Source organism: Salarias fasciatus, chromosome 19 (assembly GCF_902148845.1).
Source record: "Salarias fasciatus chromosome 19, fSalaFa1.1, whole genome shotgun sequence".
Lineage (NCBI taxonomy): Eukaryota > Metazoa > Chordata > Actinopteri > Blenniiformes > Blenniidae > Salarias > Salarias fasciatus.
Window position 1 is genome coordinate 2,853,037 of NC_043763.1, and position 51,321 is coordinate 2,904,357.

At 45.9% G+C, this 51,321-nt stretch overlaps 4 protein-coding genes across 7 annotated transcripts; 1 reads left to right on the forward strand and 3 right to left on the reverse strand.

The window, feature by feature from the left end:
• Positions 1 to 2,491: 2,491 nt before the first annotated feature.
• Positions 2,492 to 13,505, reverse strand: ppm1aa (protein phosphatase, Mg2+/Mn2+ dependent, 1Aa). 3 transcript variants are annotated; one of them, XM_030116483.1, is made up of 6 exons: positions 13,183 to 13,505; positions 11,031 to 11,884; positions 10,824 to 10,941; positions 9,785 to 9,896; positions 9,624 to 9,681; positions 2,492 to 4,867 (listed from the first exon to the last, which is right to left on the reverse strand). In XM_030116483.1, the coding sequence occupies exons 2-6, from the start codon at positions 11,865 to 11,867 to the stop codon at positions 4,838 to 4,840; spliced, it is 1,155 nt and encodes a 384-aa protein (XP_029972343.1). In that variant the 5' UTR covers positions 11,868 to 11,884; positions 13,183 to 13,505; the 3' UTR covers positions 2,492 to 4,837. The 3 variants fall into 3 exon arrangements, with proteins under 3 accessions (XP_029972343.1, XP_029972342.1, XP_029972341.1); XM_030116482.1 differs by having other exon boundaries at positions 11,031 to 11,908; positions 13,109 to 13,505; XM_030116481.1 differs by having other exon boundaries at positions 13,109 to 13,504.
• A 3,124-nt stretch (positions 13,506 to 16,629) lies between these two features.
• dhrs7 (dehydrogenase/reductase (SDR family) member 7) lies at positions 16,630 to 21,287 on the forward strand. Its single transcript, XM_030117672.1, has 8 exons — positions 16,630 to 16,636; positions 16,710 to 16,839; positions 17,871 to 18,023; positions 19,089 to 19,195; positions 19,377 to 19,616; positions 19,706 to 19,828; positions 19,903 to 20,118; positions 20,602 to 21,287. Exons 2-8 carry the CDS (start codon positions 16,710 to 16,712, stop codon positions 20,641 to 20,643), a joined length of 1,011 nt encoding a protein of 336 aa, XP_029973532.1. The 5' UTR covers positions 16,630 to 16,636; the 3' UTR covers positions 20,644 to 21,287.
• A 65-nt stretch (positions 21,288 to 21,352) lies between these two features.
• On the reverse strand, positions 21,353 to 29,319 carry pcnx4 (pecanex 4). Of its 2 annotated transcripts, XM_030117667.1 has the most exons (11): positions 29,176 to 29,319; positions 26,911 to 27,687; positions 26,642 to 26,821; positions 25,746 to 26,284; positions 25,547 to 25,647; positions 25,138 to 25,260; positions 24,696 to 25,056; positions 23,357 to 23,460; positions 22,170 to 23,275; positions 21,909 to 22,095; positions 21,582 to 21,833 (listed from the first exon to the last, which is right to left on the reverse strand). In XM_030117667.1, exons 2-11 carry the CDS (start codon positions 27,606 to 27,608, stop codon positions 21,582 to 21,584), a joined length of 3,651 nt encoding a protein of 1,216 aa, XP_029973527.1. In that variant the 5' UTR covers positions 27,609 to 27,687; positions 29,176 to 29,319. The 2 variants fall into 2 exon arrangements, with proteins under 2 accessions (XP_029973528.1, XP_029973527.1); XM_030117668.1 differs by lacking the exon at positions 29,176 to 29,319 and having other exon boundaries at positions 21,353 to 21,833; positions 26,911 to 27,608.
• A 3,917-nt stretch (positions 29,320 to 33,236) lies between these two features.
• Positions 33,237 to 50,733, reverse strand: lrrc9 (leucine rich repeat containing 9). The gene is made up of 32 exons (XM_030117665.1): positions 50,677 to 50,733; positions 50,147 to 50,365; positions 49,425 to 49,565; positions 49,267 to 49,330; positions 49,091 to 49,161; positions 47,935 to 48,117; positions 47,668 to 47,823; positions 47,363 to 47,562; positions 46,433 to 46,564; positions 46,176 to 46,345; positions 45,968 to 46,086; positions 45,190 to 45,325; positions 44,981 to 45,115; positions 44,786 to 44,901; positions 43,175 to 43,354; positions 42,963 to 43,082; positions 42,613 to 42,804; positions 42,416 to 42,541; positions 41,532 to 41,669; positions 41,273 to 41,450; positions 40,971 to 41,191; positions 40,754 to 40,876; positions 40,543 to 40,673; positions 40,356 to 40,464; positions 39,964 to 40,103; positions 38,588 to 38,724; positions 37,926 to 38,143; positions 36,822 to 36,890; positions 35,855 to 35,980; positions 34,418 to 34,601; positions 34,181 to 34,337; positions 33,237 to 33,270 (listed from the first exon to the last, which is right to left on the reverse strand). Exons 1-32 carry the CDS (start codon positions 50,728 to 50,730, stop codon positions 33,237 to 33,239), a joined length of 4,479 nt encoding a protein of 1,492 aa, XP_029973525.1. The 5' UTR covers positions 50,731 to 50,733.
• Between the last annotated feature and the right edge of the window lie 588 nt (positions 50,734 to 51,321).

The following is a 51,321-nucleotide window of genomic DNA, read 5'->3' on the forward strand; positions in this document are numbered from 1 at the left end:
AGGCTAAAAAATGAAAGAAAGGAGGGAAAGAAGGGGAGAAGATTTAAGGAGCAGGGAGAAAAATGCATCTATTCACAAGCAAGGAATGCAATTTGTTCAATCGACAACACAAATAGTACAATTTAGTTCAGGGAACAAAGCTTTTTTAAACATTTCTTCTTTTTTTTTCTCTGCCATTCCTTTGGAGCTCGAACATAATACAAAATATACAGTTATTGAACTTTGTAAAATCACTCACAGAGGCCTCTGAGAAGCATTTGAATCAACATTGACAATACTTAACTACAGCACTCTAAAGCTATTGTTGAATGTAATCATAAATAGAGCAGACATTAATGTATGTATGCACATCTTGAATGCTTACGAGGTTACCATGTTAGAAACACTTGCATTTGTTAAAAGTATGACATCTTCTGCAGCGGAAATCAAATAAGCTTTCAAGACCCAGATTCCAAACGATAACATGGAGGGAAAAGAAGCAAACGAACCGGCGATGGCTGAACAGTTGTACCTTGTGACGACAACCGGGACAAAGTCACTTTGTCGATAGCTTAAGTACCTTTAGAACTGAGGTTTCTTTTACTGGTGAAGCGTGTGAAGTCGGCAGCACTGCTCCTCCTCGTAGTGTTTAGTTGGACAAGTGTTTTTAGGGGGCGACAAGAGATCGGGTAAGGCAAATCGGTGAGCTTATTTATGAGCTGAAAAAAAGGTCAGCGGAGCGAGGCTGGGGTCGCCGCCGCCGCCGCCGCTGAGGGTCACACAGTAAACGCCACAGCTGAGGTACATGGATATGTACAAGAGCGTTTCAGACCTCCTGCCAGGTACACCTCCGAACAACAACATACAGGACGCATCCCAGGCAACCAAAGGTAACTATGGAAATAGCTTTATAATCTGTTTTTTTTTCTTCTCCCTCTAATATAACAATTTTCTGAAAAAAGAAAAAAAAAATTATACAGATGATCAGTGCATATGACTATTGTCCATTAGTCACACTTTTCTTTTTTTCTCCACACGTTTCTAAAACCCTGAACTCTCAATACAATTATAGATTCGAGCTAAGTGAGCATCACACAGGTGGACAGGTGGGTGAAATCACACAGGTGAGAGGTGGAGGTGGGGGTGGAGGTGGTGGGGGGGCCGCTTACAGGACAAGGCCAATAGTGTTCCTAGTTACTATTAAAACAAGTTTGCAAATAGCTTCTGGGATCATTACTTGTTTTAACATCAGCACGATTGTGTCAAACACTGTACATCTCACACAGGTCAGTGTTAAAACGACTAGTTTGTAAGGGGGGGGGGGGGCAAAGAAAAGAGCTCCTTTATGGGTACTGCTCAACAAACACTTCCTATGAAGGGTATGAGGTATTTCAGGTGGTACAAAAAAGGAAAACATGAATCATATTAGCTTGTTTGGGGACATTATTTCAACACAGTATGCACATATGGACAAATTATAATCAAGCCACTGTCAGTATCTAACATTCCAGCTACAGTGATTATAAACATTTTGAAAAAAAAAAGTTAATTTCTACAACTGAAAGCTTCCTTTGAGGGTCACAACACCAAATATGAACGTGTACAAAGAAAATAAAATGTGTGTGTGTGTGTGTGTGTGTGTGTGGGGGGGGTCACTCGCCTCAACGCACAGCCAGTCATGTTAGTTCCTCATTGAGCTTGGAGTCGCATGAAATGCAGCTTTCAGAGCGATTAATACCTACCCAGTTCGCAGCAAGCGGCTCGAGCTGGCGGATGTTAGACAAGAGAGACATTAGTGCACTTACTTAACGACTACAAGCAGCGCCGAGCAAAAATAAATAGCCTACAGATCAAATGTGGACTAATTAACTCCATATGAAATTAATTGACTTGACAGGATGTGAGTACAGTACTTACACAAATATTAAGGTAAAGAGCACGATATCAATGTCAAAGCAGAACGCTGTGATTTCAAAGGTAGTTTAACTCCTCGGCTGTTCGGTTTTTGTGGAGGAATATTCAGTAAAATCAGATCTGCCTACTCGGCCCCCGTCCAGAGGGTTTTCCCGTCTCTGTGATGCGTTAAAGGTACTCGATGGAGCCTCCGCTCTGAATCCGCGGTTGGGTTACATTCAACATTTCTTTAAGGCCTGTCAAACTTCCCCGTAGCGCATGAAACCGTCTCTTCCTCCCACCTCTGCTGCTCCCTCAGTAGTTCAATGGTTCTTTGGCACTCTTATTAGCAGGACGCCACCTGTTGATATTCACATTACTGCCCCCGGCGCGCCCTGTCCCCCCCCCCCCCCCCCCCCCCCCCCCCCCCCCCGCCAACCCCTCCCCGTCCATTTGTCCTGCCGGCTCGTCTTTGTGAGTGTGTGCTGGCAGAGCAAGGACTCGCTCATCAAAAACTATTTGTCCACAGCGCCGCTGGAAAACTCCACAGAGTACCTTTAAAAGCCAACGACGAGCGTCTAAAAGGAAGTTACTCTCTAATAGATCCACATTTTTCCCTCATCTCTCGCTGGGTTACAGCTGGTTAACTGGCTTCTTGCGATACAGACTTCCCAAGTGTCTTTGGCATTTCCCGCCACAAAAGCATGTTAGAGAGCAGCTAATTTAGGAGTAAAGTCAATGTGTGTCGTTAGAGATTTAATAATTACCTACCCACCACAACCCAGCAGCGAAACACTCAGGATTGTCACTTTGATCAGTTAAAAATATTAGATTTTTAGTACATGATTACTTTGTTTAAACACCGACATGATTAGAGGGAAAGCCTCTGTGTGCCTAAACACCAACGCTCATCTATATCTATACACCTCAAAGCAGAATCACATTTATCATGGCAAAAAAAAAAAAAAAAAACTAACTCAAGCCACATGATTTATTCCTTGAAAATTTGAGTCAAAAATATATACATACATTAATTTCCAACAATGCAAAGACAAAAAAAAAAAAATGGCAGAAAATAAATCTGAAATAAAACCATTTCTCTTCAAGAAATAAATCTACTGTGAGTTAAATACAGATTTAGTAAGTGACTGTTGTTTTAGAAGGGGGGGGGGGGGGGGGGGGGGGTGTCGTTACTAAAATGTAAAAAGTTTACCCACAGTTCAAACACTAGAGCAGCAAACTGGGCTGTGCTGTGGCTTGTAGTGCTGCGGGGAGTCCAGAAACTGAGGGGAACGAGAAGGTGCAATTCAACCATGGACACTAACTGCAGTTCGCACATTTGTTCTTAGTTCAAACATCCAAATGAAGACAACGCAAAAACCAAAAAAAAAAAAAAAAGGAAATAAAAGAAAACAGCTTGGCGAATTTCTCAAGCCACCATTTTCTGTCTGTTAACGTGTGACTTTTGTCTAAAATATTCAGTGCTTTAACTGTTCACATCAAAATCATCCGATGCTCAATGCAGAAGCTAAAAAAAAAAAATCTATCTGTACCACAACATGAAAACGGAATCCCAAAACAAAAAGGAAAAAGAAACAAACTTGGCATAGGCTGTCGTAAAGCTGAAGAGTGTGAATATAAATTATATGGCACCCGCAGTGATCACTGGTATCCATGTTCATTTACAGGTGGGTGTTTGGGCAGGAGGCGGCCGGCGCGCCGGTTAGTGGAGCCGCTGCAGGCCGCGAGCGAGGCGTCCGCTTCCAACGCCACGCAGCATGTAAACTCTGCCGTTCAGAGAAAAGCTGTGGAGAATCACAAGTAGTGGCAGCCTGTGTGTGTCTGACTGGGATCGAACACCGGCCGCAGAAAATAAACAAGGAAAGGAGGGGGGGGGGGGCACCACGGGCAATTCCCTCAAACCCACGCCGCTCTATCGTCACAACCACCCGAGGAAAGTCAAATTAAAGTTGCACAGAACACATCCGCCTTTCCACTAGCGCGCGCACACACACACGCCCACACAAAAACAGGCACACACACGTTAACATGGGAGTCGTCGTCCGATACCTCGCAGAAATGGAAAAAAATATATATTATTTTTCCCACCTCAGACTTTCAAAATGATTGAGAAACACCTTGCCAATATTATTTGAGCATGTACAGAAAACCACTTACAAAAAAAAATTAAAAAAAAAAAAAGCACAGGGAAACAAAATAATTAGGATTTAAATGGTTTGATATAGAGAGCTTACTGTGCTGTCAACTATACATTTTACCCGTTTCTTAAGGAGCATAGACTAACTGAAAAAAAAAAAAAGAAGAAAAGAAAGCGCAGAGACATTGTGCCTGGAGGACAAGCGGTAATATTCACTGAATAGACATTTGTTAGAATTCCAGAAGAGCAGGAAAAGGCAGATAGTGCATAAAAGGTTCTCTTTTTCCATTTCTTTCATTTTTTAACTTAAAATCAAGCTGCATTAAATACAGGCTGTTTGTACAGGACAATTGCACTTCACAAAAACAGAAATATACAAACACACACAAGGAAATGTGAATCAAATTAATTACAGCAAAAAATCTTTACTACTTAAGCTGATTATTTAACAAAAACAAAAACAAAACAAAACAAAAAAAGAAAAGAAAGAAAACCGCGTGGACTCACTTTTTATGGATTACTTTAGAGGAGAATATTAAGGTGGGTGAACATAAAGGGGAGACAAGACGGTGGGGATCCTGAACTCCAGAGTGGACTGGTGGTGCTGCACTATTCCAGGTTTGTGTGCATGCAACTCCTCCTCCTCCTCTTCCTCCTCCTCCTCCTCCTCTTCCTCCCATGAAATTCCCTTCTTAGAAACCAAAAGCTCAGAGTGACGGAGAGACAGACTGCTGAGCTGAGCTGCTGTGGGTCTTGAGAGGATGGTGGTTTGTAAACTCTATGCTGTGTTAGTGGTAGGAGGTTGTGTTACCACATGTCGTCTGTGGACGCAGAGTCCTTGATGGGAGAGGAAAGGAGGGAGAAACCCTTCAGACTCTGGCTCTACACCCACATCGCGGCCTTTAGCAGCCGCACAGGTACAAACATGTCTCTCTCACACACACACACACACTCACACACTCACACGGTTAAATCATCAGAGTCAAAATACATTTAGACCCGCTGTCTGATCTGCAGGAACAAATTACACTGGGAAGCTAATAAATTCACACACACCACTGTGGCCTTGGAACTTTTCTAGTTTCACACTGATTTGTTACCAGGTTTTTTTGGGTTTTTTTTTTTGTGTGCCTCACATCAATATCTACCAGTTTATTTAACAGATATTTAAAACTACCTTTAAAATGTAGCGACCGACTTTGTTTTGACTCCTCTATACGCTGGGGAACCATTGCTTGTGGTCACAGTGACTGAATTACAAACAAGGCCTTTGTTAGAAAGAGAATTGAGGAACGATATATGATAAGACAAGGTTACGGTACGTCTACAGGATGCACGCCGCCGTGTGGAAAGACGGCACAAAAGAAGACGTCTCACTGTGGAGCTGCTGTCATTATTGTCCACAGGACAAACGAAACGAAACAAAACAAAACAAAACAAAACAGCCTAGCAGAATGCCAGAATGCATAATTGACAATTGATGCTGAATGTGATCATTGCTGGTTCCAAGGAAGTCATTAACCTCACAAAGGGAAAATAAAATGCATACCACCGAGTCACCAAGGTTAGTCACTGATTACACACAAAGCAGCGGCGTTCGGCTGGCTTGGCCTATTGCCACGGAAAGCTGGATGTCGACATTGTGTTTGAGATTGTGTGCGCGCCGTCCTTCCTTATGGATTTAAGACGCTTACTGTATTTACACAATACTCATCTGTGCCACAGTAAACAAACCTGTCTGATTTGACTAAATAATGCGATCAATGACGTGACTTCACCGACATCTACAGCCTCTGTGAAAGGAGGGAAAAACAAAACAACAACTGCAGAAACGGGACCGTCTATCCAAACAGAGAAACCAGGCAAGACGAACAGGTTGGACCGAGTCCACAAGGACGACTCAGACAAAACAAGCCAGATGTGACTCGAACGCCACAGGAAGCAGAGAGCGAGGACGGGAGAGCGAGAACTGGCAGCGCCAGGCTCAAACACACATCTGCGGCCCGATGGAACGGCTCCTCAGAGGCTCTACAAACACCGAGACGGAACAACTGTGGCCAAATAAAGGCAGCTCATCAGAGATGTGGGTTTTATTTGTTGTTTTCCAACAGAAACGCCACACTGCAGATTATTGTGGGGAAACTGAGGATCACACCACTATGAGAACTAAACCGGAGTTTTTTTTTTTTGTTGATCCCAGATAGAGATCATTAAAATATTTCACATTTCTTGTCTTTTTATCGTGTTTCTCTAATACATGCGTATATTTAACAATCATTGTAATTTTGTTAGTGTGTGATTTATGCTTTTTTTTCTCCTTCTACCAATTCGATCCTTACACTGACATCAAGAAAAAGACTATTTCACTCTGCTAACAGCAGCAACGGGGCGACGTTCACACTGCAGGTCTTTAATGCTCAAATTCAATTATTCACTGAGATTTCTTTGTGCAGCTGTTAAATTCGTTTTTTTTTTTTTTTGTTGTTATTGGTGTAGCTACCATCAGACTGCAGTTTGAACAGTTCACGGCCTCCATGTGACCCACATGTACAGAGCAAACCGACAGCATGTTTCTCTGCTCGGACAGGCTTTTCCCCTGAAAACAGATCAGAACATGTGGGACTGATCACAGAAGTCTTGCTACTTTCACTGGGCGTCTGGAGCAAAGCCAGCCAGGCCACAGACCTGAGCGAGGAACAAGCTGAGGACACTGGATACACATCTGTATGTAACCAGGAAACATCTGGGAAGCAGGACAGAACGAATGACGGCCTGTGTGGAGCAGCAGCAGATTCTTTCATCGTTTCAATGTGATTTTTTTTTTTTAGGGTTCAAACACGGTTTCACCCATGATTTTCAATGATTTTTCACCCAATTTCAAGGGCCAAAACACTGAAATGTTTTTTTTTTTTTTTATTCCAGGTGCTTTTCAATAAGAAACTTGTGCAGCACACTGGCTGTACAGTTCAGTCACAAAGCTCACACTACACACAGAGTAAATGGACTGAAGCCTTAAGACGTCTCGCTATGTTAAGTTTGGTATTAAATGTTGATAAAGTCTTTGTAATGCAGGTGTCCTTCTATTGACACTTACAGCAACAGCCACATGGCAGCTTCCAGCTTCATCTCTTCAAGCTTTTCAAGGTCTCGAAGCGACGCCCTCTCTTCTTTGACGGGTCGAGCGAACTGGTGGGTGTGGTGACGTTAAACTACCAGAAGCTGCAGTCGGTGGAGGCTTCATTATTTGATCCACCTCGGATGATAAACTGACTGATGGGAACTGCAGTGAAGCTACTGCTGCAGAACTCCGACATTCTCTCACCTGAGAGATGGGAAAGTCTGAGGGGAAGAAACTGTGCTGCTTAAAATTAGAAGATCAGACGGGCCTCATGTCGGCAGACGCGTCGGATTTGAGCCGGGTTTTCCTGCAGTGCGAACGCAGCCACACAAGTCTCGACTCGCTGTCGGCTTGAGGACGCGCGCCATGCAGATTTTTTTTTAACTCAGTCATTTGTCGAGTGAAGAGAAAGAGAGGGAGAGGCCACATGAGGTCCAAGTGATTTGAATTATGTTCCACATCCTGCCTTATGACGCCATAACGCCGTGGCTGATGAAACCGACACTGAGCGACACGCCCGTCAGACTCTAGATTCAGGGACACACACACACCGTGACAGTGAAGCAAGTACAGTCACTCAAACCTCATACAAGGTGATCTACTCCATCTTTCACATCCAAACACTGACGCTTTAAGGAGAAAGTCTCTGAGCCAGGGCGTGGAGGACAGAAACAGGCCCATACATCAATAAGTACTGCAGAACTTCTCATTGAATCCCTTAGAATACATCTGCACAATATTCTAAGGAGCCGATTTCACTTCCCACAGGGCGGCTTTGTGCAGTCTGGTTACAGACTCCCTTCAGTCCGGGCCGCATTCAAACCGATCCAAGTCAAAAGGTCTGCCGGGCTCCTGAACGCACCGTGGTTTTCAGCACAACTCAATCAGTTCAGGCAATTTTAAAAACCAATACGACACTGAAACAAAATGACAAGTTTTTTTTTTTTTTTTTTTACCGTCAAGGACAAAACGAGAGAAACAAGTAAAGTGTAGCTGACCCAGTGAGCTTATCTGATTAAATTTTCAAAGAGCGGTGGCTGAGTAGACTTTATAGTCTGTAAGTGTGCAAAGGACTAATGAGGAATGTCTCTTTTAAAGCGAAACGCAGGAGAATGCGGTTTTTTATCCCACACACGGTTTTGTGTATTAATCTTCTCCAGTTTTTATTTAAAGAGCCACCAATCAGTGTCATTAGCTCACGTGCTACAGAACGGAGGCTTTTTGGAAAAAAACCTGCCCGGGAGTTTTGGTTGGCTGTCGGGAAAAAAAAAAAAAAAAAAAAAGTGTTTATGACGGAAATTTTAAAAGGACTAGTTAAGGCAAACAAATGGAGCCATTTTTTTCTGGTTTCACATGCAAAGAGACCACAAGGACAGATCATGATTACCCTTTTCAGACTGAGGTTTAAAGGAACACACACCTATGGTGATCTTATGACACAAATCTGGATGAAACACAAGGTAGATTTCAATGTGAGGGGCAACACCCGAGTTACTGACAACCAGGAGTGGACAAGAAAACCAGTGCTCACACTGATGACTTATTTATCAATAATTCAACCAATCCTTATGACTAATTAAAATTTTAAAAAATGCAGGACAATTCCAGCTTACTGAATACTGCTCTATTCTGTTTGAGTTCATTTTAGTGGGTATGTGTCCACAGGAATGGTTTTTTTTTTCTCGCACGGAAACACGCCGTGTCTGAAAATAAGATCCTCACACACGCTCCAGCTCCCTGGTGATGAGTGTATCATGTGTAGCATCGCTGGTGTGCGAGCCAGAAAGTCTTTCAAAGACTTCAAACCGGACCAATACAGCGAGTCGGTTACAAAACTTCTCTTTCATACTAAAACAGTTGAGTGAAAAGTGTTTCTGAAAACATCTGAGGGGAGGAACAAGCTGCAGTGACTGAATCGCTCCTCGTTTTGGTTCTACAACAGCTTGTTTAGACGTTTTACTGACGTTTCTCGACGTGTCAGATCGAGAAATTAACCGATCCTGTGGACACAAAATGACGAGTCGTCAAAAAAAAAGAAAAAAGAAAAGCCGTCGATGAATTTTTATCGTCTCCTATTCGCGGCAGCTCGAGAATAAACAGAGACACTTTTCAAATACATTGTTAAATGGATATAAGACAGAAAATGGTGACTGATTAAAATCCCTATATGTGGGAACTTATCGAGATCAAAAGAATGAATAAAAAAAAAAAATTCTCTTTCCTGAACTGCTAAGTGGTTTGGCCTGAATGAACTCCTCCTGAATGTGACGAGTTGAGACGTCAGTCTAACCACAAACTATACTTTTTTTTTAATTAATGGTATTTTTCTGTCACTGGGCCACAAAGCCTTTTCTTCCTGAATTATTCTGACTGACATGCAGAAGATTAGTGAAACCTTGCTGTTCACACTTCAGGGCCACGCATGCTCCAAACCACACAGACCTGCGGGGGAGAACGGAGCATGTGGATACTTACTGTGTCGTCGCTTCGGTAGGGGTTGAGTTTGTTGTACACCGCTTCAATAACACTTCGTCTGAGGGGGAAAGAGACAACATGTCAATGGGAGACGTTTCAAAAACTACTAGTCAGCCGTCGCTGGCGGTCACGACGGTCGCACTGAGGTGAGGTCGCCGTACTTGCTTGCCAGCTCGCCTCCAGGAGGGAGATTGGGGATGCTCTCAGATGCTAACGTCCGCATAACGTGGACCAAATCGGGGACGCCTTCGTCCCCCTGCTTTTTGATGATCTCTGGTAGGAAAGAAAATAATTCACAGTATTTTAAACAAACCAAAAACACAAATACAGATTAAAATGCTGTGACAAACACTGTTCAAAGATATAAAGTGCGATTTCATGTTTCATGTATGACCACACAACATCAACTGTGTTCTATCAGTCCATCCTGGATGGTTCAAGCTTTTCTGATGCTTACTGAGTTGTTCCTCTAAGTTTTTGATTTTTTTTTGCGCACACTGTAAACCAGCTTGGACAACTTGGCTGCATGATCAACTTAGGTATTTGTTTATCGGTGAACAATGCATGTGAGCTGGCTTAAACATGTATAAAAACAAAAATCATGGGAGAGCAATGAAATGAAATATTTAGTCCCAATTTAAATTCTTCTGGAATGAAGTAATAAAAAATTGCACAATCTCAGTCTTTAAAAATATTTAGATATATGTAAAGAAATGAGCAAAGAATATATATAATTTTCCATGGAAAAGTTCTTATCCGACATCAAATCCATTTATGATCACAGCTCAAAATGTCCAATGAAAAAAGCCAAACAACATCCACCACGTCGCTGAATCGATCATGCTACAAATACTTTTTTAGGGTGGATGATGTTAAGTGCACTTTCCATCACAGAGCATATGTGCACTCATCAATAACAAACAATAACAAAATGTTCACATGTTGAGGACTTCACTGACAGAGGCTGTTTTCTCAAACAGAAATGAGATTAAGACTTCTACATTACATCTGTACCCGGCTCATGTTGCATCATGTAACCATCATGTAATTCTGCCTTTAAGCCGTTTTCACACTGAAACAGAGGGATTTTTAACCACACACACCCAGCAGACGGGTTCAGATTAGTGGATCGGTGTGAAAACGGTTTTCAATATTTAAGCCTATGTCCACCCCTTTGTGAGTGTGTTCTCCTCTTCCTACCTTCTACTCTTGCCTCCAGATATTTGTCCAGCTCAGCCTCCTGTTTTACTGCCTCTGGAGAAACTTTTGGTGCCCCAGGAAAGCAAATTAACACCACACTCATATTGTCCCGGCTTCCCTGTGGCAAGAACACAAAGACGAGTTACAAAAACCAGCCAAGACGCTTCACACCATCGGTCTGCGTTTACGTTTAGGAGGTTGACGTACCTTGTACAAGCAGGTGTCCACAATTTCATTGCTGACTTTCTCCAGATCCTCCGTGACCTCTAGCCTTGACCTCACAAAGTCACACAGTTCCTCGTTGGCCATGACATCCCAGATGCCGTCACAAGCTAATATAATGAACTCATCTTCCCCTTCACATCTCTCTATTGCATAAACTTCGGGCTCTGGGGAAACCAGCTGCTCTGTCGGGCCTTTTCCATGCACACACTTGTAGTCGAAGTCTCCCAGAGCCCGAGACACAGCTAGGGACCCATTAACTCGCTGGATCATGACTGAGCCACCGGCGTTCTGAATTCTTTCCTTCTCTAGTGGATTGCTGGGTTTGTGATCCTGTGTGAAGAAGTGCACCGCTCCGCCTCTGCTGAGGAGGCCCCGCGAGTCGCCACAGTTGATAAAATAGATATGGCTTGGAGAAATCATGACCCCCACTGCGGTGGAGCCGCTGCGGTCCACGCCGTGCTTCTTCTCTGAGATGGTCCGCATGTGTTCATCAATCTGCAAGAATCCCGTGCGGATCCCGTTCTTCACGCTGTCCACAGAGGGGTCCTCCTGCAGAGCACTCTGGAAGTCTGGGTTGCTGGTGATGTGCTCCAGCAGGTGCTCGCAGCAGTACTTGGCCACCTGAGAGCCGGCGTGCCCATCATAAACGGCGAAGAAGGACCAGAGGTCGAGACCATGAGGCAGGCCGATTACTGCCGTGTGTGCGTCTTCCATTTCAACCCGCCAGCCCTGCATGCTGCTCAGCCCATACCTCAGGTTATTACCTTCACCGTTGGAATTGTACTTTTCCATCTTTGGTTTGTCCAGAAATGCCCCCATTGTGTCCCTCAAACAGCCTGGAACACAAATGAGAAACAGATCTGTAGACAAACATGCAGAAATGTGTAACTTATATCAGTACTAGCAACAAAAACGACAGCAGTCCTCCAGTAAAGGCCTTTGCTCTTTAGGAAAGACTCCTTTTACTAAAGATTATCTTGTGTGTTGCTTTTTTTTGTTTGTTTGTTCATTGCTGTCTCTTCCAAAGAAGCTCAGAATTGCAAACAATCTTTCACTAAGTTGTTTTCAACATTGTACCAACGAAAAAGCCTGAGTTTAGGTGTTTAAGGTGGAATATTTCACCACAACAGACCTGGAGAGATAATGCTCCTCCAAGTTTATACACCTGACCACTGTCAAGACAGCAAGAAATCAAAGGATATTTTCATATGTAATCATTGATTTGGTGGGCAAAGGCCTGAGAGAGAACTAAATGTTTAGGATCCTAATTATTTTACCCTGTTTTATGTATTGTATACATACACTATGTTTCTGACTTTGTGAAGTATAATAATTCATATATTTAAAATTGTTCAAACAAACTCATTTTCTCCCAAATTATTGGGACTTCTGTTGAGATTTCTGGTGAAAGGTGTGGCGTGAATTGTTTCAAATGACACAAGGGGTTATTATTTCATGTGTTAAAACAAACAGATCGTCCTCCATCCATTTGAGGCCAAAGATTATCATCTGCGAGCTGAGTACAAGCGTCTGCTCTAATCTATAAATAGTAGACATGGGAACACATTTTGGCTTCATAGTAGGACCGCTGATCTTGTAGATCGAATGAAACGCCCTCAAGTCACCGGGTGTTACTATTATACGCAACTTAAAGACGTGGGGCTTTGAATCGTGTTTGAAAACAATATTAAACGAGTCTGACCTTCGTAGCGCAGCTACTCGGAGTAATGTGAGTTCCAGCCATCGTTACATGCCTGCAAAGCTAATGTTAGCTCAGCCACTGACGAGTGAACTCGATAACCAGCGCAAACCGTCAGAACTGCCAGAGTCCGCGGGGTAAAAGTCACATAAACCACGAATCCGCTCAGTGTTCATCCCTCATGTTGCTGCTGCGGGAGATTGTCGGCAGAAGCGAAATAAACAAACAGCCGTGCCTCGCTGGGCCTTGACCCTTGTCCCTCACAGCTAACTTTGACAGGCCTCCTTCCACCATGCTACATGCTAAGGTGGCTAACTGCCGAGCCGTCCCCTACCTATACAGTTATCGTGTAGAGACTTACCAAATCACCAAAAGACCAGTTGACAGCGACGGAAGCTGCGAAGGAGACAAGAACCGAGTGTCCAAGGTTCTTACCGGAGAGGCTACACCGACAGAACGGGGGTTTCAGGCGGTTCAGCTAGGCTAGCTAGCCAGCGAGCTAGCAACAAGCGATCGTCACTCAAGACTCAAAAAGTGCCGAGGTCCCTCTTTGCCTACAGCCGTGGCGCATTACATTCTCTCAGCTGGAGAGCTAAAGAATACTCTCGCAGATGTTACGGTGAGATCGAGGAGGCCGGAGCTGAGTGCGGCCAAGCTGAATCGCCTGCCCAGCCTTTCCACTTGACAGCTTGACAGCTTGCTAGCTAGCGTTAGCCTCCGAGCAGCACGGAGCCACACGGACAGGACCCGGATGTTACAGGTTGCGTATTTGAAAACATGACATCATCGCTGAGGAGCTGAGGCTGCACAGCCCGTAGAGCCATGGCCGCACACCGAGCAGCGCAGGAGGGATGCGCACAGAGGAGCTTCACTGTACATACAGGAGATATAACTTCACACAGAGCATGCACATAGAGGAGTCCTGAAAGCAAACACATAGTGGAACTGTGGCTGCACACAGGAGCACAGGAAGCATGCCCTCAACATCTGTACATCCAAGAAACACTAGTGTCGGGCCAGGATTATATACAGCCCCACACCATTCATCATTCATTTTTTTACAGCAGTACTTTAAACAATAAAAAAGGCACCTCTGCCATATCAACGGACGGCTGCCAAGTGATTGTGTTGTTTGCACACAGGCTGGATAGAGACACACTCACACTGAACAACTCTGAAGATCACAATAACTGAATGGTGCTGAAAAATATGAGAAGTGTATGATATGAAGTAATAAAACCTTTAAGTTGCAAATTTTGAAGTTGAAAAGGAGACAAGTGTAATTTTAAATCAGAATAGTACAGATAGGCAAGTGTGTACTCTAAATCAAATACACTGATTTAAAATGATTTATGAAAAAAAACCCCATAAAATCATGAAAGTATGGATTCAAAACATTTTAAAATTTGTGCTTGAAAGAAGAATTAGAAGTGGAATGGAAAGTTGTGTCTGATTACTGGTATCCTCCAAAATAATATCTTGTTTTAAAATAGAGTAACTTGCTCAGGTTTCATGAGCAGTATGCATAATCATCTGTCAAGGGTGGAAAGCACAACAAATATTATGAGAAGTGTGAAGCAGAAGTGTTTTTCAATTCTTTCTAATTTTTAAAGTCTTGCATATGCTGCACCTGTCCATCAAAATAAACTTATTTTCTGGTTTAAGGAAGAAATATGGAAGTTATTGGTCCCAAATAAATAAATAAATAAATAAATAAATAAATAAATAAATGTTAACACACACTGGAAAACTGGTAAAATATCATCAATAGAATGTAATTATGTTCATATCCTTTGAAACAAGCATATCCCTGCAATAATATAATTACAACAAACAAAGTTTTCAATCTGAAAATACTTTTTCATTCAGAAATATTGTTAAATATTGATTTCATAAACATACACACATTTTTTTTTCTTTGATGAGAAGAAGAACCCCATGCCTTTCTATGTGGAGGCTGCATGTTCTCTCTCTGTCATGTGCAGCTTTTTTTTCCCTCACAGTTCAGATATTAACATATGAAAGTGAATACTGGTCTGTTAATATTTATGTTTTATATAAGTATGAAACCTGTTTATGCGACAGCAGCATGTAGATGGAACCAGGTTAATATTCACTTTACAATCTGAGAGAAAAATAGCATTATCCTCAGTCAAACACTCATCTTTTCTGCTTGAGGCACTTTTGTGGCCTTTGTCACTAATCAGCATTTGAATTGTAAATGGTGGAGACTTCTTTCAACAACAAACATCAAACTCAGCAATTCCTGCGTGTCCTTGATATAACAAATCACCCATCAACCAAGGACGAGTGTGAGGCAGCCTTTGTTTTACACTTGTATTGTTTAAATGAGAGAGAGAGAGAGAGAGAGAGAGAGAGAGAGAGAGAGAGAGAGAGAGAGAGAGAGAGAGAGAGAGAGAGAGAGAGAGAGAGAGAGAGAGAGAGAGAGAGAGAGAGAGAAACAATATTCTGAATACAGCTGCTGGTTTTTTTTTTTCCTAATTGATTTGACAGCAGTGTTGGTGCTCAGTTTTACATATGAAGACCTGCAGCACAGTTTGACATGGCAGGAGAGATCAAATCTCACATTTTACAACCTCAGGTGGTATAAAAAGTATCTCTTGTTAAAGAAAAAACTGTTTTCAGGAAAATCAATGTGAATTCACTTGTGATTAATCAACAATTACGGCACATTCAACATGATTTGTCAAGAATATTTATTAGACGTGTCAGCCTATGTCCTGCTCTCAGCTGCTTGATAACACTAATAAATGTATTCTGAGATAATCACATAGGGTTTATTGATTTTCTACATTTCTCTTTCCAAACACTGGATTGAGTTTCACGTAAATGAAATGAAATGAGAAGTGAAACACCTTTTTTCAATTTGTCTTACATTATTGGGATTGTTTAAAAATGAAATGCTGATTTCAATGAAAACTTTCACTATTATATAGACAAAAAAACCACATTTTCAAAATCTGCAAAGATATAAGCCTTCACAAAACGACGAGGGCCTCAATAAGTTGAATGAAAATCCAGTTTTACTTTGACACAGACTGTGAGAGCACGAACCTCACATTATGTGCACGTATTTTGTGCTTCTTTTCAGTTAACAGTTAACTTCTTTTCGGTGAGTTAAGTGCTTCTCAGTTAACAGTTGTGCATCAGCTCTTTTTCCTTGTGTACACACACGCACACGCACACACACGGACACACATGTTATAAAACCATCTTGTACACCACTTTCAACAGTTCAGAGACACAGACACACTTGAGGTTACAAATTAAACCCACATGGAGGTTTTTGGACTGTGGGAGGAAACTGGAGAACATGTGTGCACACAGGGAGAACATGCAAACGTCTCAGAGATACCCTCTGTAAATTGTGCAGTGAGCACGCAGCTCGGGTACAGTTTTCATTTGGTCTGCTGTGCTGAGACACTTCCTGATGTTGTTCATCCATCTGAAGCCTTGGTGAGGCGGTTTTTGTCGTCACTGCTCGCTTCGCCATCATGTCTGGCTGCTGTCGAGGTAAATTATTCCTGAGTGATGTGGCGAACAACAGAGGACCAGCAGAGTGGAATGAGATGGACTTTGATCACAATGCTTGATGATCAACAGATCACTGATAACCCAGGCTTCACAGCATGTGCAAGAGAAGATTCCTCGAATTCACACCTTCACATGACAAACAGGCCCTAAGATCAGTCAGAGGAAGACAGAAGTCTTGATGCTGGATGTTACAATACATAACAAGTGGTACTGCATTAGTTTAATGTGGACATGCATGCTTCTTCTCCCACCTTCATCAACATCCGGCAGAAAAGGGAGCTTTACTTTGAAAATCCCAGTCGGAAGTGACGAGTTTATAGGCGACGCTTTAAAGGTAGGCAGCTTTGTTTTGGTCTCAGTTGTGTTTCCTCCCGTCCTCAGGTGTAGTGTAACTTGTGGGTCTTCAGATGGACTGCTGGGTTTTATCCGCGCTCTGCTGGACACTTCCGGTGTGTTTCCTGCTCCACTGCCTCTGTTTCATGTTCGCGGACGCAGACTTCACTCTCCTGCGGGCCAGTCTGCTGGGAGGGAGGCCAGGTGAGGCAATTAAAGTGAAGGTACCTGCTCAGCAAACCCTCCTCCTCCTCCTCCTCCTCCTTTCTGCCTGCGCTTTGTTTTAAACACGTGTTGTGTGCAATTCAGTTGCAACAGGCAACACTCAAATGCAAAATTCGCGTTTACACACTTCGGTAATAAAACCTTCAGGGCCACCGTAGTTACAGTTTGGGAACATTATATGAGTAGATCACTTGCTTGGAAAGGAGGGAGTTTTTTCACATGTACTAAACATGATATCCCTGTATCTGACAGGTGTGTCAAACATAAGGCCCGTGAGCTAAAAGCAGCCCGCTAGAGGCTCCAATCAGGACCTCCAAACCAACAAAGTAATTTTTTTGTTTTGTTTGTTTTGATATTGTGCCTGAGAATGTATCCTTACAATTGGATATATAATTGTTAAATTATTTGGTTTTGTGAAAATAGAGAGTTTTTCCTCGCGTATACACCATGCCGCAACGAAGAAAAGTTTAAAAATAACTGAAATGTGTTTGAGAACCGTGATCTAAAGTCTTTTATTTCATCCCTTCTGGTGTTTGGATGTGTTTTAAATTCCTAAAGAGACCTGACATCCACAAACCATTTGTCTATGACACAAATTAAGTGTTTTAGTCTCGACAGAAACGGCTGCAGGAAAATGTGTCCATCCATTCAGTCTGTTTACTAAAGTAATCCTATTATTGATCCTATCCATGTTACAAATTCAGAAATACTTTTTTGTAAAAATGAACAAACTGCTGTGAGTTTTGAGGTGGTTGTTTTTAGAAAATGAGGGAAAAACTTGCATTGAAGCAGAGACTGAGATTGTAACCAATCAGAAGTTAACTGTAAGGTTGTTTAAAACACATTAGAAACACTTTGTGAATTCTTCACACCGTTCCTCCACACAGAGTTACATTCATGTTAGATGGAACAGATTATTATTGGACATAGACGCATGCAGGGGCTTGACAGTGAAGGATCGGCTGTCTTCCAGAGACTCAGCTTGTGTTTGTGTGGCTGTGTGTTCTCAGAGAAGAAGCTGAAAGGCCTGGTGGTCTGGGTCACCGGGGCCTCCAGCGGGATCGGCGAGGAGCTGGCCTACCAGCTGGCCGGGTGCGGCTCCCGCCTCATCCTGTCGGCTCGCCGCGAGGACGAGCTGAGGAGGGTCAAACGCCGCTGCTTAGGTAAAGAAACCTCTGGTTTCATTCTCCGCTGCCTCCGCAACCGCTGAGCCAGACCTTTATGGCTCGGCTCGGCTTTTCAGTCGGCCTCGAGACGTAAACGGAACAATGCAAGATCTGCCCCATTCCACAGCGAGAACTTTGATTACATGGCCCTCACAAACGGTCAGTGAAGGAGTGAATGAAGTCGTGGTTGTACTCGTCACATTAACCTTCCATCAGTTACTCATGTCTCGGCAGACTCAGCGCGCCCGACACGCCAGCTCTCACAGATTCTTCCGTTCTTCTTCCCCTGCGCTCCTGTTTTTCTCTGGTCGGTCAGAAAAAAGCCTCACCACTGTTATGAGTGTGAATAAAGCAGGCGCGTCGCTTCAATTGTATCTCAACTTTTTCTTCTCGGCGTGGCCTTCAGCGCTCATGGTCCAATACGAGTCAGACTTCTGCTTTAAGTATTGATTTATTTCACATTGTAAGGTTGTAAGGCAGATTTTTAGAAATAGCCTGAAACTTTGGCATCTGTTGCAGGTATTTCTGCACTCGGTCTTATTTTATATATGTTTTTTTCTCTTTTCTAAAACTGTGTTTAAATAAAAAAAAAAAAAAAATCCACTTATCTTTAACAGAAATCCAACTTGAAACATTTTCCCTCCTGACCCACGGATTTCTTTTTTTCCCTATGTTTTGTCCTCTCTTGAAGCTTTTGATGTCCTCTAGTGGAGCCTCGCGTCACGCTTTGTGAACCGCTGCGCACAATTAATAAACACTTTTACCCACTGAGATCCAAAAATGATGAAATGGATGAACGATAAATGAAGGTTTGATCACATCAGTCTCAAACGTGGACAGAGGACCAAAAACGTTCCGTAGGAGGTCAAAGTGCCACTCAAACTTACAATTTGAAGAAATAACTCATGTTTATGCTTCATTTTCTGGAGTTTGCTGGATATTTCTGTTGGATTAGATTACTCTGCTTCCATTTTACTCTTCAAGTAGAAGTCCTGGCGGTTTGTTGGTCGTGAAAAAGAGAGCCACACCTCCGTCGTGACTTTTCCTGTGTTCTCCCTGAAGAGCGCTCTGACCTGAAGGACGAGGACGTTCTCGTTCTTCCTCTCGACCTGCTGGACAGAACGTCGCACGAGGGGAAAACCAAGGCCGCACTCCAGCACTTCGGACATGTGAGTCCTCCACTGCTGGTCGCTCTCACTCAGCCGCGGCGTTTGATGTTTTATGTTGTATAAGTTTGTAGAATTCCAGATAAAACGGAGAACGCCGTGTGATCGAGATGAAGGTGAAATGCTGCAGATACAGCTTTTTTTTTTTTTTTTTTTTTTTTTTTTTCTTTTGGTGCCCGATCAGATCGACGTCCTGATAAACAACGGCGGCCGGAGTCAGCGCTCTCTGTGCCTGGAGACCCGGCTGGAGGTGTACCAGGCCGTGATGGAGCTCAACTTCCTGGGGACGGTGTCCGTCACCAAGTGCGTGCTGCCTCACATGACGGGGCGGGGCTCCGGGAGCATCGTGACCATCAGCAGCGTGGTGGGGCTCGCCGGGGTGCCGCTGTCCACGGGATACTCTGCCAGCAAGCACGCTCTGCAGGTGACCGGGGCGGCTTTCGGAGCGGCGGCGCCGGGCAGGCGGTCGTGACGTCCTGCATTTGAAATGAAGCCTGCCTGTGTCGTGTCCAGGGTTTCTTCAACTCCCTCCGCCCGGAGCTGACGGACTACCCCAACCTGGTGATCAGCACGGTGTGTCCCGGGCCGGTGCAGTCCCAGATCGTCCACAACGCCTTCACCGAGGAGCTCCACAAGGCGAGACCGGTCCTTTCATATCCGCCGTCACGGGTCAAGGAGCGCTTTTACTAAGTGTCGTTTTCCCATTAAAGAGTATCGAAACGGTCGGCAGCCAGGAGCACAAGATGCCCACGAGCCGCTGCGCGCGACTGATCCTGGTGGGAGTAGCCAACGGCGTGAAGGAGATGTGGATCTCCCAGCAGCCCTTCCTCCTCTTCTACTACCTGTGGCAGTACACGCCCACGCTGGCCTGGTTCATCACCAACCTGCTGGGCAGCAAGAGGGTGCACAACTTCAAAGCTGGTCTGGTGAGTGCAGAGATCTGTGTCCCACCCAGAAGAAACACACACACACACACACACACCGGGGTAGAACATGCAAACTCCACACGACCTTGGACAGTGGATTCTCTCTGCGACGGGATTGGAATAAGGAGCAGGGAGTCAGGCGGGCAGTGAGCAGAGCTGTCTCGACACGTCTGGGGGGGCTCGGCCGTTACTGACCTTGCTTGAGTCTCAGAAGAAGAGCGTGGCGGCGGCGGCGAGGCGATGGCCGAGGGAGGGAGCTGTTCCCCGCGGTGCGGGCCGGCTGACCGGAGCGTCCGCTGGACAGTGACAGCTGAGGGCCGCGCAGAAAGGTCACCGTCCCGCCACACAGCCAGGGCTGCGTCACGGCGGTCTGGCCCTCAGCAGTGAAGTCTCTGTGTTTTAGTGGCTTCGAGCACAAAACTGGAGCCTTTTCCCCTCAAACAGACGAGCGTCTGTGCTGACCGCCCATCTTTTGCTCCACAGGATGCAGACTCGGCGTACTTCACCAAACAGAAGACCTCCTGAACGTCCCGGAGAGGAAACGCTTCACTTTCACCAACAATGTTTCTCCTGTTAATTTAACTTTAATCTTGAAGTAAAGATTTCTGGATGCAATTCCTTTGAGGACTCGCTGCACTCAATCGCAGAAGACAAAGATTAACACGCTAAGAAATGATTAACTTCTGGTACATTGCTTTCATAAATTGATAACGTGGGGATTAAACTGCACGGAACGAAGATTGCTCATTTGTGCCGAGCGTTGAAAGACGTCCTGGATTGATTCTCTGCTCCAGCATATTTCAGTGAAACGCTACCGAAAGTGCTTCTGCCAACCAGTTTTATTAGAAGTATATACAGTAACACATATAAAAACGAATATGTACAAGAAACGCAACGATTTCATTTACCTCTTCAATCTAAATTGTAAACAAGTGAATTGTAAACAAAACGAGAGCACAAAACACCATTACACATACAGCGAGACATACCCAAGGCACATCCTCCATGTCTTTTACAAAACCAGAAAATTATTTTCCCTTTTTTCTGGACACGGAGGGGAAATCCATAAAAGTCTAATAAAAAAACAAAACAAAAAAAAAAAAACAGATAAAATCAGAGGTATTCAGCAGTGTGATCCGCTTCCTGTCCGACCAAAAACCAAGAGCAGATAGTTGTGCTTTGGTGGAGCCGGGCGGCGAGTCGGACGATCGAATCGTGTTTCTGTGCTGCTGTCGGTGAGCCGCCACTTTTTTACAATCTTTTTTTTTTCAGTCTTTGCTTAAACCTCAATGACTTCCAGCAGTCTGATAATAAACTGATATGAAAAACGACGCAGATGATAATCTACGTGTGTGTGTGTGTGTGTCGGGAGCTGAGCTTTAGCTTCCTCATCTCTCTCCTGAAGTGTTGAACTCGGCCGTTTCAGCGGTGAATCCTGAAGGGGTCGCGGTCGCCCTGTGGCGTCAGAGGCAGGGGAAGTGCAGCGGGGCGGAGGAGTAGATGGGGTATCCCAGAGGGGGGTCTGCCGCCTGCACCGTCAGGTTTCGCAGCATGAAGGGGTGCGCCTGGATGCTGTAGCGCTCCTCGTCGTCGTTAGTGGCGTACAGCAGCTCCCAGGACAGGTTGGCCCACTGGCCCCGCACGCCCTCCCCGTTCAGACGGCCCACCTGGACCAGCTGCTCCTGCAGGGACAGGACCCGGCCGGTGTAGGTACCCTGGGAACAGAGACGGCGGCGGGTTACTCTCATCCGAGAACGACGGGGAGGTCCGGGCGGGCGGACGGACGTTACCATGGTCAGGTCGTGTCCCAGAGAGAAGAGGAAGGGCTTCTCCTGCAGGACACTGTCGTGCCAGCCCTTCTCAGACACCAGGCCGATGTACCAGTCCCGCTCGTACTCCTCCAGGGTGCTGAACAGCTCCTCGGGGCTCTCCATCGGCCCCAGGCTCGCTTGATCGAACAGCAGCTTGAAACTGAACCTGCGGGGAGACGACAGCGTGACGGGAAACTCTCAGGAGAAACCACCAGGTATTGTTCATGATTTTTTTTTTACCTGAATGCCTGAAGTGTGAGCTGGTAAAGCTCTTTGCTGGAGGACAGCCAGTCGAGTCCGTCTGTCCAGGGAACGTCTCCACAGTAGAGCCTGTAGACGTAGCTGGGGCTGGTGAAGGCCGACTCCGCCCCCAGCGAGACGAGGCAGGACAGGGCGACCTGCACGTGGAGCTCCTTCAGGACGTCGTCCTCCTTCAGGGCTTTCGTCATGTCCTCCGACGTCTCGCTCTGCACGGCGGGCCCGAAGCGGCCCAGGCTGAACCGGAACCACTCCTCTGGGAACAGAGGCCGGAGAGCCAGCAGGCGGGACGGCAGCAGGGGGGCCGTCCTCCACACGGCCGGCAGGTTGAAGACCTCCGACTGCGGGCAGCTGAAGTTCAGAGGGGGCAGCGAGCCGGGGCTGTCCCTGAACACCTCGGCGTTCCGGCCTTTGTCCACGGCCGGCATGCCGATGCCCAGGCCCAGCGGCTGCAGCGGCTGCAGGGCCGACAGCGCCATGTTCTCGAAGAGGCTGTCCATCTCCACGGAGCCCGGCAGCGAGGCGCCCGTCTGCAGCGCCGTGTGTCCGGACTGCGCCTCCGCCGTCACTAACGCCACCGTCCGTCTGGCCGGCTGGGGCCCGAACAGGTCGTCCTCGTCCGACCAGTCCCCGAAGGACGTCAGGCTGGAGCTGTCCTGCCTGAACCGGAGCGAGGACACGTTGGACTCCACCACCACGGCCTCGGGCGGCGGGTTGCACGCCGTCTGCGGGAGCTGCGACGACTGAGACTTCGCGCCTCCGACGCCCGAGCCTTCGTCGCTGCTCCACAGGAAGCCTTTGTGCTTCTGCACGCAGCAGCGCAGCAGCAGCCAGATCAGGGCCTTCATGAAGTCGTCCTGGAGCTTCCTCAGGTTGTCGTGGGAGTCGATGATGCCGGAGAGCACGTTCCTGGCGTCGGAGTAGACCCGCACGGCCAGCGCAGCGCAGGGGGTGAGCGCGTTGCCCCAGTGCAGGTTGAGGCCCTGCGTGAAGCCGAGGCGCTCGGGCCGCTCGAAGGCGGCCTCGAACACCTCGTCCACCCGGCGCGCCTCCACCGTGTGGCACGACGTCTCCTGCAGCTCCAGACCCTGAGGGGAAGCACGCCGCAGCCCGTCACCACGCTGAAGAGCCGCTCGCCGGCTCCTCGCGGACACGGAACAATGGATTACCTTGATGTTGACCGTGCAGTAGCCGTAGCCTCTCTCCAGGATCATTATCCAAACCATGCGGTCCTGAAAGCGGCCCAGAAAATGCGAGCCCGGGGCTAAACATCCTGCGAAGGGAGAGAAACTCATGTCATCCGTGCACTTATCACATGGGGAGGTGCAATGAATCCATTAATGGAAAGAAAAAGAGAAGTCTACTCCTTGTGACACACGTCCGGGACTCTTGGTTATGCAGCCCTTTCATTTTGCATCAGCTGAGCGTCCTGTTGCTGACTGTGCGGATAGCGTGGCCACGGCGTGAGCGGCTGTGGAGCCGCGTACGATGACAATCCTACAGGAAGGTCACGGCCTTGTTTTCACTGGCTGACTGCACAGAGATCTAAATATTGAGTCCCTCCTCCTCCTTTGCCTTCCATTAGCCCTCAACAACGCGGGCCTTCTTTCATTTTGAAGTGACGAACAAAGCGGAGGGAGACCGCGTTTCAGGTCGACTCGAGCTTCAAGGATAATGTCGTGTCCCGTAACGACGTCGCAGGATAGTCCCAGCCGCTACCTCGTGATGTGAAGTGACACAACGGGCGGATTCCTTTCCTGCTCGCCGTCCCGTCCCCCCCCCCCCGTCGTGAGCAAGGCAGTAGAACGCACGACCGAGTGCCACCGTTTGACTGTGAGCGTCAACCTAACAAGCCGCTGGTCTGATTTATACATTATGTGTGATTACATCACTTCATTTTTTATTCAGCTTCGAATCATTAATCCAGAAATAACGAGTCTCCACTCGCATGTTTTTTTTCCTCCCTGATGGAGCGCAGAATTAAATCTGAGCAGCAGCTCGGATTAGCATCCAAGTATTACAGTTAATGTTGTGGAAACATTTGGATGTAATGAATACAGAAGTGAGCTTCTCTTTTTTTTTCTTTTATCTGTTTGTTTTACTGGGGTCACTTCACAGGAAGCTGAGCTGGAATCACGTAACCTGCTGTTAGTCAAGGAAGTGCCGCTCACAGCTGAGGCTGCGTCTCTCTTTGTATTTAACCACAGGAGGCGACGCTTCAGCGCCCTTTGACCTGCAGACAGTTTCCACTTGACCCATGAAGAAAGTTCAGTGGTTGGAATTAGAGCTGGAGTCAAAACAGTGTTGTTGCATAAATTAAATCTTCTGTGGATCTCGGGCGAGCTTTGCTCGCTGGTGTGTGGGCGAGAAGCGAATCTGAGGGAAACTTATCCTGTTGTTATTACAGCTGAATGCAAATGAAATTAGATGGAATTTTAAATAATCTGCAGAGCTTCAGACGTTACTGGAACCCCGAAGAATGAAGACATGACAGAAGAGAGGACTGACCCAGCGATCCTCTGGCGAAGGCCGTCCTCAGAGCCGAGGCCAGGCTGCCGCTCATCTGCTGGTAGAAGATGGAGTCTGGGCAGGGGCAGGCGGTGCCGACGGGGCCGGGCCAGCTCCGCTGCGGCCGCGGGAACCCCACCAGGAAGATGGGCAGGGTGAAGAGGGGCAGCAGAGGGGCCGAAAGCAGAGCGGAGAGCGTGACCACGGCCAGCAGCAGCGGGCACAGCGAGGCGTTCAGGGCCAGCAGGGTCCCGGCGGACTGACGCCGCTGCTTCTTCTCCGTCCACGACGTGACCAACACGGTGAGGGAGAACTTCAGCTTGGCCATGAACTGGGTCAGTCTGTCCAGCAGGAGGCCGACCTGGAACACACAGAGCAGCCGTCTCATGAACTGCACTACACTCTTGTTTTGAGAAAGGTTCTATAGAAATGACAGAAGCACCAGGAGGAGCTGCACTCCGGTCCCCAGGCCGTCCCAGCCCGGCAGCTCGTAGCTCCCAGCTGCCAGTCGCACCAGGATCACCAGCACCATCTGGAGCAGCGCGTCCTCCGAGCTCTGCCACACCTGCACGGCAAACACAAAGCAGCCACTCCGCTGAGCATGACAGCCGCAAAAATTAAGCAGAGAGCACTTAGAGGCTGATTTGAATACATTTTGGAGAAGATATGTCAAGAGGATTTGTTTTTCAATGTCAAACTTTTCAGGGTTTTTCTTTTTTTTTGAACAAACATCTGTAGTTTGCAAAGGCAATACTGAGAATTCATCCCAACAAGTGGCGCTATTAGAATAAACATTTTCAACACAGCGTGTTAATGCTGTAGTGCAGCAGGCTGAGTGAGAGCAGGCGTACCACTCTGAAGGCTCGTGTGAAGCCCACGCTGAGGGAAACCGTGTGGAGCGGCTCCAGAGACTTGTCCATAGACAGGAAAGCGATCATTGCAAATGGAGACACTGTGAAGTGAAACGCACCGAGCACGAGCGGGTCAGACTCTGCATCATTCACAGCACGACTTCCAGCTCAAAGGAAGGCATAGTTGTGTATTGCTCACCAAGATAAAGAAGAACTCTTCTGATTGCAGCAGAAATGTACAATCCTTTGTTTCTTTGCTGGAAAGTCTGGACGCTGGACATGCCTTTGGGGTACAGGGGATTGAGGAACACACCTCCAAAAACATAGGCCCCCTGAACCTCCCTCAGAGCCCAGCAGAGGCCAAAGAGTACAAGCAGGAGGTAGCTGACAGGAGCCTGAGGTCCTAAAACCAAACTCTGGGACTGAGCTGAACCCAGGAAGTGATGCAGCAGCCCCGCCTCCACCATCGCCACCAGTAACAGGCTCAAATATAGCAGCAGCTCCCTGCAGCCCAGACTCCAGCCGAAAGAGCTGAGAGGAGGAGGTGGTGACCCGCCTCTGCGCAGCCCCCGCTCCCTGAAGGCGGCCCTGGATCCTCCGCAGAGCGAGCCAACCTGGCTGAGGTCCAGGCTGAGCAGAAAGCCCGTCGAGATGGAGAAGAGGACCACGCCCAGCGTGGACGGGATGAAGTAATTACACACGGCGACGCCGGCAGACACGCCAAACATCAGCAGCAGCCTGTGGGACGGCACACAAACAGGAAAAAAAAATCAGGACTGATGATACACAGGCTGATGTCACACTTGTCAGTTTAATGCAGCTGAGAAAAGCTGACGAGAGGAGCGTTCGCACTGAAGATACGCTGCATACCAGCAGACTGAAATGTGCTCTGTTTACATTTTTCACATAAAAAATATGAAGCAAAAAGACTCAACATGACAAGATTAATAAGATACAGCACTGAATAAAGTCCCAAAAAAACCCAAATGTATTCATAATGTTAATTATAAACAGAAATAAATGGTGGTTCCTTAACTTTAAACATAAAACATGTAAATATCAGCGTGAAGCTGCTCATCATGTTTGAACTTGTACCTGAGGTTACTCGACATGGGCGAACCTCCCAAGCCGAACACGAGAGCCTGCTCCATGCCCCAGAGGAGCAGCGCGTCCAGGGGGGGCAGGATCCCCAAGGCCCACAGCAGAGGTAGGAAGAGGAACAGCACATGCAGGACCTGGCTGGCTAAATGGAGCTCAGGGACCGGGTCGGAGAACCTGCACCGCAACAGGACGGAAACGTCATCACTGCTGTAAAAACACTTTTAGTTTCCATTCACACAGACTAATCCTGTGTGACGGCTCACCGTTCTGCTAAGTCCACAGCGATGAAAATGAAGATGTAGAGGGGCCGGGTGAGCGGGGTGATCTCGTAAGTGTCCTGTGCCTGGAAAGTGGCCGTCTCTGTGGCGGTGTTGACAATGAGGGAGTACTCAGCGATGCACACTGTCACCCAGCTCAGGACGAAGACCACCAGGGACACTCCGATGCTTCCGTAGAGAGCAGTCAGCCGGTCGAGGAACACATACCACGTCCCGAAGCCACAGAGCACTCCGGCCAGCACCGTGTGCAGCAGCACGTTCAGCCCAAACCGCTTCCCGGGGGCGATGAACCGGACCGTCTCAGCACTGACGCAGTGGGTGAATTCCACCTCCTCCTCATCAACCAGGACGTTGGGAGCGCCAAGTCTCTCCACGGCGCCGTTCCTGCGGGCAGCGTACAGCGCCAGGGCCTGCACGCCGGCCGCCGCCCCGAACATCAGCATGCCGGAGAGCACGGCGGCGTGGAGCTCCTGGAGGAGCTGCAGCTGGCACAGCAGGGTGCCAACGCCCCCAAACAGCCATGGCGTCAAGAACAGGACGGCCTGATTGACGTACACATACGGCGGTGCACAGTAGCCCAACTTGAAGCGTGGACCCCCCAACACTGTTTGAGGGAAGCGCTTCCAGAAGAACTCCTGCTTGTATTCATTAAGAAGGGGCACATCTGGCCCCATTCTGACCATTCCCGACGGGGTGGCAGGTCATCTCCACGCAGCCCGAGGGTTTCCATTCATCGTCCCTGACACAGCGAGGCGCTCTGCCCTGATGCACACATACAGAAAGAATTCATATGAAAAAATAAAAATACACCTTAAACATTATAATTAACATAAGAGCAGCGCCAGTCAATGTATAACATGTATGGTGAAGACATGTATTTTAGAATACTCTCACAATAATCTATTTGTACTTTTGAAATCCATAAAACTTGAACTGAAGTACGAACAAAAGTAAAGGTTTTACATTCTAAAAAATTGCTAGTGTTTTATGCTTCTTCTGTTTGATTGTGTCTGGGATGCTCATGTTCAAAAAATACAAATGTCATAAACGTTTACTAAATATTTCAGTTTTATTTATTTTTAATGTTAAAAAGTAGTAAGACCACAGTCATAAAACTGTCAATATTCACCCTAAACATGAGTCTATGAATGGTGTGTGATGCAGCATGCAGGACATTTAAAGATGAGCCGTAACAATCCAAACAGTAGTTTTAATTCTACACTAAACTACAAACACGACACAAAGTAGTGTTTAATGGGTCAAATGTCAAACGGGTCAAAGGTTTACAGATGTGTTAAACTAGTATAACTCAGATGGTCAGAATGATGACCATGAAGGGTTTATCCAGTCAAATGCAAATGAAGCTTGGTCACACTGTGAGGATTATCTGTTTACTTGTTTTGAATCAGTTAGAAGAAAAAATATAACCTCAAATGTATAACCTTAAAAGACCTAAGACATGTTGCGTGAGTGTCCAAAAAGTAGGTTTAATGAAGGTATTGGACCTTCACACACAGCAGCAACTCGAGAAACACACTGAGCAGCCCAATGGCTGAGAAAGACCAGATGGACTTACTAATACTATAAAATATAATAATCCTGACCTAAATCCAAATGATACCCTTTGAAAGGAGCTGGAATCAACAAGTTTGCAATAGCAGGAACCCAAACCAGTGACAAAATGCAAGAAATTACTTGTAGGAAATATTCTGTGATTCCTGATGAATGATCTGCAATTCAACAATAAAGAATATCAACTATTATGTTCAGGCTGCGCTATTTTTCTCATCAGGGACATAAAAGCGACAACTTTTATCCCTGTGTTATTCAGTAAGTATGCATATTTTATTAATTTTCTTATTTATACAGCACAGAAAGTCTTACAGGTGGGTCTGAAAAGCAAAATAAGCATGTTTACAGGTGTTTATTTACACTGGGACGGGTCGGACTGTTCTCACTGAAACATTATGGGACCAATGGAAGTTGTATGAACAGAACCAGTCTGGTTTATAGGTGGCACCTCTTAACGTGGATGCGCTAACCTGTTTGGGATAGTAGACGTATTTAACTCTTCATTCCGTGAATGTAACCGAGTAATTATTTAGAAGTGAATTGTTTCGAGCTCATCGTTTTCAGCATTTTCACCTTCGTTAGCTTTATTATTGTTAGCTACCAGTCTGACAACCCGTTAGCTTGATATTACTCACAGGTAAACAACAGCGTGTTGGCAACCGTGCGTGGAGAACTCACCGTCTGCGGCAGAGTAGCTAGATGTAGAGGCTCGTTGTGCGGTGCTGGGCGGTGTACGTTTGTCAATATTATTATTAAATGGGCGGAAAACAGCGGTATTAATGTTAGCTGCTAGCTAACGGCAAGAAAACCAGGCAACATCGGCATGAGACTCAGTTAGCCTGTAGCCAATCAGCGTGGAGAAGGGACAGGCGGGAGCCCTCTGATTGGTCCGTGTTCCGTATTCCCCGCCTTTGATACAACTTAACCACGCCCACTCAGAAACCAAACAGTTGATGGAAAATGGGGATAAAATCCTCTTTTATAGAGTCCTTGGAGTAATAACTGTAATACTTATCAAACATAATAAAAAAAGAGGCTCTGTCACCTTCAAACACATCAAATGCTCTGTCTTTAAAAGACAACAAACATCAACTTGTTTATCACTGTATAATATTACTATAATTACACCAAACAGACTCCATGGGTTTGTTTATCTTCTTTATCTTGAATCAGTTTTAACTTGACCACTCATCACTATCTTTAAATCCTAAATCCAATGCGCTTAGTTGAGCCCCCAAACTGACAAAGGATTAGGAATATTAATATTACCTTGTAAGTCCTTGTCATCATGTTGTTGACACAAAAAGAGCAATTTTGAAAAAAAAAAAAAATCATATAATGAAAGTGGTTGTGTTCAAGTGTCTGCCTCCCGTAAATGCTGATTTTACCTCAAAAGCAGGAGGGCAGAATGAAGGCTCATGCAGTAATGGCTGAAATGGCCACAGTATCAACACAAAGAGAGATGAAAATCTGGGGCAAAGCAGATTAAATTGTTGTTATTTATTGGGGCTGGGGGGATAAGAGAGGGCACAAGGTTGTGCTTCCTTGGCATCTTGAAAAAGCAATTTCTGCTCGGTGTCGGACACTATTAAATCATAACAGAAAGGCAACATGCATTTCACTCTGTAATCCTCCTATAGCAGCACTTTTTTTAAAACATTGCTGTTTTTGTCACAGCAGGCTGGTGAAGAATATCAACCTGAATTAACACTTAAGTCATTCAAAAAGACACACAATGCAAATCTCATGAAACACAAAAGGGTGATACTAAATTGCCCCCGAGGCAGGCCATCTGACACAGCCCTGAAAATTGATTTCAGTTAAATTTACAAGAAAATTGGGTATTTGTCTGTTGTTTGCTTGTTCCGTTAACTTGTTTTTGCCATTTCAACCGAGCAATCTGCTTTGAGTGATTGAAATAATGTGATGAATGACACACAAGTTCAATAATGCGATAAATGACACACAAGTTGAGAAATGAAAAGCAGTTAAGATTTAATGCTTCTGTGAGACGCGCTCTCACCCAAAATGTCTACACAAAATAAAAGCATTTTCCTTTTCAGTCTAATTGTCACTCTCACTTCATTCACTCTTCATTCTGCAGGAAACAAATTACAGGAAAATGACAAGCGACAGCAACAACTCAATGACAGATTTCAAGAGAAGCAATATGGCAAGATAGAGGATGTATTTGTGGGGAAAAAATGAACTTGGGACATAATATGCACCTTTTGAAAACAAAGTCATTTATATTTTGTTGATGACTTGCAGTTGGCTTTCATCAGCAGCTAAACAGTTCATTTCTCCAACGGCAATTTCACCTCGAGTGATGATGTTGATGAAATTGTGGCCTGTATCAAAGCGCTCCTCAAGTTAACACAAGCTGGTGCATGTGTGAAGCACGTGCGGCGTGATGCTGTTCATCCACGGCGCACGATGCTTCGATTAGGCAGCGCACAACGTGCAATATGTTAACTTCTGCATCAGACATCAATCAACGTCGCCACCCCTGTAACTCCCCCTCCTGACACTGGAACCTGAGTAGATCGCAGTGAAAACATGGTCCATTCAGCAATTATTCACAGAGTCTTGGACTAATGGCGCTCTGAATGCACAGACACAGCAAATGTAGGGAGTTAGTGGACCGGCAGTAATAGCCCCATACAGAGCATGTGTTTTCCTATGAGTGTGTGTGTGTGATGGGGGAGAGGGGCATCATCTATAACTGATTCACAACAAGCACAAACATGTCTAATTATGAATCCAAATTATAACAGCAGAGACCAACTCTCCATCCCCCCCTCTGTCTCCCTCTCTCTGTGTCTGTCCTCCTCCCGCCCGACTCGGGCTCCATATCAGGCAGATGAAAACATAACCTGTCACATTCCATCCCATTAAACCGGCAACAAACCATGTGGTCCACTCACATGGAGGGGCGAGGAGAGGAGCAGAGATAGACAGAGCCAGCAGTGCATCTGGGTTCACTCTGAAGTGATAAATTATTCACCATTTTTATGCTAATGTCATTTTAATGTTAAAAATACGGACAGATATGCAGATATGAGACATACTGTGTGAAGTGCTGTGTCGGCTATGAGCTTACACCACGCAGGACAGAATTGAAAACAGTTATATTTATAACATCCATACTGCACATACTGTACGCAAATGTGAAATGTGTAATTATCCCCTGCAATACCTAATGCATTAGAGTACTCACGCTGAGCCCTCAAATCTCGGCTGTTTTTTTTATTTATTTATTTTTCCTCTCAATGTGAATCCATCAGCTGCCATTTGATGTCAGGCAGAGCAAGGTAATGACAGTGCACTCACTTGCGCAGTCATTAGCCCCGCTTAATGCTGGGAATTAACACAAATTAAGTGAAGTTAAGTACATGCATTAGAGGAGCTTGTTTGGGCAGAGCTTTTCACTTTTTGCTGTGCGGAGTTGGCTTGTGCCTCAGATGTTCACCAAAGGCAGGAGGAGGGGGGGAAAAAACTGAGGTGCACAAAACCCCCTTCTAGTGATCACCTGCAGGCCTGGAGGGAAACTCAGTGAGGGCTGACTGGCAGCGGTAATGGAGCTCTAAGGACACCTAGTGGTCATGTCAGCAGCACCGCTGCAGAGACTTGAACTTGGTGGTGAAAAATACTCTTTTTCTCTAAGGCTGGCATAGCTTCCCTGAACCCAGATTTTGATGTCTTGTGACACATGTGAGTAAAAACTGCTGTTTTAAATGATTGTGTACTTGTCACAAAGTCTTGTGATGCAGCATTTGCATGTTCCACCTCAGCATGTGTGGGTCTCCTTCTCTGAGTTGCCTGTAGATGTGAGTGTGGTTGAGATGAACTGTGATTTTCAGTATAAAGGGACATTCTGATGCCAAGACATTCAAAATGAATTGAACTATCGGGTCCGATGCGTCACTCGAGCCACATCCTCCATATCCGGCCTGCTGATTTTGTTTACTTGATCACAACTAAAAAACCAGCCCAACAGGAAGCGTGGCGGGATTACACTGAGCAGAACTCGCATCATAAATATCAAGTGCAGTAGGTTCATTACAACACACCAGATTTTCCCGCTGGGGGACCAAACTGCAGTGGGCTTTTCGAAAAGAGGCTAACATGATGAAACTGACAATCTCTGAAATCCATTTGGACCTTATTCAAGATTACATCTTTATCTGAGTGACTGCAGATTATTGTCCGCAGAGAGGTGTGCTAAAGCTGGATTATCCACTTGTTGGGGATGCGTTTGACCCAATGGACGGGGCATGCCAGCCTCACACGCCCTTACATCTGTGGGTGTTTTTTTTTTCCCCCCTCTACTTGTTTGGGGCAAAGGATAGCATCGCAGCTGAAATGACACCAAAACCGCTCATCCTCAGATTACGGCGGACAGCGATCTGTATATGTGAGGAGAAAATGAAGTCACAGTCATTCTGAAAGCAGCTTGGATGAATTACATGCTGCATTCAAGCACCTTCATTCAAGTAATCAAAGGCAGTTCGACGATAATTCAAACATTTTATTGAAGCTGACGATGAAGCATACTGTGCTGTTAAAGAGAATATCTGGTATGGAGATCCTTGCAGACCTATCAAATAGTAACCAAAGAGAAACTATATAATAATGTGCTATCTGTCATTGAAGCAGATGGATGGAAATACTGTGAATGTGACTAACAGCCACGGCTGATGTGTGTGTTCACCTCTGGACCGAACTCCATGGAGCTGCTACATGTGTGGAGGTTTACCGCCACTGGGGAATCTGAAAAACAACAGCAGTGTTCTTCCAGTGAACATTTTATGCTTTCTATTAAACTAACAATCCTTAAAGGTGCTGTAGGCAGAATTTTGCTAGTCAATGCTAATTTTTCTGTGTTTACTTTGGATTAAATGTTAGAGTATCCATTGATAATCCTTTAGGAGTGTAGCATAATTGCACTACCGCGAGGACGCAGCGTTTCCATCTGTCTCTGTTCTGAGCTGAAAAGGAATCTCCACAGCTCCAGGTATCTTTGACCAATCAGGAGAGCCCATGAGGCTCTAACCGTGATTGGTCGAGGGGCGTTCGTCGCACGTTCTTGTGGGAGGGGCTTAACTTGCGTAAGGGCGTGATATCAGAGAAAACAGGACAGAATTGGCTGTGCTGGGTTTCAAATCGCTAACTTAGATGGGTCAAATCGCCATCTTGCTTAGGTAAACCCAAGCAAGATGGCGGAGATGCGGACTCCTGCCTACAGCACCTTTAATTGAAGGAAATGCTATAAAATAGGTGCAGTGGTTGAGTCAGTTATACAGATAGGTGTTGTGTTATTTCTTATTATAGCATCTAAATTTCCAAGTTAATTGATAAGATTTAAAAAAAATTGTGAGCACAGGAATCTACTGCTAGTGGCATTTAAATGATAGACTCAATAAGTCATGTTTAGTGTAAATAACACATTGTAAAGCTGAGCTGAACTCAATAATAAAAGGTCAACTTCAAGAGAAGAATCTTATAACAGCAAACAGTGAAATGTGCACGACTTTCTAAGAGATTTAACTGGATTGGATGCAATGAATTGTAAAATCTAGACATTTCCTTTATGACAGCCGTTTGAGCTTCATCACTTCACACTCACAGTTCCTTCTAAATGGTTAAAGGAATCAGTCCCTCCGATCCCGACCAGCTTCACCTGCTGTACGACTCCTGTTTGGAGTATGTGAGAGTGACTCTGTTCCCGTCAGACAGGAGGCCGGCGGCCGGCAGGCTGCTTCCCGCTCTCCGGCTGTGCCGCAGGCCGGCGTCGGTCTGGCCGCTTCGGGCGACAGCGCCGTGCTTGTGCTTCCTGTCTGTGTTGGGAATGAGACGGTCAGTCGCGGCAGCGGCGTTGACCTTTGATCTCTTTCATCGAAACGGAGGCCGCACTCACATCTGAACATGTAGTGGTCGTCATCCGCGCTGCCCGGCAAGACGTCGTGGCCGTGCACGAGGCTCTGCAGCCCCGCGCTCACGCTCGGCCCTCGCACGGCGGCGCTGTGAGGCACGAGGGGGAGCAGTCCGGGGAGGTTGATTTCCGTGGTGGGTACAGACGCTCCAGGCCGCGGGGGACACGGCTTGGAGACAGAAGCATCCGGCGTCACCCAGTTAGGATCTACATCTCCACAACAGTGTACGCTCACATGATCTGCAGAAATGACGTCTGGAGAGCCTCCAGGGTCAAGCGAGTGTCTTTGCCCTCGATAACGCATGCGTCCAGACTCTGAAACAGTTTACTTTTATTTTTCCTCCTATATCTTGTGCAGCCTGGGAGACGTGCGCACTCCGCCCACGCGCTCGGCAGGGGATCGGTGATTAGATTTCTTGGTTTTTTTTTTTTTTTTTCCCACATATATAACCATCTTGCAGGAGGAGCGGTAATTACCGCTCATCAATAACAATGTTCAAATTCCAGCGAAAAGCAGTTACGGGCCTAGATTGAGAGTGACAAGTGAGAGTCAATTGGGGGCTCTGTGTTCGTGTTTTTAATGAGAAAACCCTGCGTCTCCTTCTCTGCCATTTCCATATCCGTGATTAACAAGCGGAGGGGGTCGTGTTGACCTGGCTAATAGGGGGTAAATCCACTGGTGCATTATCGGCCGGGCACATTTCAACTAATCAGCAGGATGATGGTAGTAGGCTTAGACTGCTTTTAATTCAGAGCTGCAGGAGCATTACTGGCCCTCTCTCCCATTACATGAACATTATATCAGTCGGAGTGAAAGAGATCGACTGAAGCTGGCCTCTTTTTGGCGGACTTCTTCTCGGACGGCAACGTCTCGTGGTTAGTATGCAAACGAGAGGAGATGTCCATTTAATCCTGATTTAACGAGGAGCGAAGGTTAAGAGAAGGTTAGTCTGAGGGCGTAGTAACGCTGCTCCTCCTGTCTGTAGTATTACACTGTTAGCTTTATTTAACATTTCATTTTCTTTCTTTTAAACTGATTTTTATGCTTCGATTCAAATCTGTATTTTGCGGAACCTTTCACTGCAGGTCATTAATGTACATTTCTACATTTTTCATGTTGTGAAGGGGGAGAACATGAGGCCTGCGCTATATGTGTTTGTGCAATTTTATTCACTGTAAAATCTCCCTTATTTTTCGTGTGCACAACTGTGCTGCAGCCACGACAAAAGAAACAAGTTCCAGAAGAACGCTGAAGGGAGAACCGCATAAATATATATATTCCTTCATGTTATTGTGAAAGGTGCCTTGCCATAAGTACAGGAGCAATCTTCACAAAAAGTTTAACGTTTCAAGCTGAAAATAGGTCGACCTTGGGCGTGTGTGTGTGTGTGTGTGTGAGTGTGTGAGCTGTGCGGCTCTCACAGACTGATCGGAGCAGGGGAGTTCTGCTCTCGTCCTCTCCTCCAGAGTGACGGTCACACCATCCAGGACCTGCAGCTGGGCCAGTCGGAGCACCACCGCCGGCCTGTGCTGAGAGTTTCTGGCCACCTGAGACGGAAGACAATACATATTTGCTTGTATGTAAAAGACGCTCCCTCGAACTCGACGGCAGAAACGTGAGCGTGAGCGCAGTGGATCCCGAGGCATCTGGGATAAATGTGATGCTATGTGGGTCCCAGCGTCGCTCTGCAGTTCCCAGCAGCTACTCCAGTGACCCAGCTGACAGGCCCCTTCACAGCTGAGGGCAGGCTGGAAACCCAGAACCACATGTTCCTGCAGGACTCCGCTGCTGCGCCGCGGCCGTGGGTGCATGCCAGTAGATGTCCCAGCCACGGGACAGGCTTTGGCCGGGGAACATGGGTGAAGGAGCGATCTCATGTGGTCAACAGCAGGACGTATTGTCTCCAGGGTGGCTGTTGGCCTCTACCCTCTGGCAGGATTAACCCCCCCCCCCCTCATGGGAAGGTATGGGGGATGGGGCTGAGCGGTAAAGAGGCTACCACAGCTGAGCTTTACCCTATGGACGGGAGAGAGGCCCTGGGCTGCCGGCTCTGCTCAGGCCTGATCCGTGGGCTCCAGATGGGAGAGGTAGCAGGGCCAATAGCAGCCTGCCATTTGGTCAACGACTTCGCCTTTGATGCCAGCCGGTTTGTGTGCAGCAGACGGCCCGTCGTGTAATCACTTAATTTGGAACGACCGAGTCGTCCGGGGTCTGGACTCTGGATTGTGTAAGTGAGAACGCGATGCTCGGCGTCAGCTGTTCGCAGGAGAACGAGTTCGAAATGTGCCGAAGCTCACAGTCTGGATCGACGCCGACATCGCAACCGTGAATACAGTCGGAGGGGCTCGGCCACCGAACAGACTGTCCGTGAAGCCCTGAGATACTCACTGGATTGCCGACCACAGAGAGCTCCGTCAGCGAAGGAAGAACCGCTAATTTCTCCAACTCTGCGACGTCCTGCAACAATCAGAGCGACAGATCAGTTTATTTTACCAATATCTGCAGCTTCGCTCAACTCCGGCCAAAAACCCACTTCAGGGGAGAAAAATAAATAACAAGGCACTTTCAAGATTGCTGCTTTCTGCTTATTTATGTTTGTGATGGTTAACTTCATTCTGATGTCGATGTAAATCAGGGGTGAGAGGTGGGCTTTTTAAAGAAACATGAGCAGTGGAGCTGCTGACCGGCGTGGTGTCTCTCTCACACCGGCTGTGTCCTGCTACGTGTGAATAACCGAAGCATATGCGTCGGGGCTGAAGGTTTCATGGTTTTGGTGTAGGGAGGATGGAAGCAGCTGATGGGAAGGATTACATGTATGAGCTCTCATTAATCTCATGAGAGAGTTTGGGCACGCAGCGGAGCACGGGGGTGTTTTCTGCCACTCGCGGCTTTACGCTCGGCCTTGGCGGCGATTCAAAGACGCCCCCAGCGTGAGGACCGATGCTCAGGGATGATTGCTGTATTTGATGTCTTAATTGAAAGCGTGGCAATAGTAAGGAAGTGGAGGGAAGGGGGAACTGCCAACTAAAGTGCAAATCACTCGCCTTGGGTGAGGAGATGCAGGCTGAGAAGCTGATTACACGTTGTCCTGATTGTTCTCCTCTTTCTTCACACGCACGACCCTGACCTTCAATCAAACTTGATTCTCCCTAATGCTACCCCTTGCATGCCACAGTGGGTGGTAATGACTCATGATTACTATACTTCATGTCTTACTTTGCAAATGCAGGGAAAAGTAATACTGCTGCACGCTGAATGAAATGCATTCTCAAACATCCAATACATGTGAACCAATCAGCAGAAGTTGGTTGTAAATCAAAAACTGCTCAAAAGATGGCTGCGACCTCGGCGCTGACCTCTGAAAATCACTGTGCCGCGAGTCTTTCAGGCGGTTTAATTGAAAACGCAGTTCCATTAAAAATCCGAATATAAACATTGGAAATATCCAGCGCGGCGCGGGAGGAGACGGCCGCGGCCGGGGGCGGGGGATACCTGCAGCTTATTCACGCCGAGGAAGAGCTTTCGGAGCTCGGTCAGAGAATCCAGGTGGTTCAGCTCACGGATGCGGTTCTCGCTCAGATGCAGCTCGACCAGGACGCCCTGGGCTGCGAAGGAGCTCTTGGACAGGACCTTGATGCGGTTCTTGTCCAGAACGAGCTCCCTGAGCTGCTGAAGCCCCTCCAAGCCCTCCACCTGGCTGATCTCATTCCCTACCGACAAAACACACCTCAGGAAAACAATGAAGACACACTTGGAACAAGGGGGCAAACCGTGTCATCAAAACCATAACAAGCAACATTTTAGGGCTATTTTAACAGTTGTGGGGTGTTTATTGTCTGCCTCTGGTGTAAAAAAAGCAACAGAAATTACAGACACAGCTTACAAAGGTTTTTCTGAGTGAGAAGGGAGAAAAAGGAAAAAGGGAAGTAAGGTGGGCTTTGTTGGGAAAACCACTCCGACAAAGCAAAACTCAATCAAAAGCCATCAAAAGCAGTTGAAAAGGAAGTCAGTGGTTCTTTTCTTCCAGTCTCATCACAGACCTGGCCTGAGGTCTATGGGAGACTTCGCCGCCGCGGCTCCTCTTTTCACGGGCGCCACACACCGCACTTTTCAGCGCCTCGGCGAGGGAGGGGCGCGCCGTCAACTATACATACCTTGGAGGAAGAGTGCTTTAAGATTGGTGAGCCTGCTGAGCTGCAGATTGGCCATATTGGAGATGCCATTGTGACTCAGATGAAGAACCTCCAGGCTTCCCATCAGCGGCTCCAGGCTGCCACTGGGCCCAGCTTCCCTTCAACGCAGACACAAAGGGACGGTTAAACGCAGGTCCGACTCCCCCTCCCGCTGCCCCATTTACTGGGTCAGCTCCTACAGGTGCAGGCTTCCCGAAGCAAACGGCACTCTGCCCGTCAGTCACACTGCTGGATATTAAAAGTATTGGTTTGTGCACAGTAAACAGTGGCTGAAGGTCAGAGCACTGACTCAATAAAATGTGTCCCAAAAAACTGATAAAAAGTGTCTTAAATATCTACATTATTTGTGTTGATAAATGTTACAGTTCATAATTAAAGGTTTGTTGTGTTGAAGTGCAGCTCAGTCATTAGCAGGTCAGTGCTGCCCCCTAATGGCTACAGCTCACATTGCATCAGGGCAAAATATCAAACGCTTGAAGCTTTTTCCTTTTTTCGCCACAATGAAATGAAACTGAATGACAGATGAAACATATATGTATTTTATATTATAACACATCATAAATGCATTTATTCCAAGTCTTTTTTGCTTCATTCTTCATCCTTTTTAACCTATAAATCAGAATCGGAAGAACAAATAACAGAAATTCTTTAAATTACCTCAAACATAAGTCAAATATACACGTCTAGAATTTATTTTGTATTTATATAGGTAGATTAGCATGCAATTAAAATAAATAACAGACAGTCCATTGTGGTATGTCACACATTGTTTGTATGAGACGAGACAAGATGAAGCAAGAAAGATAATCTAGTCCTGTCTGCTTCTAACAACAATCAGAGTTTTCCAGACAACAGAGAACAAAAAGGATTTTCTTTCAGTCCTCTAAGTGTAATTGGCTTTTCTCATCTCACTTTAGAACAAAGTCTCTTTTTTATATTAAAACTATCAATATGTATCTATTAATGCTTTATATATGTTTATATTAAAGCCTTCTTTCAAATTATCGTCAATCGGTTTAAAATCAGACACAGAAAAGGACTCTGCTTTCTCCACCTTTGAATCATTGTCAGCTACTGGTAAAATGAGGGTTAGTATGCTCACTATAATTTCTCTGGTTTCTAACTTGGATGACTTCTTTTAGAACGTATATAACTTTTTTTTATATACAGTTACACAGATTTCAACACAATAAGAACGCTATGAAAGGAGTGTAATGTTCTTTGTGGGACATGAAACTCGGCTTTACTTATTATTCCTCGTTTATTTAAAAGTGCTGGGAAGGTTTCAGTATATACTATATAGAGGAAGTGTGTGAGTGTGCGCTCCTGTACGTTACCTGCTGGCTTTGGAGGGGCTCTGCTGGCCGTAGCCACTGGAGTGGACTTTGCTGTGCAGGATCTGTCTGCTGGTGAGGTGAGCCTGCGTCTTCTGCCTGGGCAGGATGGACTCGATGTGGTTGTAGTTTAAACATAACGCCTGTAAAAAGGAGCGGATAGAAGACTGAGGGCCAAGACAAAAGTAGAGGTGTAGGTTTGATAATTTCTTGCTGGTGAAGAAGACCTGAACAGAAGAAGATTTTTGTTATCAGGATGCATCATCCCTCTAACTATGGAAGCTAATCTTTGACAGGCCCAGAGAAGGATCCGTTCTGTATGTGATCTCTGAACTAAAATCAGTCTGATCCACCTGATCTAACACAAACCGAGGCAGTTTGAGAGCAGAGCTCACCTTCACGCTGGGCAGGTGGATGAGGCCGGAGAAGGAAGTGAGGTTGTTGTGGTCCAGGTTCACGCTGCGCAGCTTGCAGAAGACGTCTGCTGGAGACAGATCAACCATCCTTTCAAGAGGAAAACAGAGCAGAGTGAAGACACAGAATCTTTAAATGTGCTTCAGGTTCCTGTTTCCAGCAGCAGACCTGATGGAGCAGGACTGCAGGGTGAGGTAGGTGATTTCTGAATAGTTGGAGTGGCCCAGCTTTTCTGCTATTGTGTCGGTGGTTAGCCTTCCTCTGAACGTATTCTTAGCACTCTCACTCTCACTCATTTCCTTGAGGAAACAAGAAAGAATCAGTATGATTACAGTAAAACACCTTGCATCCGGCTGGTTTCAGCTTTCCTGGCACAAACCACAGCCACTCCATCCAGAGCTTTGAGGGAGGAGAGATGAAACACGACGTATATCCGGTAGTTCTCCAGCTTCTCCACCAAAGGATTACCATGGAGATCTAGAATGATGAGGTTTGTCAGACCCTGAGAAGACATGAGCATAAAACCAACACAGTAAATCTGCTGAGTGTTCATTTCACTGTGCTGTTTGTGGTTTTCGGTGGGTGTGGCCTCTCGCCTTCAGGTAGTAGATGTCTCTGGACGTGGAAATCCGGTTGCTGCCGATGTAGAGTTCGAGGAGAGAGCGAAGCCTGTGGATGCCGTGCAGGGAAGCGATGCAGTTGTTCTCCACTGAGAGAAAGGACAGACTGGACAGCTGGTCTAAAGCCGAGGCGTCCAGACCGGACAAGTCGTTCCCGTCCATGCTCAGCTTACTGAGGCCGTGCAGCCTGGAGAGTCCTGAGGAGAAACCAGGAGAAGGCGGTCGGACGCAGACAGGCTTCACGCTGCGGCTCTACACTGTGTTAGAGCACGACTGACCGCTGAGTGAGCTGATGCTGTTGTTATTGAGGGAGAGCTCCTCCAGCTTCTCGCAGCTGTCCAGGCCCTCCGCCTTACTGATGTCGTTGTCGTTGAAGGAGGCCCAGCGCAGGTTCACCAGTTTACTCAGACCTGTCAACTTACTGATCCTCTGACCGTCAAGGTTCAGGGTGGTGATCTGACCAGCGTTCAAAAAGCAGAATAACAGGCACAGCTGGTAAGATCTGATTCTATGTGCACCGTCTTGATTGCGTCTCACCTTTGCCATCCAGTCCGGGTCCAGGTCTGGGCTCAGACTCTGGTCAGCGGGACTCAGACTCAGGAGCTGTGCGGTGGACAGCAGGCTGAGGTTGCGAGGACGCTGGCTGTGGGTGCGGCAGTGCGCCGTCAGACAGCTCTGTGAACACACAGCGTCCCACTCCTTCACAATCCAGCTTATCCTCATAAATCAGCCTCACATTTAATTATACTGAAACTGTTTCTACGCGGCCGGTCCTCAGGAAACGTAAACTCTCTGAGTGTTGTCCTTGAACAAATTTTACAGCTTCCATAAAAAGGTCTGAATAACATTCAGCCTGCAAACCAACCATCCCAGGTGCTTTCTAAAGATCTCTCAATATCCGATTTCATTCAGGCATGCTTCATATATAAATTAAATACAAAAACAACACTTATCTCAGTTTCCATCAAACCAACTTGAACTCTACTTTTGAGAAAATGTTTGTAAAAAGGGGCTTGTCTTCATTTTGAAGGTTAAACAGGGTTTTGCTGTCTGTTGACGGTAAACGATACAGATTCTTGGTATAAAGTGAATCTAATATTTCATTTCTGAAAACACTGGTTGACTTTTGAGCTAATAAATTAAAGTGCTTTGCAGATTTATTAGCGGAGATATAGTGAGTGAGCTTTTTAAAGTTATGACCTCTTTTAAAATAGTAAACCACTTCACTTCAATGAATGTGTCACTAACATGTTCGTTCTTTCTCTACCATATTTATTTGTCCATTAAAATAATTTATATGCATGAAAGCAGATCAGCTTCCCACAAATAAAAGCTTTAAGCTCAGAATAGAACAAGGGATAATCTTGTTGTGAGGCTGCAGTGCAAACCACTGTACCGCTTTAAAGAAATGAAAAGCTGACCTGGTTGATTCTGGAGCCTGCGGCGGTGCGAAGAGCCTCGGCGGCCTCCTCCTCGGACACCAGCTCGCCGTCCAGGTGTGTGAGGGTCGTGAGTCGGCCCAGTGCCGTCATCCTGACCTCCTCCGGCTGGAAACAGGAAAACCCCGTCACTCCGGCGCCTGGGCTCTGACCAGGGGCCCGGCGGCGGCAGCGCCCACCCTGATCCAGGGGTTGTGTCGCGTGTCCAGCCGGAGCAGCGCCGGGGCGTGTTTCCTCAGCACGGCGGTGTCCTCTCTGGCCCGGCTCAGCCGGTTCCAGCTCACGTCCAGATGTTTGAGCTGGCCCAGCCCTCGCAGCCCCTCCAGAGTCACCAGCTGGTTAAAGCTGGCGTCCAGAACCTCCAGGTGGGGCTGCGGTTTGAGGGACGGAGACAGTCGGTATCAGACATGAAGCGCACGCTTCCTTCTGAGCTGAAGGTAAAGAGGCAAGCTGCTCAGAACTTCTTTCTTTTTTCTGACTTGAAAGTGAGCTGTGAAGTGAAGGTGCAGCCTTTCATTGTCACGTTTACCATGTGAGAAATGTCATCCAGGCGCGCCAACATATTGAAACTGACTGTAAGATGCCGCAGAGCCGTGAGCCTGGAAATCTCCTTTATTTTGCTCAGACTGTTGTTGTGAAGGTTAAGTACCTGCAGATTCAACGAGTCAATGAACAACCACAGAGAGCACGCTTGAATGGTTTTAAAATCAGAATAGCGTTGAAAAAAGGCAGAGCGCATACAGTGATCTGACTGAGAACGTTGGCTCTGGCCACGGCGAGGAGGATTTTATCATCCAGACTCAACAGTTTGGGCAGCGGCCTCAGCGCTGGCTCCATGCTGACGGCTGCTCTGTCCTGGACGGCGTCCACGGACGCTTCGCTGCCTGCGGCGCTGCTCAGCGGGGACGGCTGATCTTTATCCTGCCACAAACACAGCAAAACATCAGGGTGTGTCAGCAGTGCTGTACGAGAGGCCTGGAGTGAAGGGAAATCTTGATTCTTAATTTGTCGAGGTTCTTGACGTTAATATAATTTTCTTTTTTTTTTTTTCAATTTTGACTCCTTTGTGTTTGTACCCTTGCTCACTGGGCTGTTTTTTTGTTTTTAAATAGACTATTGAATCACATGGGTCTCGCATGTGGGTAACTTACCTGCCATAACTGGTCACAGTGTAATATGCAGGATAACGGGTGTGAAACATAAGGCCCGAGGGCCAAAACCGTTCCTCAAGAGTTTCAATTTTGGTGAGGAAACAGGAAAACTAAAACTGTAGGTTAAAGGTTAAGTTTTACTGTTTGGGCCCACTCTAGATAAAACAGGGCTGTGGCCTCTTAACTATTGTCATTTAATGAGAGTAGCAGGTGCGATTAAATGATAGTTTTTATTCCTCTATAAATCCAAATAAAGTCTAATTCCACTCTAAAATGACCATGTAAACACCTGAAAACTAACTTCAGAATTATGTTTAAATCTAAATGAACCAGCTGGTTTATTCTCCTTTAGAAGAGGAATTATATGCTAATTAGGCGCGACTTCATTCTGGTCGTTCTGCGCATGCTCCGTCGTGATGATGCAATTTTGCAAGATGGCGGCCCGCGGTCCGCGTTTCGACTCGTGTGGAGACGATTTATTCAACGGCAGTTTTAGAAGAATTAGATATAATTAATCGAGCGTATTGACGGGCACTTAACAATGCGGACATTTTCAAATCTGAAGCGTCAAAGTTAATTGAGAAAGAAAGACGAGAAAAACGCTGTTTACTTCCGTCACGACGGCCCCCGTCCAATCAGAACGCTTCACAGATCCCGGAGTGAGACAGGATTGAATCCTTCATTTTCCCATATAAACACGACACTCATGAATATAATTCTGAATTACTTAAAGGTGCTGTAGGCAGGATTCAGCATCTCCGCCATCTTGCTTAGGGTTACCTAAGCAAGATGGCGATTTGACCCATCTAAGATGGCGATTTGAAACCCAGCACAGTCAATCCTGTCCTGTTTTCTCTGACATCACGCCCTTACGCAAGTTAAGCCCCTCCCACAAGAACATGTGACGAACGCCCCTCGACCAATCACGGTTAGAGCCTCAGGGGCTCTTCTGATTGGTCAAAGATACCTGGAGCTGTCGAGATTCCTTTTCAGCTCAGAACAGAGACAGATGGAAACGCTGCGCCCTCGCGGTAGTGCAATTATGCTACACTCCTAAAGGATTATCGATGGATACTCTAACATTTAATCCAAAGAAAACACAGAAACATTAGCATTGACTAGCAGAATCCTGCCTACAGCACCTTTAATTAAGAATAAACCAATTCTGAATTAAAAACACCATTTACCCACACTCATTTACCTCAGTGATGTATTCAAAATAAACGATGTACTCAGGCAGAACAAGCTCATGGTCGAACACGAACCACTGCCTCCGGCGGGGAGTGCACTCGTGAATTTTGGTGGAGCAGGGTCTGTCTGATGGGAAATACACAGAGAGACATATAAAACGACTGAACGGTTCAAAAAGATAAAATGAGAGTCGTCTTGCAGGTACCGTCGCTCGTCCTGTGCTTCGTGTCCACATTCCTGTAGACGGAGAAGACTCTGGAGTAGCTGCTTCTGTCCAGCGGCTCCGCTTCTCGAAGAGGCGTACTGTTACCCACAAACACTTTGGACACAATAACCTGACCTTAAGGCAGGAAAAGAAGCACAATGCAGCCTTCTGGATGTGAATTCAATAAGATCGCAGCAGAATGAACTGACCGTGCCTGAAGGGGAGGGTTTCCACGCTTCTCTTGGGGTCTCCTTGACTCGACTGATGAAGTGCATATTCAATTCTGGGCTGCTCGGTCACACTCAAGCTGTTGGACAAGGGAATGGCGCCGTCTTTCCCCAAGGCCTGATACACACAGCCAGAGTGGTAAACAGCTGCTTTAATGAAAATGTATGTGAAAATAGGACAAGGAGATTCAGTTCATACTGAACGCTTACAGCTGAGTGAAATAAACAGATTCACGTTTTCATTTGTGCATCTGCATCAACGGGTTTGTGAGGTTGTGCTACGTGGAAACACTCAGAAACAAACTTACTCTTAACTGCTCATAGCAGAACGGAAGCTAAACCCACTAATGCAGCTGACGTGCAGGTGAAGAAGAATGTGCACACACGTCAGGACACACACACCAAACACATCAAATATACTCAAATCTAATTACAGATGCACACGTTTTGTTACACACACACACACACACACATCTGTGTCTATACTCACACAAAAGACATGTTTGCCTACATTATTAACCCCGTAGTGCGGATTATTCCGCGGCGGTTGTGTTGATGTCTCAGTACAGACACAAGTCACATCACACCTGGTGAATCTCTGCTCTCTGAATGAATAGAGACGATTTGATGGAATTCATTTCTGCACACATCCGTTCTATTGTGCAGGAGTGCGCAGGCACGCGGAGAAGAATTAGCTGGAATAACCGTGAATATTTGGGATTGTTCTCTCAGAACAAAGAGTCTGAGCTGCGACACACACCTTCAGTTGCTCTGCTGTTTTGAACCCTTCTTCAAGAATACACAAAGTTTCTTCCCTTTCACATTTTTCAGGGTCGGCTGTGTAGAATAAGTAATCCAGTCGACGTCTGTGATTTCTGCGTGAAAAAAAAAAAAAAAAAGGCTCTTTCATTGTGACGACATTACTTTTGACATGTGTGGTGAAGTTATTGTTCAGACTCACTGTGAATAGATGGAGTCGTCACTGGCTACCAGGCTGTGGAGCCTGTCCTCAAAGCGAAGCCGCAGAGCGCTGTTGTGGATGCGGATCACCGTATTGATCCTAATGTCGACAACGCCGTGGCTCCTGTAGTCTAAAGGAACAAACCGGGAAAGCAGGAGGTCGCAGCAGGAGGTGAACCTGTCGGTCAGGAGGAATTACAGCCAGCATTTAGTTCCTCGCTCGAGTGGGACAGTCACATGACGGCTGCAGGTATGATACAATCACCAAAAGTCTGCGGAGCTGCCCTCCTCCAGACGAATGTTTCCAACACTCTCCAGCTCCATCAGCAGGAACTCCACCGTGTACTCCATCCTGCTGGTGGCTCGAGCCAAGTCCTGCTCGAAGCAGGCTTCAATCCTGGAGATACATGGAGGAACCCGCCATGTGAATAAACAAGAATATATTTTCTCTCTGCATGGAAGCATTCTGCACGCACAAAACAATAAAAATATGCATGGAGAAAAAAATCTGAATTGATCTGATACTTCTAATATCTGAAAAGAACTTCAAACAGCTCAAAACTTTACTGTAGGGTTAGGGTTGATCCACCTTTATCTTGTATAGGTTAAAAACACTTTAATTTAAGTTATTTTATTATAGTTACACACCACAGTACTATTCAAAACTTTTCATGACTCTTGGTTCAAAAGGTATTCAAAAAAAGGTCAAATGTAAAATGTGGAAAAATAGCTAAAACCACTGGAAATGGGGAAAAGGGAGATATAGCAGCTTAAAAAACTGGAAATGTCTACATTTCTAAAAGAAAATGTTTTTACATTGTTACAGAAAAGCATGCAAAACTGATGAAAAGGAGTTAAAATGGCTGAAAGAGCTAAAATTAAACAAAAAAGCTTAAAAAGAAGAGGAAAACTGTTAAAATCAGGTTAAAAAATTGTTTAAATGTGTTAAAAGGTTCATTATTGTGAACTGTAGTTAAAACTGCATGCATAATATATCGTAAGATATAGCTTTTATATGTGAATCAAAACTATATATGAAACTTCATAAGCTGCATTAGCCTCGTATTAAAGGTTAATGGCTCCAAACGAACTTGACTTAGTGGAAAGTCATAAAAATGGTTCTTTGGCTTCAAAAAGTTTGCAGAACCCTGCAATACATTAAGCACTTCTTTGTTATCCAAACATGCAAACTAACTCCTCCATCCTTGTGGTCCACGCTCGCAGTCTTTCCTTCAGCGCCTCGATTTTCAGCAGTATCTTGTTCTCTCTGTCCGGATCGTGACTGATGTCTGAAGTTGAGTCGCCGGTTTCGGCTGAACCTTCCTCCAGTTGGAGCGGAGCTCCCGGATCGTCCTTCTTACAGCTGACCGGCGCCATGGAAAGCTCACGTTCAAGCTAGGAATGCAACCAAACAGAAACAGCTTGGACATGTACAACGCATCCTGAACAGCTCGGAGAACTCTCCGTTATTCCCCCGATGTTGGAACAGGTTGTACATACGCTCTTGAGGGCGTGGCTGAGGGTCTTGATGCATTCTTCAGGTAACTGCAGGAGACTTTTCTTCTTCTCCATCAGGCTGGACCGGGTCTCTGCCAGGTTCCTCCGTGCAGTACGCACACGCATGTTGTAGTACATCATTTTCTTCAAGACTGCAGACTACAAGGAGCAAGACTTTAGTGGATTAAAATAATAAATGCAATCTGCAACCTCCCATCTGTCTCCCCATAGGAGACACTGTAAGATCCGCCCTGCACGCGGCGTCCTCACCTCCGCTGCTTCTTTGACCGGCTTGCTGGACACGTCGTAGGTGTCGAGTCTCTGCAGGCCCGGCATGTGGTAGAGCACGTGTGTGGCGTAGTTACACAGCAGACACACGGGGTTTGGGCTGGACGTGGGCTCCTGCAGGGATAATTCTCCCAGACTGGGCAGACGGGCCAGGAAAGTCAGCTCCTGAAGCAGCAGTGGAAAAGGAGACGTTCAGTGTGAGGATGCAGGAGTTTCCTCATAAAGCACGGACCACCATGTCGTCTTCTTCATGATAGTTATCTTTAATAGTTTTACCTCCACTTATTTATTTATATCACAAGTTTTTTTTTCTCATAATTTAAAAAAAAAAACATGCCTGGAAAAGGCATAGATAGACCTTTCCTGCGCCTCTCCCAGCAGCTCTGCTTCATGTGTCTGAAGGACTAAAAACGTGCACAATCCAACAATGAACTGTTTATAACCTTCGAAGTGTGAATATATTCAACCGACTGTACAATAATAAGACCATCTTTTGGAATTTCTTTTTGTTCCTGGTTTGCAATCCACAGCAGCTAAAAAGGAATGTCAAGCTTTGAATGCCAAGGAGAGAAGAGACTTTTTTTCATGCTGCTGGTCTTACAATCTACAGTGATATGTGTAGTGAATGACAATATTTGAATTCTTTAAAGCGGAGCTGCTTTCAGAGAGAAGGAGGACAGTGGGAAGAAGATCTGAGGTGACATTTTAATCAAAGCCAAAGACACGAAACTCTCCGTGTCCTCAAAACGTCCTTGAAGGGAACAATGGAACCCTCTGAATGGGTTCACCCACTCGTGAACGGTGTAAGACGAAAATCTGTCACCAGGAAAACCTGCTTAGAAAACATACAATCCTTTGAGATTATTTTTTTTCTTTTTAAAGAAATGCAATGGACGCATATCATTGAATCTGGAATTACAAATATCTGAAATACGCCGGCCAATATCTCTATGAAGGTCCTGCTCTGCAAGCCTGTTGGAGAAATAACTGAAAATCTGAAAGGGCCTGACTTTTTTATACAAATTCAGAGAATACGCCTTTTATCAAACCAAGGATTTTAATAAAAAAATCAAATTGTAAAAATCCAAGACAACTATTTAAAAGAATGTCTTCAGCATGCTATGGTTTTTAATCTCACCTTAAAGGAGCTGATTTTGTTACCGGACAGATTGAGATGGTGAAGGTTGGCCAGGGGATCAAGGCTGTGTCCTGATGAGACGTCAAGAAAACATCTGATTATCAGCCTGACTGAACAGCTCATTGGATCCTCATCAAACTCACAACGGAAAAACATGCAGGTCTGATAAAACCTACCAATCTTTTCAATCATGTTGTCAGCCAGGTTCACTTCTTGAAGTTTTTCAAGTGTGTGCAAACCCTGAATGGAAAGAAAAAAAAAACACACCACAAGATATACATTACAACTCAAAAAGTCAGAGAGATAAATAAACTGATAGATGTGCAGTTCAAACCTGTATCTGTGTTATGCAGTTATTATTCAGCCACAGAACTTCTAAGTTGACCTGCAGTTCAAGATTTTGCATTTCCGTGATCTGATTATCATAAAGATAGAGTTTCTGGAGTTGCACGCAGTTCTGCAGTCCAGATATCTCCTGTGACGAGGGCGAGAAAGCAGAAGGTAATATTCACAACATGTGAGAAGAGAAACAGCTTATATTCAGCATTAGTTTGATATCACAAAGAACGGCGCTGAGGCAGAAGTGGCCTTTTAGGCTTCTGAGCAAACCTTGCAAAGCGTGAAAATGACCAAGGAAACATTCATTTTAATTCATTCATTCATTTTTTTGATAGAAAGAACTGCCGTAACTTGCTGCTTTAGCATCAAAGCCACACTGCCAGTGTGAATTTGTGAACAGACGCTGAAGGCTGCAGAAATCTCGTACCCTGACAAACGGCAGGTTTGTCAGGTACTCACACTGTGGCAGACATAACTTCAGGTCTTTCAGCAGATTTGTTAAATGAAGCACAAAGTACATTTATTTGTTGTTGTTTGGAGGCAGCAACACTTGAAGGACATTTCACAGTATTAGGGAATTTGAAACATTTGTTCAGAAAGGGAAAAACAGAAGGACTAAACAGACACTTTCTCATGATATACTCATTGTTCTCCCACTCTAAATTCAGTGATCATGTTATCGATTATTATGAATGATTAAAACCATGAGAGACTTACTGTGAGGTGACACTGGACGATCCAGAGCTCCTGCAGCAGAAGACAACACTCCAGGCCTTGGATGTGCTGGATGTTCTGGTCTACGATGGTGAGCTGGCACAGCCTCGGGAAGAAGGAGAGCCCCACCATGCGAGGGAAACCGGAGAAGAAGATCTCCAGTGACTTCATGTTGCTCCCTTCTTGGGCAATTTTGTCGTAGGACACTCCATTTACCAAGCACTGTTGAGAAGAATGATGACTTCACTATGTGCTCTAGGGCTTTTACCACTATGACCTCCGGCGCTCATTCGGAGTTTGCATGTTCTACCTGTGCGTGCGTAGCTAATCTGTATGAGAAATTAAACAGATACGAACTCATTTCATTTAAACTGATCTTTGTACATCTGATGCACTGATAGGCACTTATTGCATTGGGATGCCAAACATCTCATATGTATTGTTATTTATATTAATCACATCCACATTCAATGGATTTTCTGAAAAAGATATTTATCCCAGTACTTCACGAGGTGTGTAATTTTCCTCCTCACCAGCTTTTTAATCACTTCTTCATCACTGTAGTTCTTCTGTTTCTCACTCTGCATCCTGATTCTGCAACAAACATAAATACTAGTTATTTTATCTTCTCACAATCTTCTGAATACAGACACTGAAAAAAACAAAACAGTTAAACCTCTCAGAGAGCCTGGTTAAACCTGTAACCTGGCTCAGCCTGGATAAACCTTCCTGTAACCAGGATGAGGCTGTCAGTGAGCCTGGTTGAACCTACCTGGACCTGGCTAAGCCTGGTTAGCACATGATGCTAGCCCTGCTAGCTTCTGGAAGCCCCTCTGTTGATCCAGCGGTGCTCGCAGGTTAATTAACTACACGTCATTTAGGTGTCACACTTGATACGGTTTATCTCAAACATTCTGTTACATTTCGGCGTGAAGTAATGCTACGTGGTTTAATAAACACTACTAGTCAGGTTAGCTGGCTCATGTTGTCGTTAGTCGGTAACCAGGCACGCCAGTCTGGTTACCAAGGAGGGAGACTTCTTCCTGTTTACACGAGGGAAAGAGGGGGTTAAAAGAGGGGTGCATCGAGACTAAACAACGGGACAAAATGCTACTCCGTCCTCCCATCTCATTGTTTTCCTCTCCCAATCTTCCAGTCCGAATCCGACGAGTAGTTTA

Excerpts from the sequence above, each read along its gene's own strand:
- dhrs7 (XM_030117672.1), top strand. The coding sequence starts at position 16,710 with ATGGACTGCTGGGTTTTATCCGCGCTCTGCTGGACACTTCCGGTGTGT. Across the intron at positions 16,840-17,870 it reads TCTGCTGGGAGGGAGGCCAG|AGAAGAAGCTGAAAGGCCTG; the intron begins GTGAGGCAATTA and ends GTGTGTTCTCAG. Across the intron at positions 18,024-19,088 it reads GGTCAAACGCCGCTGCTTAG|AGCGCTCTGACCTGAAGGAC; the intron begins GTAAAGAAACCT and ends TTCTCCCTGAAG.
- pcnx4 (XM_030117668.1), bottom strand. The coding sequence starts at position 27,608 with ATGGTCAGAATGGGGCCAGATGTGCCCCTTCTTAATGAATACAAGCAG. Across the intron at positions 23,276-23,356 it reads ACTGCACGGTCAACATCAAG|GGTCTGGAGCTGCAGGAGAC; the intron begins GTAATCCATTGT and ends GCTTCCCCTCAG. Across the intron at positions 22,096-22,169 it reads CTCACACTTCAGGCATTCAG|GTTCAGTTTCAAGCTGCTGT; the intron begins GTAAAAAAAAAA and ends GTCTCCCCGCAG.
- lrrc9 (XM_030117665.1), bottom strand. The coding sequence starts at position 50,730 with ATGCAGAGTGAGAAACAGAAGAACTACAGTGATGAAGAAGTGATTAAA. Across the intron at positions 42,542-42,612 it reads GACACAACCCCTGGATCAGG|CCGGAGGAGGTCAGGATGAC; the intron begins GTGGGCGCTGCC and ends TCCTGTTTCCAG. Across the intron at positions 40,465-40,542 it reads CTGCAGTCCTGCTCCATCAG|GATGGTTGATCTGTCTCCAG; the intron begins GTCTGCTGCTGG and ends TCCTCTTGAAAG.
- ppm1aa (XM_030116483.1), bottom strand. The coding sequence starts at position 11,867 with ATGGGGGCATTTCTGGACAAACCAAAGATGGAAAAGTACAATTCCAAC. Across the intron at positions 9,897-10,823 it reads TCTGGAGGCAAGAGTAGAAG|AGATCATCAAAAAGCAGGGG; the intron begins GTAGGAAGAGGA and ends CTTTCCTACCAG. Across the intron at positions 4,868-9,623 it reads CCTACCGAAGCGACGACACA|GACTCTGCGTCCACAGACGA; the intron begins GTAAGTATCCAC and ends TCTCCCATCAAG.